Source organism: Mus pahari, chromosome 5 (assembly GCF_900095145.1).
Source record: "Mus pahari chromosome 5, PAHARI_EIJ_v1.1, whole genome shotgun sequence".
Taxonomy (NCBI): domain Eukaryota; kingdom Metazoa; phylum Chordata; class Mammalia; order Rodentia; family Muridae; genus Mus; species Mus pahari.
This window is the reverse complement of record NC_034594.1, coordinates 161,566,246-161,638,334: the sequence shown is the minus strand read 5'-3', so window position 1 is coordinate 161,638,334 and position 72,089 is coordinate 161,566,246. Positions and strand designations below refer to the sequence as shown.

At 41.7% G+C, this 72,089-nt stretch overlaps 1 protein-coding gene across 1 annotated transcript; it reads left to right on the top strand.

Moving 5' to 3' along the window:
- The first annotated feature begins 12,268 nt into the window (after positions 1 to 12,268).
- On the top strand, positions 12,269 to 56,595 carry Cenpf (centromere protein F). The gene is made up of 17 exons (XM_029538795.1): positions 12,269 to 12,430; positions 13,379 to 13,575; positions 14,419 to 14,525; positions 14,917 to 15,008; positions 16,915 to 17,200; positions 18,265 to 18,467; positions 24,827 to 24,952; positions 26,345 to 26,473; positions 28,855 to 28,977; positions 35,334 to 35,469; positions 37,225 to 40,628; positions 42,136 to 44,961; positions 46,235 to 46,387; positions 46,800 to 46,959; positions 48,311 to 48,793; positions 50,732 to 50,910; positions 55,447 to 56,595. The coding sequence occupies exons 1-17, from the start codon at positions 12,269 to 12,271 to the stop codon at positions 55,648 to 55,650; spliced, it is 8,970 nt and encodes a 2,989-aa protein (XP_029394655.1). The 3' UTR covers positions 55,651 to 56,595.
- Positions 56,596 to 72,089: the final 15,494 nt, after the last annotated feature.

Sequence of the window (72,089 nt, the reverse complement as noted above, 5' to 3'; positions counted from 1 at the left end):
GACCAGCAATCCCCAGGGGATTTCCCGTCTCTACCGCTCCAGCTCTGGAATTAAAATCACACTTGGCCTTTTCACACTTGGCTTTTTCACACTTGGCTTTTTTACGTTAGTGTTAGGGATCTGAGCTGACTTAGGTCCTCACACTGTGTGTCAGACACTTCATCCATTGAGCATATCTTCTTAGGCAGCCTCTTCCCTGGATTCTTAATAAGGATGTAGTCACATTGGGTTAGGCTTCACCATAATGACCCTGTCTTACTAAATTACATCTGCAACTACCTTGCTTCCATGTACACTCTGAAGTACTGAGGGTCACAATTTCAGAATGTGGGTTTATAGAGGACAAAGTTCAGCCCATGACAGCAATGGTGTCAGACCAGTTTGTCACAGGAAAGAGGATGCTGTTCTGGTTAGTTCTTATTGCCAACTTGACCCAACTTAGTGTCACCTGGGAGAAAGGAGCCTCAGCCGAGGAACTGCTGCAACAGACTGGCCTGTGGGCGTCATATAACATATTTCTCAATAAAACAAAATATGTCTATAAATATATTTCTCAATAAAACAAGTATTCTGTCCCAAGGCAATATCTTGCAAGATCCAATGCAATTTAATGGGGAACAATATTCAGTGATGGTCAGTACTGGTGACATAACTGATGTCCCATGATCAGGTGTTCAGTCTTCATGACGCACAAGAGCAGTTGGTTTTCAAATGTCGAAGCATCTGCTAGTGGAGAAAAAAGTCTTTGCTTCAGAATTTCAGCATGTGTGTACCTCACTGAGACTTGCCAGATGGTTGGCCTTACTCTCATGGTAATCATCAGACCTACCCGATGACACGGCCCAGTTAAGATGCTTGCTTGATTTTGTTGTGGCCCACAGATCCTTCTGAGCCAGTACATTAATTTTTCTAGCCACATAGATCAAGGAAGACTCCAGTATGCTGCTCATTTATCTCTCACCCAGGAACACAGTGATCTGTTAGCTATAGCCGCAGAGCTTCAACTTCATCTGCTACTCCAGCTAAGCTGCCCACTCCGACAAATACCTTCACATTCCCCGGACAAGGTGCTTAAATTCGGGTGCCATCCTAGGACACTCTAGAATCTCTTTTTGTTGTTTCTGTTTTTCAAGACAGGGTTTCTCTGTGTGTTCCTGGCCATTCTGGAACTCACTCTGTAAACCAGGCTAGGCCTGAACTCGCAGAGATCCACCTGCCCCTGCCTCTCAAGTGCTGAGATTAAANGCGTGTGCCACCACTGCCAGGCTCAGTATAGAGTCTTTTATTTGCTCTGACACTGTGAAACAGTGCCCCAGCAGCATCCACCTGTCAACACTGACCTCTAGAAGTCAGCTGCCATGACCTTCTTGAAGAGTCCAGTTGCCTTGCTGATGATGGTTTTCTAGGCTGTACTGGAAATAATCAGTTGGTAGACTTGGGAAGTGAATCCAATCGTCCTGCCACATTTCCTCAAGCCTTTTAACCCTCTCCTCAACACCGCCACGTAAGGTTCTAGAACGTCAACACCAACTGACGAGGCTGTTTTCATGTTAAGTTCTGAGGAGCCACCCTAGAGCACCTATCTCAGGTGTCCTTGTGTTAAGTCATGAATCACAAGAGAATGCTCCTCTGTCTCTAGCCCCATGCTTTCTTTTAATATTAATCGATTAATTGAGATAGGGTCTCTCTATGTAACTCTGACTGTCCTGGAAACCATTATGTAGAGCAGACTGGCCTCAAACTCACAGAGACTGGCCTCAAACTCACAGGCTTGTCTCTGCCTTTGTATTGGGAATACAGGTGTGCAGCACCACACCTGGTAAGCACTGTGGTTGAGACTCCTTATCTTTTCAGCCTTCTCAAGATCTCCTCCCACATGCATTTCCCTGATTTCAGCTGGCACATATTAGCTAGACACACTGGTCCCTGGTAAATATGCTATTTACTCCTGGAAGAGTGACCTAAACAGATATGGTGAGTGACAGTGGATGTGTGAGTAACCTACATAGATACTATGAGTAACAGTGGATGTGTGAGTGACCTATACAGATATGATTGAGTGACCATAGATGTGTGAGTGACCTATACAGATACAGTGAGTGACAGTGGATGTGTGAGTGACCTATATAGATACCATGAGTGACAGTGGATGTATGAGTGACCTGTACAGATATAGTGACAGTGAATGTGTGAGTGATCTATACAGTTACAGTGAGTGACAGTGGATGTATGAGTGACCTATACAGATATGGTTGAGTGACAGGGGATATGTGAGTGACCTATACATATACAGATACAGTGAGTGACAGGATATGTGAGTGACCTATACAGATACATCGAGTGACCGTGGATGTGGGGACTAGAAAATGCACCAAGCAAAGATCTACCTTAGCTTGTCCCATCTGAATGTCATCAACATAGGAGCCAGGGTCCCATCCTTTCCATATCAAGGTCCCAGCTTTAGTAAGGCACCCTGCCAAGAGATAGCTCTCCCAGAAGGCTCTTACAATAATTACGGTAAGGGGTGACTTGCTAGTAGGCAGACTCAGGACTCAGGTGGGAAGATGGAGGGTACAGGAAAGCTGGAAAAGAGTTGAGACAGGCTGATTCTAGAACTTCTAGCTCGGAGGGCTGAAGGAATGAAGACACAGAGTGCTGAGATGGGGAAGCAGGAAGGAGAGGAAGCTTGGAACAAAGTCTTACTGGAAATGCCAAGCAATATCCTGAAGGCATCTGAATACATGGATATGGAACTCACGAGACAGTGGTCCCTGTGAGAGGTATTCACTTGGGAATTAAAAGCTTGTTGACACTTGCTAAGACCCCAGAAATAGGATGGTAAGAGAAGAATATGTGTCAGAATTCGGGGGTGGGGGGAAACTGAGGAAGGTAGATAGACAGACATGAGCCAGGATCAGAGAGGAGGCAGCAGTTGGCTGAGAATGGAGTTCGGCAATAAAGTGCTTGCCCAGCATGAGCTAGGCCTGGGGAGGAGCCTCCAGCATTGCAAACACAAGTGCACAGAAAGCAATGCAACATGGAAACCACAAACCCAGGACACTTAAATCTGACCTGGGTCTCTGAGTCTGACCACACATTAGTGGGTGCATTTGCAGGAAGAAACTGCCTGAGCTGGGAAAGAGCAGTCGCAGGGGAGAGACCTGAGTGACACCATCCTCCAAGCCCATTCAGGCTGGATGTGGAGCTGTAGATCTGTAATCCCAGCACATGAGAGGCAGAGGCAGGAGGACTTCTCTGCAAGTTCCAGGTTAGCAAGAGAGGAAATCCTATCTCAAGAAACAAATAAAAAACCATTGCTCTAGAGGCAGAGGCAGGTGGATCTCTGTGTTCAAGGCTAGCCTGGTCTACAGAGTGAGGTCCAGGACAGTCAGGAATATACAGAGGAACCCTGTCTCAAAAAACCAATCAATCAATCAATCAAACAAACAAACAAACAAACAACAACAAAGCAACCAACAAGCACCTCCAAAACAAAGAAATAAACAAAAAAAGAAAAACAAAAAAACTATTCTAGTTTGCTTTATAGTGCTGTGATAAATGCCATAACCAGAAGCAACTTGGGGTGGCATGGGTTTATTTCATCTTACACCTCCCAGGTCACAGCTTTTCTCTGAAGAAGGTCAGGACAGGAACTTAAGGCAGGAACCTGGAGACAGGAACTGAAGCAGAGACCACGTAGAAGTGCTATTTACCAGCCTGTTCCCCATGGTTTACTCAGCCTGCTTTCTATGGCACCCAAGACTACCTGCCCAAGGATGGGACTGCCGCCCCACCCCAATCCATCATTAACTAAGATGAGCATGCCAATTTGATGGAGGCCCTTTCTCCTTGCCAGATGACCCTAGCTTCTGTCAAGTTGACACCCAAACAAGCCAACAAAACCCTTAACCATCACACCAACCAAACTGTCAAAGAAAGCTCTTTTGAGACCATCAGTCTCAGTTCTCACTGGCCAGAGCGAAAAGGGAGGGCTGAGTGCATGGGACTTCAGTACAAACACCAGAAGGGACATCCTTAGACACAGCCTGTATTACCACAGGAAAAAGGCTACTTTCAGATTCTTTATCATAAAGCTGAGTGAGCTAAAAATGATCTCTAAGTAACTTAGCTGTCTGATAGAATCACATATGATGCCTTTTCAAGCAACAGCACAAGATGCAAAGCACAAAATATGCAATGCTACGTAGCTGGTCAAAAATCTCCATCTGCAAAAGAACCAGGAAAATGTGGCCATAACTGAGAGACACTACATCAATAGAGAAAGACCTAGAAACAAGTCCTGGCTGAGGATTTTCTTCAGCCAGGCAGGAAAAGATTGCAAAAAGATATGGGATAAAATTTGTCAGAAGTGGTAAATACTTTGGTTACTATAGCACTGTCTTAGAGTTTCTATTGCTATGGAGAACCACTACGGCCACAGCAACTCGTATAAAGGGCTTGTTTATAGGTTCAGTGTTTAGTCCATGGCCATCACGATGAGGAGTAAGCAGATATGGTGCTGGAGAAGTAGTTTGGGAGTTCTACATCCAGACTGACAGGCGGCAGGGAGGGGGGGAGGAGGGAGAGGGGGAGGGGGAAAGGGAGAAGGGAGAAGGAGAGGGAGAGAGGAGAGAGGGGAGAGGGAGAGGGAGAGGGAGAGGGAGACCGGGCCTGGCTTGAGTGTTTGAAACCTCAAAGCCCACCCCCAGTGACACACTACTTCCACCAAGGCCACACCTACTCCACTAAGGAGACACCTGCCACAACAAGGTCTCCTACAACAAGGAGACCTCTTGTGTTGTCATGTGCATTCTGGAGATCAGATAGGGAAGCACGTTACTGACTGAGCCATCCCCTTAAACCTCTGTCATGGGTTTTGAGACTCTTCTTGTCCCTATGAAGCCCAGGCTGGCCTTGAATTTTCTATGCAGCTCAGGCTGCCCTCACGCTCCCTGCCTTGACCCCTAAATGCTAGGATTACAGGCACACACCACTGTACTTGACTATGCAAAGTGGTCCTTAAAAAGATCAATCAGGGGCTAGTGAGATGGCTCAGTGGGTAAGAGCACCCGACTGCTCTTCCGAAGGTCCAGAGTTCAAATCCCAGCAACCTCATGGTGGCTCATAAGCATCCGTAACAAGATCTAATGCCCTCTTCTGGAGTGTTTGAAGACAGCTTCAGTGTACTTACATATAATAAATAAATAAATCTTTTTTAAAAAAAAAGATCAATCAAGTCAATCAAATTAAAGCTGAATTGAAGAAAAACTAGATAATAGAGACATAGTGTCAAAAAAGAATTGTGATTATGTTCTTCAAAGCCAGGCAGAAAATAACAGAAAACTTTGAAAAGCTATATACCAGTAGTTTTTGTTTTTGTTTTTTTTTTTCCTGGTTTTTCGAGACAGGGTTTCTCTGTATAGCCCTGGCTGTCCTGGAACTCACTTTGTAGACCAGGTTGACCTTGAACTCAGAAATCCGCCTGCCTCTGCCTCCCGAGTGCTGGGATTAAATGCGTGCGCCACCATGCCCGGCTTTATACCAGTAGTTTTAATGACTTAAGCCAACCAGAAAAATAGATTTTCTTTAAATATACAAATTATCAAACTAAACCAAAACTAGAAAAGTAAAGAAAGTCTTCACTAATACAAATTTAATTCCTAATTTAAAGCTTCCCAGAGAAATCTCCTGGTGTAAATATTAAGGCATAAATAGTAGAAATTCTACACAAACTCAGATATGAGCAGGAAATATTTCTTAACTAATTTTACCATTATTATAAAGCAAAGACTGAAACGTAAAATCTCTAGGAACTTTGCTTTTTAATCGTTTTTAATGGTTTTAAATTGGAAACAACATGATCTTCATGAATAGACCATTTTTATGTTTGGAAATACACAGTACTAAGAAATGAAAAAAAAAATCCCTCAAAGCTATGAACAATAATGATGTCTGTATAAGATTCGGAAAGAAGAGGACTTCAGGCAGAAAATTGTAGTGAGAACTTTGGTTTCTTTAAAACCCCAGTTATATTGTGTGGGAATATGCTTTTGTTTAAATTCCCGGTGTGGGATACAGGGCCGCGTCAGATTGCCCCGCCTTTAACCATGGCTCCTGTGCTCTAGGTGTGGGATACAGGGCCGCGTCAGATTGCCCCGCCTTTAACCATGGCTCCTGTGCTCTACGAGGGATGCGGTTTTTGCCAGCTACACATAGTTTGGAATTCTGAGGACTCTTGAGAGGGTAAGATTCTAGATCCCTGAGAGGGTCTAGGGTAGCTGCTTCCTCTGACCCCAGTCCCCATCCAACCACCACTACTCCTGCTGGCTCCTGCTGGCTCCTGCTGGCTCCTGCTGGCTCCTGCTGGCTCCTGCTGCTGCATTTGCTAGTGCCGCGTTGCTGAATTGTTGGTTGGTGATATCCTGAGGATGGAGATTCGACTTGCCCCAGGGAACTAAAGATCCCAAATCAGCAGAAAGTAGTCTAAAGAGATCTATGCCCCCCTTCCCCACTAACCTTCTTTCTCATCTACCTAGAGTTGGGGGGTTGCAGTGCAATAAGGGTTGGAAGGGTGGTGGATAATAGAACCCAATAAAATAGGCACCCCCAAAAGTACACCAACAGTATATCCTGTGTAACTCCAGATATATGAAACCAAACAAAACAGTGATTTACTGTAAACTGTCACTGACCAAACAAGTTGTCTGGCTGTGGGAACTAGGTAGGGACTTGATAGTTGGGAAAGGGTATATGGAACCCTATTACAGCAAAAAAAAAAAAAAAAAAAAAAAAAAAAAAAAAAAAAAAGTTTGTATTATGGCTTAAAAGTGTTTATAGAGGTGTACATACTTGTCACATAATTTTTGCACTTCAGAGTTAACATATGCATGCTTTAAATTTATCACAATAAAATATAAGTTGATGTGTAGGGAGACTGTACAGCACAATAAAACAATGTGATGTTGTAGGAGAAACAACCAAAACATATAGACACCTAAAGGTTGAAAACAAGGGGGAAAAGTATATTCTACCCAACACTAGCAATTGGTTCTAAATAAAACCCCGATAAACGAACCAAAATCGCCATCAAAGTACCATCTAGCAGGGGTGGCTTTATTGTGGAATTGACAGCAATGTGAGGGAGGATCTCATAATTATATGGGTAAATGTGTTCATTAGAAAATGTTTTAAATCCTCAAATAGATAAAAATAGATTAAAACTACTATGCTGCTGAAATAGGTCATATTACCTCCATGATTCAGAGAGGGAGGGAGACAGCTTTACATAAAAGCACTTTTGACTGGAAGGTAACAACCCTAACCTGTCAGAAACCATCTAGGAAAAAAGCATGCAGGTGGGTCTTCTGGAGACAGTCCACTGCTTGGCATGGTCTGCTGTGGGTGAGCTCTGAGGTGCAAGGTCATCAGAGGCTTCTTCCCAGGATTGCTTCCTGCTACTGACGTGCCTCTTCTGTCACTATTACATAACCTAATGATTCATGGGCCTCAGCCCACCCTATTGGACAAACTTCCTCTAGATCACCATGAAGATGTACTCTCATGTAGTAATTTGGTATAGACGAATAGATGATTTTGCAATTTCTGATGATGATTTTCTAGAACTCAAATTGATGTTAGTAATCTCAAGTCCCCTAAGAAATAAAGCTGCAAATAGTGCTCTTCACACGTCACAGGCTAATTACACTAGGGAAAGAAAGCAGGCTTGGGACAAATTTATGATCAAGGAAAAGCATTCATTCTAGGTCAGGTTCAAGGATGAGGCTACAGGTGTGCACTATAATAAGGCAAGGGCATGTAAAACTGTTGCTTTGAATTTATAATGAGTTTACAAAATGAAACACTGCTTTGAACTTACTGTCAACATCTTTCTGTAACTCTCTTCTGTGTAACATTTCATCTATGAGGTAATTTTATAAAGAACTTTTGTCTAAAAAGGTAAAATTTGCCAGAGAGAAAAAACAAAGTGTGGCATTTAGGGCTCAGCCCCATTCGCCAAATGAATATATGTCTATTTGTCTACATGTATGTACATAAATACATATGTAGGTATATGTGTATCTATGTAAGTTGGCATGAACACTTGTGAAATTGTTGAGAAAGGTGGTCCAGCAAGGCCAAAGTGTGTGTGCTTGTGTGGGTGTGTGCTTGAATTCTCCCTTTTTCCTCTTCTTTTCTCTCTGGCTCACAAAGTGTTAACAGGCTCCAAGGCTCTAGCCTGGCCATGGTCCTTGAGTCAGAGTGAAACTAAGCCTTTTTTCTAATATCCTTGCTGCTATCAGCTGGATTTAAATTACCAGAAACTAGTGGCCTTTAGCCTTAGAATAGCAAAGAGTTAAAGGAAGAGGAAAAACTCCTGAAAGTAAGCAGCTTTTGGACATGCAATAGCAAAGAATTAAAGTCAGAGGAATTGCCAAAAGTAAGTAGCCTTTGGCCACAGAATAGCAAAGAGAACGGCCAAGGAACAGCTTTGGTCCCCATCTGACTCCATATCTCTTAGCTGCCTTCCTGGGGAAACTGGGTGCCAGGATAAGCCCTGGGCACTAAGTGACCCTAAAAAGAAATGGGTTGTGAGCAGAGAGACAATGAGAGGGATTGCTGGGGTGGGGAAGAGGAACTAAGAGCATATTTATGTTTTAATTTTATGTGCATGCATGTTTTGCAGCACGTATGTCGTTGCATACCTGTTGCCTGTGGACCCAGAAAAGGGAATCAGATTCCCTGGACTGGAGTTATAGTTATGACCTACTATGTGGATGTTAGGGACTGAACCCAGGTCTGCAAGAGCAGCAACTGCTGAGCCACCTCTCTGATTCCAAGGATATTTACTTTTTTTTTTTTTTTTTAAATTATTTTACTTTTAATTTATTTTTCACACTCCATATTCTATTCACCTTCCCCTCCCCATCCACCCTCTGTTTGCTCCACATCCCACACCTCCTAAGGATACTTACTTTTAAAGAAAAATATTTAGGCATTTAGGTGCTATTAGGAAAGTGGAAGTAATATACTCAGTTTAGAAAAGCCTTGTGAATATTTGAATCTGATGAAAAGTGTTCCCCTCAGATCTCATATTCAGCAAATCCTGTCGGCGTGCGCCACCACAACCCGTGCGAATCGCATATTCAGATTTTGAAAATATGATGGAGATGACTGAAAGGTCAGCAGTTGAGTTTTGCATGCATGTCTAGATTCAAGTTCAGATTATTTGTTATACTGTGCCTCTGTTCCCTTCCCCTCTTTTCTTTTCCAGACAAGGACTCTTGTCTATAGCCAGGCTGTCCTCCAAACGCCCTCCGCAGGGCTGCTATGACAGGTACGCGCCAACTTTGAAAGTAATAATCAACTTCGCAGCCAACTTTTATAGTAATAATCCCCTCAGAGCTAACACTTTACGTTTGTCCTACGGTTAGAGCGGCCACCCCGCAGCACAGGCCTCACCCTGCTCCTCAAGCCCGCCCAGTCGCTCAGGGCTAAACCTTCATTCCAACCCGCAGTCCGCTCCTCGGAGCGTGCGGCGCCCGTTACTAGGCAACGCCAGTGCATCCGACGTCTGCGCAGGCTCCGCCACGGGCACTGCTTGTTTTTAAACAGTCGTCCAAAAGGGCCAATCAGAGGCGGCTCTTCCAGAAGCCGGGTGAGGATTGGTCGAAAGCCTCTCGCCATGGCCAATGGGCGTGGAGGCTAGCTGGGCGGGACCGGAAGTGATCTGAGGGAAGAGGGGCGGCGGCCGCGGGCAGTTTGAATCGCGCGTGCTGGGCGGGGAGAACCGGTGCGCTGGGTGAGGAGCTCGGCGGTGAGGAGCTCGGGGCTCTCAGAGCCGGGAGCCAGGTTCTGTGAGGAGCTCAGGTGAGCAGCCCCCGTCCTCCGCCCGCGGCGCCCTCATGGTTTCTAGAAGCTTCTTTCAGGGTCGCCTGGGTGCCAGGCTGTGCTGTGTGCTCAGCAGCCAGAAATAACTAGCTCTGGCAGAGAGGCAGGGGATCCTGACGGAGGACAGCCGTAGAAACCTGCCAGACCCTCTTTAGGGCCTGAGGCGGGCGGTGGGCCCACGGAGGGAGCCCTCCGCATTTTAAAGACATACTTTCCGGTGGAAGTACTTTTACACCGTCGCCACCGAGATTTTGCTTCATCTTTCGTCTTCCTCTCAGACCCTGCCTCTTTAATCTTACTTTTTTTTGCATTTACGGATTTTACAACTTTTGCTCTAGTGACCCGATTTAGGTGGCTAACAGACGGTTCCTTACCCAGTCAACACCTAATGGCAATTAGGTGATCGGTGTGATGTATTTATATGTAAGTGTAGGAAAGGTAGAAAATGTATATAAGTGTGTAATGAACATAGTAAAAAATGTCTTTTAAACACCCAAGACTAATAACCAAAACTCTGATATCATCACTCAAAATAACAATCCTCAAACCCACTGATACCCGCTGAACAGTATATACGTGGAGAGACTAGACAATGCTCAGAGCTGCACATCTGAGAAGACGCCATCCTGATCAGGATCCTAACCCTCAAATCAAAAACTTCTGTTGACTTGTAGGGCCTTAATGGGAAAGGATGTGTGTAGTCCTGCTTCAATTTGATGTCTCAGGATCAGGTGGTATCCAAGGGGGTCTTCCCCTCTCTCTGAGAAGGGAAGGTGTTTGTGATGGTGGGACTGGGATCAGAGGCGGAAGGGGGGCTACCATTAGGATGTAGAATGAATAAATAATAATAAAAAGGAAAAAGCAAAACTACATATATAAATATCTTCTTGTTCTCAACAAAGTGTGTGACTGCAAACATTCATATAGCTGTTTGTAGGTTTTGAATTAGAAAAGAAACCTGCTGGATTCCCTCCTAGATTTTTTTTTTTTTTTTTTTTTTTTTGTCTTGTTGGCTGTGTAGCCCTGGCTGGCCTGGAACTCACTCTGTAGACCAGGCTGGCTTCAAACTTAGATCCACTGGTCTCTCTCCCAAGTGCTGGTGTGGAAGGCGGATATGGCTGTGGCATCTTGATGTATTGATTTCGGTGACTGGCTGAATTGTTAAGACAATTTTTGCATGTGGGTTTTGGTCTAATGTACTCTCCTCATTCTTGAATGAACAAGCTATGTGACTGCCATCTCTTAGAGCAGGGTCAATTGTTCTTTGTTTTAGTTAAGAGGCCTTTGGTTTCTTTCAGAAAATTTTGTGGGAAATTGAGTGTGGAGTTACAGATGTCTTCTGCGAAATGAGATCTGGGGAAAAAAAATAATGAAGCTGACAGCAAAAACTGTCTTCAAGGCCTGGTATCTAATATGCCAAGACCTTTGTTTCTCTTTAACTTTTGAAAGTAGTTTTTCAAAATATTTACAGTTAGATACTATCTCAGTATATATACACAGATGTGTTGGCTTGGAAAGCGATGATCCACATTTCCTCGGCGTCATGAGCTGAAGTATATTTTGGGGGCATTGACATAATAGTTAACACATACAGAAAGTGTACTGGGAGATGCCATTCTAATGCTCCAAGAAGTTGTCAACATCATTCTCACAATTGACAAAACAAGACACAAAGAACAGTTGGATCTGAGTGACAGTGGCAGGGCTCGAGTTGTCCTTTGAGTCCCTGTCTGTATTCCTTTTTCATGTGGAGTGTGCCTTTATTACCTTTGCAACAGTCCTGGCAGTAGCCTGGCACTCATTCTTGACTGATGCATGCATCAGTATAACAAATGATACAGCTTGGAAAGAGTTAAATATTTTATGAGAAACTGACTGGAAACTATGACCTGTCTGGGAATCACAGAAAAAGCTTTCCTGAGGATAAAAAGCAGTGGTTCTCAAATGGTAGGTTTTGACCCCCTCCCCCCAAGGGTCACATATCAGATATCCAGCATATCAGATGTTTATGGTTCATAACAGTGGCAAGATTACAGTTAGGAGGTAGCAATGAACTATTTTGTGGTTGGGGGTCTAGGAGCTGTGGTAAAGCATCTCAGGATTAGGGAGGTTGAGGAGCACTGCTCTAGAGTCTGAGTGCTAATGAGGGGAAGAAGGAAAAGAATGTAAGTGTGACACTTTCCTTTCATACAGCTAGGATTTGTTGCAAAAGGAAGTAGCTCTCTTAAGATGTTAAAATGGAAAGATAAGAATAAAATGAGGAAACTACAGAGTGTTATAGAATTTTAAAAAAGTTTCTTTACTAACTTTATTATTATTATTATTATTATTATTATTATTATTTTCAGTTTACTTCTAAATGCTTTAAAAATAAAACAAGATGAGCTGGGCCCTGGAAGAATGGAAGGAAGGTCTCCCCTCCAGAGCTCTTCAGAAGATTCAAGAGCTTGAAGGACAGCTGGATAAGCTGAAGAAGGAGAAACAACAGAGGCAGTTCCAGCTGGACTCTCTCGAAGCCGCGCTGCAGAAGCAGAAGCAGAAGGTATCAGTGCGGCGGGCAGCCGCCTGCTGGCTCATTCACCTTTATTTCACTTTAGTAGGAAGCTGAGCTTGCCATCTCCAGCTGATAACTCCTCCCTGGTCTTCTTCATCTACTTTATTGCTGCCTGCCTGTGGATATGTAGGGCTTAATTTCATTCTAATTTATGTTTGGGAAATGGCTTTTTTGCCATGTGTGAAAAGGTCAAGTGTCTGGCTTCAGATCTGGATTGGGATAGTTTTCTGATATTTTACAGTTAAAATGGAGATTGCTGTCTAACAGTGAGTTTTAAAAACCTTTGGTATTCTCTTCTGGGGTATTTATTAATGACAATGTTTAAAAAAACAAAGCAAAACCCTGCTAGCCATCTGTGTGGTAGTCAACTATGAGTATGACTTCTAATCCAGTTTAGCTTGTGGAGGGATTTTTGATTCCTTAAAATATCTGGCTTCCTCAGTGAAACTTGAAAATGAATAGTTCAGGAAAAGTTATAAGGTTTATTTAAAATTTTTAAAAAAATATATTTATGTGTGTGTGTTGTGTGTGCCTGATCGTATACCACATGCACGAGGACTCAGAAAATGATGTCAGATCCCATAGAGTTGAAATTCTGGACAATTGTGAGCCATGTGATGTGGGTGCTGGGAACTGAACCCAGGTCCTCTGTGAGAGCAGCAAGTTATTCTTACTCATGGAGCCATTGCTGCAGGCTTTTATTTTCAAATTCTTTAGAGGATGTTAAATGATAATATAGTGTGTGACTTTATAGAACTTTCTGTCTATATGCTTAAGAGTTTGGTCATTTAAAAGTTCTTTGTTCATGAAGCATCACCTCCCCCACCCCAGGGGCTTATTATTACTACAGAATCGCAGAAAAGTTAGAGTCAGATTTATATGTAATGCTTGGTAAGTACATAACTATTTTCTTGTCAACAATACAATCTCTTTTAGGTTGAAGATGGAAAGACTGAGGGTGCAGACCTGAAAAGGGAAAATCAAAGATTGATGGAGATATGTGAAAATTTGGAGAAAACAAGGCAGAAGCTTTCTCATGACCTTCAAGTTAAGGAGTCACAAGTGAATTTCCAAGAAAGTCAACTGAGCTCATGCAAAAAGCAGATAGAAAAACTGGAGCAGGAACTTAAGCGGTAAGTGTCTGAGAGACATTCCCGTGGACTTGAGTGCTGAGGATCTCAGACCTCCACCTGAGAGCTTGGGCAGAGGCTGAGGAATCCTAACTTGTAGCTAGGCTCACATTAAGAACTGTTAAAACTTGTAGTGCTAAGGGTCCCAATGTACAATGCCTGCAGAAAGACCAACCCCTTGCTTTTGCCAGGTACTCAGGGAAGCTACAGCTGCCAGAGACCAGCCCTTGCTTGCCTGTGATTTCTGTTGATAGAGCAAAAGAGCCCCTAAAGTAGATGGGTAGCATTTCTAGCCATAATCTTTTTAGATGTGTTATGTTAACTTAATTTTTATATCTCTTTTTAAAATGCCATATATCTATCAAATCTTTAAATTATTTGTGTGTTCATGCACACGTAGGGAGGTCATTGAATACTTTTTGGTAGTCATTTCTGTCCTATGAGTTCCCCAGGTTCAATCTTGGATTGGTGGCAAATGCCGTTACTGCTGAGGCATCCTGCCCACCCAAGTCTCTTCTTTTGCAGTGATTAGCATAAGTAATGTCTCCATTTTCATAATTAGAACCTATGTTTCAAGAATATCATTTGACTTGGGTTTCTGAAGTTGTATCCCCAGCCCCTCTATACTTCTTTGCTGCTAAAGTATTACAGGACTTGATAATATTTTGAAGGGAGGGTACTTCCTTTTACTCTGGCTTAAGAATTAGCTCTCACTAAATGTTGGATAAAAAGGGTTTTGAGAGGCTAAGTTTCATACACTTCTTTGTTCCTTGGAAATGTATGGCATTGGTATTCTGTTGTCTTTGTTCTAATCTGTGTTGTTGGTCTCTTGGGTTTTTATAACAGGTGTAAATCTGAATTTGAAAGAAGCCAACAAGTTGCACAATCAGCAGATGTTTCTCTGAATCCATGCAGTACACCACAGAAACTCTTTGCAACTCCACTCACACCGAGTCAGTATTGTATCTGTATAAACAACTCTGAGTTTTAAATTATGAATTAATGACTTAGTCTAATTTTGGACTCAGCTTTTAATTTTAGTGTTTCAAAAATGTCATTACCCACTTGCATGTTTGTTGAGTTATGTTGATCCATTAGGGGTAAGCATTAACCCTTACATTTTACCTTTCTGCAGTATGTTTCAAAAGAAATTCAGTTTCAGAATATAGGAAACACCTCTGTTTTCATATGAGTAATTTGATCAATACTTTGACATATTGCTCCACAGTGTTCTATTAAATATTGTTACTTATTTCAAGACTTAGCACAATTATTGCTGATCTTTTAAATTCCTTTGTGAAATCATTAGTTGGCACAAAATCTTATTTGCTTGTCTGGGTTTAGGTTCCACATACGAAGATCTAAAAGAAAAATATAATAAAGAAGTTGAAGAACGGAAAAGATTAGAGGAAGAGGTTAAAGCTTTGAATGCAAAAGTAAGTTCATTATGGTCCCTGCAGATGGAGATGCATTTACAGAAACCCTTTGCTATAGAATAAGAAGAGTTATTTGCCTTATATAGATCTGGTATATTTCTCTTACCTTGAGAAAAACTCCAGCCCTCATTTGGTAGTGATTTTTTTTTCTTTGTTTTAAAAATAAGGGCCAGCAAGATGGCTCAGCAGGTGAAGGCCCTTGTTGTGCCATCCTGACTTCCTGGGTCTGATCCGTGGCACCCGTGGAGGAAGGAAAAAACCGACTCCCAGAGCTGTCTTCTGATCTGCAGGCAGGTGCAGCAGTACGCACCTTCTTGGACTCACCTGTTAGTCAAATAAAATTAAACTTAGACGAGATCTGGGCCTTGTGGAACATGCCTGTGATCTCAGCACTGGGGAGACTGAAGCAGGAGGATCTTGAATTCCAAGGGGTCCAGAACTATATGGTTAAGACCTTGTTTTAAAATGAAAACTAAAGACTCTAGGTGAGGTTAGTTTTTTCTGCAAATATTAAATGTTCATGGGGGTATCAAGGGCATTTTATCTTATTGAAACTGAGATATGGAGAGGAACATGTTTGGAGAGGCAAGGTCTAGGGAATTCTAGTTCCTGGTGCTTGCTGCTGGTTCCTGTGGTATAATGCAATCGCTATCAGAGCTGTGGGTTTGAGAATTGTTAGTGTGGTGTCCTGTTTCCTCTAGGTAGTTGTCAGTAGGGTTTTCTGTTTGTTTTGTGTTTCTGAGACAGTCTCCTATCTTAGACTGGCTTCAAACTTATTATGTAGCTGAGGATTGCCTTGAACTTCTGAGCTTCCTGCCTTGTTTTCTGAGGGCTGGGGCCAGGGTCCCAGATATGTGCCACTGAACTTGGTTTTATGCAGTGTTGTGGATAGGATCAAGGACTTCATGCATACTGGCCACATACTCTACCAACTGTGCTGTACCCTAGAGTGAGACTCCATTATCATATGGGCCAGTAAACAGAAGTGATGAGATAGTTGCTTAAAGGCAACAAAGACATAGGCATTTAATGAGATGCTATAATTCAAATAGCTTAAGGCAGACTTTATAAGTAGGTAACTAAATATTGATGATCAAAAGGTACCTATTTCTTTACCTGTTCTTAAAGCTTGTTTTGAGGTCACCAGGATTTTTGTACCAAATGTACTGCTTACCAAAATAAATAAAAGTAAAATTATCCAACTTGTCTTAGAGACATGTACTTCCTCATTTGGTACCAGTTTTACTCCTGATGTTAAAAGGAGGATAAATTCTGTAACCATTGAACCTCTCCAATAGCCAGAACAGTGCTTGTTATAGAATTAACATAGCATCTATCTCCAAGTCTTTATCAGAACGAAGGCAGGAGGTACTTTAGAGCACAGGCTAAGTGCAAGTGTTGATTATAAAACATCCACATGATGTTTCTAGGGGATTACCAGGTATGAAGATGAAATTAGTGACAGTTCTATAGGTTGATATTTAGTGTAAAAGTAGGTGGGGAAGGAAGACAAGACAAAGGAAAGCCAGTTTGGGAATTTAAGATGGAGGTAGATAATGGTAAACAGTACCAAGATTTAGCTGTTATGAATTGGTGGCATCTCAGGTGGTAGTTCTTGCTCATCTGAGAAATCTGTTAGGACATTGCATCACTAGGTCTTGGGACTTAGGATGTCCTGCATCTGTTTGGTATTCATTATTAGTATGTTGTACTAGCATTGTCATTATGGGATTGTGGCTTCATGTTCTGTTTGGAAAGAATAGCCCTGAATGTTGAAATTTCCAGGTTTGTGTTTGTAGAGCATATGCAGGATCCTAGGTTTGATCCCCAACACTGGGGAAAAAGATAAATACATTTAAAAAATAGGAGATTTCTAAAGGGCTCTAAAGAGTTTCTGGTTTTGCAGAAAGTGAGCCTGCCTGTTTCCCAAGCCACCATGAACCACCGGGACATCGCAAGACACCAGGCTTCCTCATCAGTGTTTCCTTGGCAACAGGAAAATAGCCCAAGTCGCCTTTCATCTTGTGCTCTGAAAACCCCACTGAGGAGAGATGTCACTGCTGCTCACTTTTTGGGGGGAAAAGGGACTCCTAACAAGTCAGGTATGAAGACAGGGAGAGGAGATTGCAGCAGCCTCCCTGATGATCCTCATAGCTCTCAGCTTTTGCACCAGGCCAAAGCCCAGAATCAAGGTAACTTTCTGACAAATTATGTTTAAATGTAGGTTTTCTAGATAATTTTAGTCTGGAGTGTGCACTGTATATTTTGTTAGACACCCTGCTAGTTCATATTTCAGACCCATGTTGTGAAGTTTGCCATTTCTGTAATGACAAAAGACACTGACGGTTTTGGAGAAACTTGTCTTTTTATTGGAACATGGTGCTATCAGCCTTTAGAAGTAGTCTGAAAGCTTTGGTTTCTTTTCCCAAAAGCAGAGAGAGAAGGTTATTACAAGTTTGCAGTTCTCATGCTTCTCACCTGACTCTTAGAATGAGCCTGTGCTCTGACCAGCCTTGGCCAGAGGTATGACCCTTGTGCAGAGCTGCTCTGCCCTGTGTGCCAGGCTTTCCATATGGGAACAAACCTGTAACCTTGGCTGCTGTTCTACACTTAAACTGACAGCCAAGTGTACCAGGTGGTGTTTTGGAATCTGCTCTGTGGCCATGGTAATTTCCAGTGCTGTGATACATGGAGAATCATCATCAGTATGTGCTGGTGAGAGCTGCTGCACTGCCAATGTCATTGGAACCAGCACTGTGTGCAGGAACAGGGAGGGACCTCATTGTTAATTTTGGCAGTATTAGAGGTTTACACTGTTGTTGTTCAGTGGAGGCAGAGCTCTTAGGTACTGTAGGGAGTGAGCATTCACTGCCCAGCACAGGGTGGATTGATATGGAAGGACATAAAGCAAACCTTACTGCCCAGAGTGGAAAGTTCAGTGACGGCTTTACAGAGGACATGCCCTGTGATAAGCACACCACTACCGTAGATACTGCTTGTAAAGCATTTCCTTCCTGTGCTCCTCCGTGAAGATGTGAGTAGACGTATTTCTCTTCTTTCTCTGGAGTATTTAAATATATATGTCGGTGGGGATGCTGACTGTTGAAGTTAAATCCAATTAGTTTCTGTATTGAATGTAAATTAGAGTTATCTCACTGAAGATTTCAGAGTATGTAAAATAAATAAGTTGTGAACATTTTGTAAATATATGTCTATCTATCCATCTAAATTGGAATGTGTTCTTTTGTGCTTTAAGACCTAAAAAGCAAGATGACTGAGTTAGAATTACGCATGCAAGAGCAAGAAAAGGAAATGAGAAGCCAAGTGAATAAATGTCAAGAGTTACAGCTACAGCTGGAGAAGACAAAAGTGGAATTGATTGAAAAAGAGAGAATTTTGAATAAAACCAGAGATGAAGTAGTAAGAACCACAGCACAGTATGACCAAGCGGCAGCCAAGGTACTTGAGTTTTCATGAATGGTTGAGAAAGAGCTGGTTTTCATATCTGAGTTCCTGAAGGAATTCTTAGTAAAGGCTGTAGAAAGCACATGCTGGGTGCTGTTGGTGCAGGTGAACTAGTAGGCTGTGTGGCTGGGTAGGTAACAGGATCTGTCTTGCTTGTGCTGTTGCAACTGAAGTGACCTTGAGTAAGTCACAGTGGACAGTGATAGCACTGATGGAACAGGAGGAATAATGAAGCTGTAGAAGCATTCATTCCAGGACACAGGGTGGCAGTTAGATGATCTGCCCCTGGGGCTCAGCAGGTGCATGCAGCCATAGACCTTCCTTAAGGTTTTGAGTGAGGTCATATTTAACCCAAGCCTACCTCTGGTTTTCTGTTTTTTTTTTTTTCTGTCACTAGTTTTCATTCACTAAGTTATTTATTGAGTGCTGCTGTCTGTTCAGCATTGTTCGAGACCTGGAGATATGTAGAGCAACAAGAATTATTGGAAGCAGAATATAATAATATTGAGATAAATTCAGAAAATAGTAGTATAATAAATAATAAAGTGTTTTGTTTTTTTCTTTTGAAGTACACTACTATCATGGAGAAGGGAATTACCTTACAGAACCAGCTATGATGGATCTGGTGCTTTCTGGAGCCAGTCTTCGGCCCAGTGGCTTTTCTTATTCTGTTTGGAATACCCACTTTCCCTCCAATCTCTGTGTTTTCTTGCCATTGCCTCTGGCATCTTCCTCAAAGTCCTCTTAATGTCACTATTTATATCCTAGGCATAGGGTTCTTTCTATTGGCTATTAGAATTACAGAGAACCCTGAAAAACCATGTCTGAGGTGTTCTTAAGGAATTGTTTTCTTTTCATAAATAACATTTCTGAGTATTAGGTGAAAAGTGCTTCAGTAGACCTGTGTCTCTTTGCTTCCCATGGACAAGTTCCTTTTTCTTCCCTAATTAGAATTTTGCTTTAAGGTAATTGAAGGTTCACATTTAGTTATATGAGGTTCTAGCTTATTAATGTGGCAGACTACACTGATTGGGTTTCAGATATTTGAAGGAGCCTTATGTGTTTGGAAAGGGTCCCACGTGACTATGTATGGTATGTAACTTTTTATTTAGATGTGAATTTTATTTGCCAATAACTTGGTAAGGATTTAGGTGTCTGATTTTCATGAGAGGTATTTATTGTTTGGCATTTCTTTTTTTTCTTATATCTTTGTATGATACTTGTTATCAGGGTAATTTCAGCTTCATAAAATGAACTGGGGATAGTTCTGTTCTGTTTTCTGGAAGAAAGTGCCATTGATTTATTTTTCTTCTTGGATGTAGTAGAATTCGCTAGTAAAACCACCCAAACCTAGAGATTTCGTTCATGAAAATTTTAATGTTTACATTCAGTTTAAAAAAATATTTCATGTATATGAGTTCACTGCAGCTATCCTCAGACACACCAGAAGAGGGCATCAGGTCCCACCACAGATGGTCATGAGCCACTGTGTGGTTGCTGGGAATTAAACTCAGGACCTCGAATGAGCAATCAGTGCTCTCAACCTCTGAGCTGTCTCTCTAGCCCTCCCTTTATTTATTTATTTATTTTTGTTAAATAATTAACAAAATCATTTGTCTCCTAATGTTTTCTGTTTTTAATCAGAGTTGTCAAATTTCTGTATTCCTCTTTCTATTTTCATTCTACTTTGATGTATGTTTTGCATACACTTAGGTCATGGTTTTTTTGGTTCTTTACTGTTGGTGATAACTATTTGTCATGACTTAAGCCTGCCATTTTTGTTCTGTTTTCTGTTTCTGCTTTTTATTGCTTTGTTTCTTACCTTTCCATGGAGTACGTACACATTTCATAGGATTCATAGGCTGTTGGTATGTTCATTTTGCCAGCTTTAACAAATTATGTCACACTTCTCTCCCTTGTTTTTACCGTTCCCCATTTATAATAGTTTTAAATGTTTTCTTAACATAAACTTAGAACTATATTGACTGTATTATATTTTTTAAGTCAGTTGTCAGATGTTTAAAAATGTCAGAGAGTATTGTTGCTTTCTTGTGTCTTCTCCCTTTCCAGGGTTCTGAGTGTATCTGTGTTTGTTTCTCGATTGTTACTTTTCTGCTTCCTGTTGGACTGTTTTAGGGTATGTGTGCTGGCCGAAAGGCCCTAGTCTCCCTTTATTTGAAGATGGTTTGACTCCTCTTCATTCCTGAAGGCATTTCTAGGTTGTGTTTGCTTGTTTTGCGCTGTTTTCCCCTAGTGAACTCCTTAGTTATTCTCCTTCCTTCTTTCTCCTCAGTTTATCTCCAAGTAATGTTCTGAATGTGAATTTGTTGCTGTGCAGAATACGTGAGAATATCCCTAGTCTATCTTTTTTCAAAGTGAAGTTTAGATGTAAAGATTGAGGTAAAGGTTTTGGCAGAATACCTGGGCCACTCTGAATTTATAATATTAACTTCTGTTATCACAACTTATTGAGTTTATAGTCAACTCGGCTAATTTTAGGTTCCATCTCTGTCTCTATAACAAGAACCAACATTAGTCTTGTTTTGGTGAGAAAGGATCTTTGTCCTACCTGTTACTTTTGGTGAGGTCTCTTATCAGATTATTGTTAGAGTTTTTACTTGGACAGTGCTTAGAACTTGACTCTGGCCTTCATCTCATTACTATTCCTCCAGGTCCTTAAGATTTGGTTTTATTTCTGTGTCTTTTGGATGTCTTTTTTTCCCCCAGTTGGTTTCAAATCTCCCCAACTGAAAATTCAGTTTCATTTTCTTTTATGCCTCATGAGACTTTGTTAAATGTTTCGCTGACATTGCATTATGTTGTGTGTCATTAGAATTGCTTATTTAAAAAAAAATGGGGCTAATATACTCTGTGCTCTCAAGTGATTGAATGCTTGCTGGTAGTTTGGGTCTTTTCTAACAATTTTCATACTTTCGTTTGAGGCTGCAAGGCTCAGGGGTCATAAACTACACAGTTGCAAGAACTTGAGCTTACAATTTTGAGCATTGTTTATCAACTTTATGCAGATGACACTTTCATAGGGGTTGTATATTAGATATCCTGTATAGCATATATTTACATTATGGTTCATAAAAGTAGCAAAATTACAGTTATAAATTAGCAGTGAGAAGAACTTTATGGTTGGGGGTCACCACAACATGAGAACTGTATTAAAGGGTCTCAGCATTAGGATGGAACCACTGTCTTAGAGTATTGTGGAGCATCCATGACATCTAGTGGCCAGTTACTTACACATGGACTGTGCATAACTGGTACCACAGTGGCAATCAAAATATTTTTGAATGAAGTATAAATACCTTCAAAGTTCTGTTTTAATTTACCCTATCTATAAAGACAGGATTGAAGTCCCTTAGGAATGTGTTGCACTTTGAGGGAGTACCAGTAGAGGGCGCCTGGGGTCCATTTACTTTGGTGCTTTTTAATGTATCTATCTATCTATCTATCTATCTATTTATTTATTGTGAGATTGTCAGTCATCAAAATGCCAGTCTGTCCTTATGGCCAGTGATCTTTGAGTTGTTTATCCATTTCCATATGCAGAGCAAAGTAGGTTCTCAGTCACTATTTGTTAAATTTATATTTTTTCTTATAAATCACGTAGTACTAAAATTAAAAACTTAAAGCTTATTGTAACAATGAAGGTATCTTAATGTCTGAGGCAGAAGGTGAATTTGATCTGTTGGCTTAAGCATGTAATGTTTTCTGAGGCTAGGGAAATGGTTCAGTTGGTAAAGTACTTGCTGTGGACCTGAGTGGAGCCCCAGCACCCAAATAAAAGCTGGGAACCCATCTGCATGATAGAGTACACACATGCACACACATGAACTCATCTGCATGATAGAGTACACACATGCACACATATGAAACTTTCAGTGGTTTCTGTTGAGAAACTGTTCCTTCGTGTTGCTCAGGCTGGCCTCAAACTGATGATTTCCTGTCTCCGTCTTGAATGCTGAAATGTGCCACTAAGTAAAGCTCATTTTTATCATCTTAAAGTTCTGGTATTTCCAAAATCATTTCGTCACCATTGACCAGTTTGGTACTGTTGATCTTTGCTTAGTTAAAAACTGACATTTTGTCTTCCAGCAAAATATTGCATAGTGTTTTCTTCAATTCTCAGATTTCCAATATAATACTCATAATAGTGTTAAATTAGACTCTGGGTAGCTGAACAGATGGCTTCCTCAGTAAAGTGCTTATCACACAAGCCTGAGGACAGTAGTTTAATCTGTCCCCAACACTCATGCTTAAATGACTTGCATGTATAAATGGGGTTTGTGAATTGACTCAGTGGGTAGAAGTAGTCGCTTGCAGAAACTGACAGCCTGAGTGTAGCCCTTGGAGCCCACGGTAGGGGAGAGCTCACCCCTCCTAGAAACTGTTCTCTGACCTGTTTGCATGTGTTGTGCTCTCTCATCACATATGCACACGTAGTAATTCAACATAGCTGGTAATGGTTGCATGTGTCTGTAGTCCTACCACCGGAGATGAAGTAGGGTGGGGACAGAGGCAGAAGGACCCCTGCTGCTGGCTGCCTAGGCTGTCCAGCAGAATTGTGAACTCATCCAGTATCATTTAGAGACTCTGCCTGAAAAACTAAGATGGAGAGCCATTGAGATGGAGAGCACTGATGTTGACTTCTGGTCTCCACGTGCACCTGCTCACTTTTCTACATATTTGTAAACCCATGTACATATATACTCAAACATGTATGTATTGGTAGAATTTAAGAGAAAAATATTAGTGGGGTGGCTTATTAAATTGAGGCATCTCACAGAGTGGAGAACTCTTTCCCATTGATATAAGCTTTCTGCTTTTTCAATTATTTATGTGCATTGATGTTTTGCTTGGATGCATGTCTGTGTGTGTGTGTCAGATTCCCTGGAACTGGAGTTACAGACAATTGTGAGCTTGTATGTGGGTGCTGGGAATTTCTAGTCCTTTGGAAGAGCAGCCAGTACACTTAACCTCTGAGCCACCTCTCCAGCCTCTATAAAGCTTTCTTATTACTACTTAAATGTTATATTTTTGGGGTCAGCCATTTTAAGGATTTGAACTTAAAGGGATGGCTTCAAGGAATGGAATGAATCTCAACACTTGAGTGATTAAAACAATTTTGTTTAATTTTAGGAAAATACCCTAAGTTTTTATGTAATTTTAAAATTGGCAGATAACTGTATATGTAAGAAAGCAACAGCATATTCTTTCTGTTGTTTGTGAGAACATAATTATAAAACAGCTGTGGTTTTCTGGGGTTCTGTGAGCCTCTAGAAATGTAATGGCATAATGAGTATTATGGGAAAAAGCGGTTTATTTAATATTTAAGGTTTTCACAGAGATTCATTATGAGCTGGGCATGGTGGTACATTCCTTTAATCCCAGCACCAGAAAGATAGACTCTGGCAGATCCTGAGTTTTTGAGGCTACCTTGGTCAATGTTGCAAGTTCCAAGCCAGCCAGGGCTGCATAGTTAGACCTTGACTTGGGGGTTGTGGGGACCTGTCTGTCTGTCTGTCTGTTTCTAATATGATTACAACAGACTTTCATAGGACAGTAAGGATCTTGCCCTAGTTATTTTTTTGCTCCTAAATCACTAGGCCAGTATCACTGCCTTGCTTGTTTATAGATGTTCTATGTGAAGGAGGTCAGAGGACAACTTGTAGGAGAAGGCCTCAGCCTAGCTGGAACAAGAGTTTCTGGGTCCTTCTCACGTCTGCATCCCTCATCTTGCCATGGGAATGCTGGATTTACAGATGCAAGCCATCCCATCCTGCTCTTCATGTAGGCTCTGGGGACTAGAGTCAGATTGTCAGCCTTGTACTGAGCTCTCACGCCTCGTGATCTGCTTGCCATGCAGTGGTGTTGGTGTGTTCTAATACTGCTGTCTGCCTTTCCCATGCACACTTTGTGAAATGTTTTAAAGATGTGCTGATGTTTAACATCCTTGCTGATATTTCCTCCATATAAATTTCATATGTGTTTATAGAATCATAGTAACCTTAGGATTTGGATAATGAATTTGAACCTGACTTTAAGTGAAATAAAAAGACCAAAACATGGTAAACATGAAACAGACTTTAGGGATTACAATTTATTTTTATTTTATTTATTTTTTGAGACAGGTTCTCAGTATGTAGCCCTTGCTGGCCTAGAACTCATTATGTAGATCCTACTGACCTTGAGAGATCTGCCTACCTCTGCCTCCCCAGTGCTGGGTAGGTTTCAAGGTATGGATCACCATACTGGCCTAGACTAAAATTTCTTAAAAGACAAAATTTGGCTTTCTTCTCTGAGTAACTAGTTTTGTATGGAACATTTTTATCTGTTATCAGTGTGCTACCTTGGAACAAAAGCTGAAAAATTTGACTGAGGAGTTGAGTTGTCATCGACAGAACACAGAGAGTGCTAAACGTTCTCTGGAACAGAGAATTAAGGAGAAAGAAAAGGAGCTTCAAGAGGTAAGGTGGCTGGGTTCATGGAAGACTTTTTATGAGAAAGACCTGTTTACTTTGCAGTTTGGAAGGAAGAACTACTCACTGTGACTGGGGACACTATGGAGCAGGCATGCTTTGTGAGCTTAAGGCCACTGCATTTTCCCTCACATCTGCATTTTTATACTTTTTCCACCATTCACTTCTTGATTTGCAAGGACGGACTCTTTTGGAGTTAGTCTTGTTAATGGGCTTGGAATATGACACTGAGTGGGAAAGGAGCGTCCTTAAGCTCTTGCTCTACAGTGAGGGTTGTCTTATGGTCTTCAGTTGTCTTTCAAGGCTGTGAGTTGGTTAATTACCTAATAAGGTGTTTGAGGTAGTCAGGTAGTCACCTTTGAATTAAAGGTGGCCTGGTGGGAGTGTAGCATCAGTGTGGCTTGTTCAGGTGCTTTAGTATGAGCAGAAATGGTAATCACGATTCTCTTGGTTGCCAAAATCAACTAGTAGCATTTACTTGTTCTTTCAAATGAAGACCATTGTAAATGGTATATGACTGATTAGTTAAGCCCCCTTTTCTTTCTTTCTTTCTTTCTCTTTTTGAACATGAACTTATTTAGCCCAAGCTCTTTGAACTATTGATCCTTTTGCTTTCACTGGCCAAGTGCTGGATTAGGTATATGTGTGTCACCATGCCAGATCCTATAGCTGTTTTTTTGATTTGTTTTAAAAGCAAGTCTATATGTGTTATGGGCACATGTGAGTACAGATGTACACACACATACATACACATGTATGGACATGAGTGAGGAGGCTTGAAGTTGATGTAGAAAGTCATCTTCAGTTGCTCTCCATTTTATTTTTGGAGGCAGGGTTTCTGAGTTGAACCTAGAGCTGGCTGATCTATTATTATAGCTAACCAGCTTGCCCTGGGGATCCTCTTTCTCTGCTTCTTGAGTGCTGAGAATACAGCTGGCTGCACACCTACCTGGGCTTTCTGGGGTTCCTGGGATTCATGTTCATACATGGATGGCAAACATTTTATATACTGAGCCATCTTCATAGTGCCTAAGCCTAAATTTTTAGTGTGTTCTGGGCAAAGTTGTGTTGATTGCAGCTCAGCTGTTCTTTCCTACCTTTCATCCTTCAAAACTGAGATAACTAAGATAGGCGGAGATAGGCTGGCTTACATGTGGTCAGTTGGTGACTTTTGACTTTTCCCTCGGAGAACTGGATTTGATTATCAGAAACCAGCATCATGGGTGATTGATTGTATGTGGCATTCAGTACATGGTCAGCATAGCTCCCTGTTGTCTCTTGCACTTTGCAAATAGCATTGCCTGGTAGGATGCGTGTGCTGCACCTGTGCCTGGGATCACCTTTGTTAATGGTTGGTTGATGTGATGTTTTGCTTTTCAGGAGCTGTCCCGACAGCATCAGTCTTTCCAAGCTCTGGACAGTGAGTACACTCAGATGAAAACCAGACTTACCCAGGAATTACAGCAAGTCAAGCATTTACTCAGCGTCCTCCAGCTGGAACTAGAGAAGGTAGGGTGCTGAAATTAGTTCACACAGTCCTGCACATGTGTTCCCTTTGTGTCTTAGTGGACTTAGGTTTTGTTTTAACTGAAAGTGAAAATCAGGAAAAAATGTGACGTTTAATACATACTTTTTGAAAAGTATAATATTTCAGGTTTAATATGTCTATCTTAAACATTTGTCATTGTTTATGGTGAAAACTTTCAAAATCCTTTTTCCCAGCATTTGTGCAGAACATAACTATTGTGTGTAGTCACCCTACTGAACAGTAGCATACCAGATCCTGCTCCTGTCTAACAGTCTTTAGAACCTGAGAGTCATCTTTCCCTTCCTCTTGTTCTCCCATATCTGAAATGACTGTTTTCTTCCCAACACCCTTGGGATCAGCGTTTTGGTACTCTTATTATGGAAGTCGGTCGAGGTCTCTGTCTCCTTAAACATTCCGTCCTTAGTTCCCTTTCAAGGTAGAAAACAATTTTTGTGGTTCAGTTTTCTCAGAAAAAGGGTGATAGGTTGCGTTTTTAGATCTGAGTATCAGTGCAGGTCTTTGATATTCTGGTCATTATGGGGTATATAACAATGGGGAGCTGTCCTAAGAATTTCCTTCCTCCAGAGAGTTAAAGTTCTGGCAGTTACCAATTGGCTTATTTAAGACTCATAAGCCCGGGTTTCTGGCTTTGCATGTTCTAGCTATTTTATGATGGCTCTTGTTCTATGTCTTGGGTCTATGGCATTCGACCATGTGACTTCAGTTGTTGTTTTCTGGATGAGTACCTCCTTTAGTCCCCTGTATCCTTCTAAACAGGAATTACCTTCTTCACAGTGCTCAGGCCCACACTTCCAGGTTTCCCACAGTTCTTGTCTCACATCTCGACCTAGTTCATCAAAACTGCTGAATCTACCTTTGTTGATGCACTATTTGTCTGTGTTTGTATTTTATAATGTATATATTCCTTTGTGAATGATAGTATATTTTATTTTGTAATATTTTTAATTTAAAAAATTAGAAGATACATACAATATATTTTGATCATATTTCACCTCCTTTCTCTACTTAATGCTTTCTAGAGCTACACTCCCAACTCCATATCCTGTTTTGTTTTTTGTAACTCTTGAGTCCAATTTGTACTGTTAATGTACTCATGTGGATGGCACATTCAGTGGAGCAGTGACCATACCCTTAACAAAAACTGTTCCTCTCTTAGCAGCCATCAGTTGTCCACTGCTCCTCAGTTAGGAATGGGAGGTAGCTATCTCCTCCTCCCCAGTTCATGCTGGAGTGTTGACTAACCTGATCTTGTGCAGGTCTTGAACACACAACTGCAGCTGCTGTAGACTCATGACTGCAAATGTCCTGTCATGTCATGAAGACATATTTCACTCTGGTCATCTCCACCCTCTGGCTCTTACAAATTTTATAGCATGTGGTCTTGTCACCATTACTTCTCTGGGACTAATTTTGTCGTCCACCCAGAAACTTTCCCATGTGCCCTTTCTCTAAGCTAAGAATAAATTTGACTTTTTTGTCAATGTTTATACATGATGTTGAATACAGCTGCTTTAACCATGTCCACCGCAACATCCCGATCCCAGTTACCATTTTCAGTCGCCATGCTAGCTTCTTGTCTGCCTCCTAAATCCCCATCTGTGCTTGTTTCTTAACAGTCTGTTTTCCGTCAGTAACCAGAGCAAAGCTATCATCAGGGAAGTCAGACCCCATAGCTCCTTTGCTCAATTCTGTGTAGTCACTTACTGCCCCATCACTAGGCCAAATCTTGCTTGGGTGGCAGACCCAGGTGCCTTCCCTAACTCCCTGTGAAGTTCATCTCCTGTGCTCCCCTCCCTTGCTTCACTTTGCCGCGTGGCCCCTGGCTCTCAGCTCAGGCCTCGATTGCAGTGCTACTCTTGGGCTGCTATTTACTCATGGATTGGGAGGCCTGGACTTGTCCATTTAGCATCCCTGGTTGCCACATCTATCCTCAGTCTCTGATACTCTGTTTTCTTTGGTTTGTTTAATTTCTTTTTGTAGTGTGAACATTTGGGTGTGTCTCTGGCTCATTTGTGTACTGTGCAGTTAGGCCTATGATGTTCTGAAAACTTATGGACTTTTTCTTGTTATTTTCCTTAATAAAGTAACTACTTTTATAGCATCCATGGGTAGTATAGAGATGATGCAAAACTCACAGGAGGATGTGCCTAGGATGTAGGCAAATCCCACAACATTCTATATAGTGAGGGGATAATCACCCATTTTTCTCAATCTGTCTGTCTGTCTGCCTCTCTCTCTTTTTCTCTCATCTCTGCTTCTTTGTTTTTCTTAATCTTTAAGAATGGTTGATTCTTTGCAGAAAACATGCATTCAGAACTTGGTTCTTTTTTCTCTTTTGTAGGTTACATCAGCGAAGCAGCAGTTAGAAAGGAATTTGGAAGAAATTAGGCTCAAGCTCAGCAGAGCAGAACAAGCTCTTCAGGCAAGTCAGGTCACAGAAGATGAGCTGAGGAGAAGCAGTGAGGTATGTGAGCAGGAGGGTCAAGGAAGAGACCCCACACAGGATAAAAAGAGAATGTCTTTCTTGGGAAAACGAAGTGTGTGTGTGTGTGTGTGTGTGTGTGTGTGTGTGTGTGTGCGCGCGTGCGTGTGTGTGTGTNGTGTGTGTGTGTGTGTGTGTGTGTGTGTGCGCGCGCGCGCGCGTGTGTGTGTGTGTGTGTGTGTGTGCGCGCGCACACACACACACGTATGAGTCATATCATGCTCCTGGAGGTCAGAGTACAACTTGGAGGCATTGGTCTCTCTTCATCCTCATGTGGGTTCCCAGGATCAAACTCGTGTTTTATATATGTTTAATGTACTTGTTTTTCTTTTTTTAATTTTGAAGTGATTATTTATGCATTTAGCATGAGGAATTAAGAATCTATAATCCAACCAGACCCCCCAGAGCTCCCAGGGATTAAATCACCAACCAAAGAGTACATACATGGAGGGACTCATGGCTCCTGCAACATCTGTAGCAGAGAATGGTCTTGTTGGCATCAGTGAGAGGGGAGGCCCTTGGTTCTGTGAAGGCTCGATGCCTGGGTGTAGGGGAATGACAAGGTAGGAGTGGGTGGGTAGGGGAACACCTTCATAGAAGCAGGGGAAGGGAGGATAGGGGGTTTCTGGGGAGTGGGCTAAAACAAGGAAAAGGGGATAACTTTTGAAATGCAAATAAATAAAATATTCAATAAAAAATATGCAAAAAGAACATATAATCAAGTTTTAAAATTTTTCATTTATATGTATGTAGTATCTGTGTATCACATTTACGCTTGCTCTCCCACATTTATGCTTGCTGTCCTGAGAGGCCAGAGGGAGAGGTTGTGAAAGCCTCTGTGTCCTCAGCAAGGGCAGCAGCCACTGCTCTGAACCTTTGAACTCTCTCACCAGTTCTGTAGTCACAAGTTGTAAAGTAGCAGTTACTAATCTGTGGGTCAAGACCTTTTCAGGGGTTGAATGACTCTTTCACAGGGGTAGAATATTAGATATCCTGCATATCAGATGTTTACATTATGATTTATAAGTGTAGCAAAATTGCAGTTATGAAGTATCAACAAAAGTAATTTTATGTTTGAGGGTCCATCACAACATGAGAAACTATATTAAAGGGTCACAGCATTGGGAAGATTGAGAATCGCTGTTTTAAGGGTTATTTTAGACCACTCGAGAGGTGTAATTATGAAAAAAGGAAGGAATTGTTTGGAATTTAAAGGGAGTAAATGAAACTGTTAATGTGGATTATTATTTAATTTACCTCTACCTTCTCATTCATTCATTCATTCATTCCTCCATTCATTTGGCAGAGTCTAAGTTGTCTAGAATAGCCTAAAGCCTACTTAAGTAGCTAACATAGACCTTCACTTCCAGATCCCACTGCTCCTTTCTCCCAGGCCTGGGATCACAGGCCTGTGCTGGCACATATATATTCTTTTTGTTTTGAGATACATACATTCTGACTGTGTGTCCCAGGCTAGTATGGAGCTTGCCTTATCTCTACAATGCTGAGGTGTGAAAACCTTTTTCAAGGATTACTTTGGAATTATACAGTATTAAAAACCCCATGGAAATCATAGACTTAAAGAAATGACCTTAGTTCAGTCTCTGGCACTGTCAAAAATAAATAAAATAAAATAATGTAATTATAAATGGATTTATTCTTTAGCAATGAACACTGATCTTAGGGTCCAGTTTGCAGCCTGTTGAGTGTTGCCTGTAGAGATACCTGTTCTGCCAGGCAGTGGATGAGGGCCAGCTGTAGGAGTGTTCTGAGAAACTTATTCCTACACATATCAGCTTGCCTTCTCTGAACTTCTCTGGTAGCCTGGAGTTTGTTTTAAAGGACTTATTTAAGAGGCATTTAGAAACAGCTGATGGATGGATTTGACTAGAGCCACAAATTAACAAAGAGCAGAGGAGCAGTAGAGGTGGCTTCTCAAGAATTACAGGAGAATGTTTTCCCACTACTGAACTGTTTTGTCATCACTTTTTAGCCTGCTAACGATGAAAGAAAACTAATTTTATCCGTAACGATAGTTCCTTATCTAGGTGGTAAAGTCTAAATATATTTGCTCCCATGGTATTTCACTGTAAATGTGAACACCTGTCATAGCAAAGAGGAAGTTATTAAAGCAGCCAGCAACAAAGTGAGAAGACTGCTGGAGATAGGATGGGGGCATTCAACTCCTGCACTCCAAGTGGAAAGCATTCAGTCAAATCCTGTGATGAATTCATCTGCAAACATTTCCAGTGCATGTTTATTGCAGCAAAACAAATGTTTGCCGTTTGGCCAGTGGGGGCCAGCCAACAGATGCTTCTGCTAACGTTTCCACAGGCAGGCTGGCGTGAAGCTCTTCCCTCTGTGAGCCTCCTGTTAGCCAGAACTCTCCTGTGACTTGACTGGCTGCCCATTCAAACATTTTGTAGAACTATATCATCTGGTTCAGAGTCTAAACACCTTTGACATGACTTGCTGGGGCATTTTCATAGTCGGGACATTGTCTTGCAGGTGCTTCTGAAGGCTTACTTTATCCCTACAGGGTCTGGGCTATAGTGCTTTCTCTAGTTCCAGGCTGCCCTGCATTACATGCCTACCATGTTCAAATGAACATAGTCATGTGTAAGAAGGGCTCAGCACAGGGCCAGGATACAAATTTACTATTCATCTTAATTCGTGTTTGTCTGCCCATGAGTACTCTTTAGGGATGAAACAGTAAGAGCTGAAAGGGCTTCCCTGGCTCTTGTACTTTGAACTGTGGTTGGGTCCAGAGAAGTGATTTGTCAGTGAGAGTGCTTAATGTAGCCTGGGGATTATAGTGCTGGTGACAAGTGGGAACAATCTGGATGTCAACCATCTACTGTGTTACCTTGGGGTGATCCCTTCCTAGTCTGCATACAGATGCAAATAATATCTCTTCCTTTCAAGACTATTCATGATTAAGTCCATTTTTTCATATAAAGTATGTGGCCCAGTGCCCAGCATGTAAATGTTCAATAAACCATGGAAGTCCAGGATGTGCTTGCTAGTTTTGTTTCACAAATATCAGTGACTTTTGATGTTAAAATTATTTGCAATTATGTGTCAGCCCAGAAGGGTCATGGACAGGAGACAGTGTATTTGAGAATTTTCATATTTCTGTATCTAATTATAAAGTAAGCACAAACAAGTTTAATATGCTTCTAGGTTTTGGATGCTGAAATGAAGTGACAGTTCTACTGAAATTTTCCTTGACTGTGTTTAGTAAACTAATATACTTCTTGCAATTAGAAATTATCAGTGCTGGAAATGTGATTTAATAGCCCAATCAAGGGTAAAGTTAACATTTAGTATCAAAATGATGTGGGAATTAGATGAGCTGCTCACCCGGCTTCGAGCGCCAGCTTCCATTGCACTGGGGTTTGGCAGTAAAATGCCATCATTGAAAGGCAGGATGAGGAAACGCTTGTTTGGGGACCTTTCTAGGCATGGGGAATCTGTATTGTATTAGGTCCTCTAAGGAATGTGGTCTGGCAGGCAAGAATGGCAGAGTGGAAGGGAGAAAGCACATCTTTGTATCCATTCAGTTCCCACATAGATAGCCTTCACCCAGCAGGGGACATATTGAGCTGTTCTCATGGATGGGATCATGAAATACACACTCAAATTGCACTGTTTCGTCTGGCCCTAGGAAGTGATGCTTCCCTTGCTGCTCCTAAACCAAGTTGCTCTGGGTGGGATCACTTGCTAAGCTCAAGTGCTGGCTTGTGGTCTAGAGATTGCTGATTTCCCGAGTACTGCCCAATTTTGAAAATCACGTGAGGACTGAAGAGACGCTTAGGAGAATATACCCTTGTATGCTTAGCTCATTGTTGCTAATGAGCTACCCAATCAAGACTTAAGTGGCTGTAGCCTCATGGAAAACTAATTGCTGATGGATGGCAGCCTGTGCATCCATTTTCAGATGTTCATTTTCTAAATTTTGGCCTCTTAAAATTCTTGGGTTGGTTGCAGTCATAGATAGCATTATAAGCCTGCTGGGTCCCAGGGTTGGCTGAACATTCCTTCGTTAGGAACCAATATTTACAAAGCAAATGCCAGGATGGAGAAAGGCACTCTGATCTTTGAATTGAACTTGCTGTTTTCTTAAATGTCTGCAGTTATGGACTAAGACACAGAAAGACCAATAGGCATGCAGACATAACAACCACCCCTTCTCCTTTGTGGTACCTGCTCTCTCCAATGCTCCACGCCCACCCCCTGTGGAGGTCCACTCTGTTTATCATGCACAGTCTTCCCAACTTCCTTTTCAAGGCCCAGATTGGATTTGATTGTAAAATAGTAAATCAATACATGATTCAACTCTGATGATCTTGCAACTGTTAGGTTTGGGGAAGAAATACTAATAACAGTGCCCCATTACACATGTCAAAGTACTTAAAGTGTTCTTTCTCTCTTTTACATCTGTGATCTCATTAGTTGGGTGATTATTCTTAGTCTGCAGAACAAACAAGTGATAACATTTCTTTAGTTTATTAATGCTAATTTTAATCAGTTTAATTGTTTCACCTTCATGATTTTTTTTTCCTTGCAAGCTTTATGACTGACTAGTATGCAGGTTAACGTCTCTGTCTTAAGATCTTTTGTAGCTGTCCTTTAGTTCTCATTGATATCTTAATTCCATAGTCAATTTCCTAGTGCAAGCAGACAGGATCAGAACACTGGAGACAAGAGTGTAATACACAGGAGACAAGAGTGTAATACTGTCAACAGACTGTCTCATTTTAATGAGGGAATGAACATATATACATGAACACAACAGCTGCCAGCAAGTTTACAAGTACTTCCAGTAGCCAGATTCTCCCTCTTCTTGAATTTGGCTTTGTTACATGGGTACCCATCTGCTGGTAGTAACCAGACTGATAATTGAAGGCAGCCTTCCAATATAGCATCGCCAGGGCCATCTGTTTTCTAACAGTGCAGTGAGGTTTTGAAGGATGGGTCTTAATTGTTTCTTTAAGATTCAAAAAATGTCTTCCTACTTCTTAGAAGGGTATTTTTGAAATGTAATTAAAAAAATGTCTTACGGATTTCTTTCATTCCATAAGGTGTGAGATACACTTAAGTTCTCTCAGTGGTGAAAATGCCTGTTCTTGAGGGTAGGGTTAGGGTTAGGTGCATGTACCTTTCGGCTATTAAAATATTATTAAAAGTTTCAAGGGGTGCCTTTAATCTCAGTGTTCAGGAGGCAGAAACAGATAGGCCTTCAAGTGTGAGGCCAGCTTGGTCTACATAAATTAGTGTGCCATACGCAAACACTTCAGTTCAATACCTGCAACCAATACACATGGTAGAATAAAAAAGCTGACTACCCCAAGTTGCCCTCTTGTCCATATAAGTGCCATAGCATGCCCTGCCTCTTCAGTGCACGCATGCGTGGATACACACACTAATAAAGGTAATAATATAGAGAAAAACCTAAAGAAAACAAATTTAAGTGTTACTGGAGTTTTGTTTTTTTTTAATGTATCAGTTTTAGGTTATTGAGGAGTAATAACGTTTTCATTTGGTGTGTACATTTGTGTGATTTAGCTCAAGAATTCCTAACATAGTGGAATGAAATTGCGCAATTACACTTTTATGTATGTGTGTGTGTGTGTGTATGTGTGTGTGTGTTCTGTATACATCCTGTGTGTATGAATATTTAATCATGGACCCAATGAACCTGTGAATGCTCAGGCTCCCCTATACATGATGAATTCTGTGCTAGCTTTTGATGTCACATAGATTATTCAGTGCCTTTTTAGCAGTTATCTCTGTTAGATATGTATTGAATGACTAGGACCACACCTTATACCATGGAGGTAATCCTGCTGAAGGCTGAGATGCTATTTTATTTATATATGCATTTTTATAGTATGCATTCCAGTATCCATATGTGACCACTGTAGGCTATGCTGGTGAAAGCATTCATTGAAGGAAATTTTATCTATAAGGGAACTCTTGTGATAGTAAACCTTATACTGCTGTATTTTGTTTTTGGACTAATCTGGCTTGATAGGAATCTGAAACTCTTGTCTTTAATTATCTTATACATAGGCCTTTTTCTTCTGAGCTAACTCTTTAACAACCAGAACGTTTGAAGAAACATATTTCCTGAAGGTATACGATAATTCCTAGGTTTGGTATCTGCTTTTATGATGTAATTTGATTCAAATAACATGATACTTTAATTAGATATTGGAAAGGAAGTTGATTGCTGACTGAGATACAGACAGATCTGTGAAGGACCTTTATTAAAGCAGGAATTGTGACTCCCTTGAGCATTTGTTTAGATTAAAACAAATGAAATCTGTTTTCAGGAAATGAAGAAGGAGAACAGTCTCATTAGGAGCCAGTCTGAGCAGAGGACCCGAGAAGTCTGCCACCTGGAGGAAGAACTTGCTAAAGTCAAAGTGTCTTTGAGTAAGAGCCAGAATTTTGCAGAAGAAATGAGAGGTGTGTGCAGTATCTTTAGAGTTGTCTGTGTATACAGGTGCCATGGTGTGTGTGTGTGTGTGTGTGTGTGTGTGTGTGTGTGTGTGTAGGGGTCAGAGGGCAACTTGATGAAAAAAAAAACAACTCCTTTTACCATATCTTTTCACTATATTTGGAGATCAAATTTAGGTCATCAGGCTTGACACTAAACACCTTTACCCAGTGACCCACCTCAGCAGTCCAGAACTCTATTATTATGTCTTATTCCCATGAGGAAAGATGGATTACAGCCTATCAGAAAAATGTTGTGTCCTTTTCTATATTTACCATGAAACGTCCCTGGGGTTGATAAATTAAGAGCACATGGAATCTCAAAGTGCGTGGTTTTTACTCTTTTTGGCACCAGAGGGTGAACATTTCCGACACAGCACTGTATTGGCAGTGCTCTTTTTCCCTAGAGTGCAGGCCTTTATGTCTCAAGTGTGTTCACTGCATACAGATTGCTGTTTACTCATTACCATTTCTCTTAGAAGTGGAAAAACCCTACATTAAATGCATGCTTTCAAATCCTTTAATAACCATTGTATTTTGATACTTACTTGACTAAATGACTTTATTTCCTGGGTTTACAACCAAAGAATAATCTTGTATATAGTAAATGGGTCCATTTTTTTCACATTCATTTGGAGCATATCTTTTATATAACATTTTCTAACCTGAGATAAGTGCATGAAGAATTTATTTCTAACCTATTTACCTGAATTTATGATACTTCTGTGGGTTTTTTATTTTTGTTTATTCTAGACTGGGTTTTGTTAAAGGTTGGGCATAACTAATCCTCCTGCCTCAGTTTCCCAAGTAGCTAGAACTGAATCCCTGAGACTGCTTTCCTTTTCCATAGCAGGTAGAGACAAAGCACCAGTCTTCACTTTCCTAAGGAAAACTAAGAATGAGTTATGACTGGGTCATTTTTCAGGCTTGATCAAAAGTATGATTGTGTGAGGCCCACAAATGCAGAGTAGTATAATGCATCTCAAAGGTGCTGTGTCACAAACCTTTAGGTCAATTTGAATAGGTTTGAAATTAGTGGATTAGAATCAGTGTAGTTTTTCATTTAGCATTACATTGTATTACATTAGTTTGCATTATTTACTGTAGAAGCTTTCAATTATTTCCTTTTACCCTTAAACCCTTTTATCACTGCTTAGTGAAAATAGTTCCAAGTAGGGAGGGCTATCAGTAGGTCAGAAATATGGTGGTGATGAGAGCTTCCTCTTGAATCTCAAATTCTCTCACTACATTTACTAAGGAGGGGTTAGAATGTGCATAACATTTTTACCCACAAATATTCAACATGGATTTTTTTAAAAAAGGGAATAAATCTAAATACTCTAAATTTCCTGGTTGTTTTATACATCATTTTTACGAAGCTACTTGAGATATTATAAGATATATTATGATACTAAAATGGCCATTTTTTCTCTATCTTTATATAAACTTATATAAAATAATAATCTAAGGTAATTAAAACTAGGTGAATTACTTTCAAGGACTCCAGCATTAATGTCAAGTTTTACAGGATGTGACAGCCTATTAATTTCAATACTTTTTTTTAAGAGTTTAAAATTATATTTTATTTATAGAATTCATAGACTAGACATGTTAGCCAATTCTTTCCTACTGAATTATACCCTAATGCCAGAGTATACAATTTTTATGAAATAGATATTTGTTATAAACACTGACAACTTTGTGTTCACTTGTTTGTTTAAATAGCTAAGAATACCTCTCAGGAAGTCATGTTACGAGATCTTCAGGAAAAACTAAATCAGCAAGAAAACTCACTAACGTTAGAGAAACTGAAACTTGCCTTAGCTGATCTGGAAGTACAGCGAAACTGTTCTCAAGATCTCTTGAAGAAAAGGGAACATCACATTGAACAACTGAATAATAAGTTAAATAAGATAGAGAAGGAGTTTGAAACTTTACTGAGTGCTTTGGAATTAAAAAAGAAAGAATGTGAAGAATTGAAAGAAGAGAAAAATCAGATTTCTTGTTGGAAAATTGATAGTGAAAAACTCATAAATCAGATAGAATCAGAAAAAGAAATCTTATTGGGTAAAATCAACCACTTAGAGACCAGCCTCAAGACACAACAAATAAGTCATGACTATAATGAGAGAGTAAGAACACTGGAGATGGAAAGAGAAAACTTTACTGTGGAGATTAAAAACCTTCATAGTATGTTAGACAGCAAGATGGTAGAGATCAAGACACAGAACCAAGCTTACTTGGAACTGCAGCAGAAATCTGAGTCCTCGGACCAGAAGCATCAGAAGGAAATAGAGAATATGTGCTTGAAAGCAAATAAGCTCACCGGGCAAGTTGAAAATTTGGAATGTAAGCTTCAGTTATTGTCAAGTGAAGTTGTGACCAAAGACCAGCAGTACCAAGACTTGCGGCTGGAGTATGAGACTCTGAGGGATTTGCTCAAGTCCAGAGGATCTTCTCTGGTGACAAATGAGGAGAATCAGAGAAGTTCTGAGGAGAATCAGAGAAGCTCTTTGGCTTTTGAACAGCAGCCTGCAGTGAGTGATTCCTTTGCAAATCTAATGGGAGAAAAAGGAAGCATAAATTCAGAAAGGAGTGACTGCTCTGGAGATGGGGGCCGAAGTCCAGAAAATGTAGCAGTGTTACAAAATAGAGTCACTTCACTTGAAAGTTCCTTAGAGTCTCAAACCCAGATGAATTCAGATTTGCAAAAGCGGTGTGAAGAGTTGCTACAAATCAAAGGGGAAGTAGAAGAAAACCTCATTAAAGCAGAGCAGATTCATCAGAATTTTGTGGCTGAAACAAATCAGTGTATTAGTAAATTACAGGAAGATGCTGCAGTTCATCAGAATATTGTTGCTGAGACTTTAGCAACCCTTGAGAGTAAGGAAAAAGAGTTACAGCTTTTGAAAGAAAAATTAGAAGTCCAGCAAACAGAGGTTCAAAAGTTAAATAAGAATAACTGTCTTCTTGAAGGTACTCTGAAGGAACTACAGCTATTATCTGACACTCTGAGCTCAGAGAAGAAGGAAATGAGTTCTATCATCTCATTAAGTAAAAAAAACATTGAAGAGTTAACCCAAGCAAACGAGGCTCTCAGGGAAGTTAATGAGGCCTTAGAGCAGGAGAAAATTAATTTATTCCAAAAGCATGAGAAGATTACAAGTTGTATAGCAGAGCAGGAGAGAAGCATTGCAGAGTTGTCTGATCAGTACAAGCAAGAAAGACTTCAATTATTACAACGGTGTGAAGAAACAGAAGCTGTGTTGGAAGATCTCAGGGGAAACTACAAAACAGCACAAGAAAACAATGCTAAGTTAGAATGCATGCTCAGCGAGTGCACTGCTCTTTGTGAGAATAGAAAAAATGAACTGGAACAGTTAAAGGAAACATTTGCAAAGGAACAGCAAGGATTCTTAGCAAAATTAGCTTTCACTGAAGAGCAAAACAGGAAATTAGTGCTAGAGTTGGAGATAGAGCAACAAACTGTGGGATCTGAGATTACAAACAGCCAAAAGCATTCCATGAGTGAGACTGATGGCTTAAGGCAAGAATGCTTGACTTTAAAGGAAGAGCAAAATGAGCAACAAAACGAAGTTAGCAACGTAACACATGAGAATGAGCAACTGATGGAGTCAACACAGACCAGACATGATTGTTATCTCGAAGTAGAGCCAGTTGAGAACTCTGTAAAAGCAACAGGAGGTGAGATAAGTAAGAGTAGTTCCCAGTATCAGATGGATATTGACACTAAAGACATTTCTCTAGACAATTATAAGGCACAGTTGGTACACCTAGAAACTTTGATAAGAATTTTGGAAGTACAGCTTGACCAAAGTGAGGAGGAGAAGAACAACCTGCATCGGGAATTACAGACAATTAGAGAAGAGCTAGAAACCAAGAGTTCACAGGACACTCAGTCACAGGCAAGGACTGGTCTTAAAGACTGTGAAATAGCAGAAGAAAAGTATGTGTCAATGCTCCAGGAGTTGTCAACAAGTCAAAATGAGAATGCACACTTACAGTGCTCTCTACAGACAGCAATGAACAAACTGAATGAGCTAGGGAAAATGTGTGAAGTTTTGAGAGTTGAAAAGTTACAACTAGAGTCTGAGCTGAATGACTCACGAACAGAGTGTATCACGGCAACTAGTCAAATGACGGCAGAGGTCGAGAAGCTAGTGAATGAAATGAAAATGCTAAACCATGAGAGTGCTCTGTCCCAGAGTGAACTGATGAAAGACACCTCAGATGTTGAATTTCATGATAAACCAAACCACACATCTATATTCTTGACTCCTTTGGACAGTAGCAATTTCTGTGAACAAATGACCTTGTCAAACAAAGAGGTCCGAGTGCACTTTGCTGAATTACAGGAGAAATTCTCCTGTTTACAAAGTGAACACAAAATTTTACATGATCAGCACTGTGAGGTGAGCTCTAAGATGTCAGCACTGCGTTCCTATGTTGATACATTAAAAGCTGAAAATTCTGTCTTGTCAATGAATCTGAGAACCTTGCAGGGTGACTTGGTAAAGGAGGAGCCTGGAGCTGAGGATGGGCATATTCTGCCACTGTCATTCTGTGGGGTAGACAGCCCGTCTCTGACAAATTTAGGAAAAACATCCTTTTACAAAGACGTTTTAGAACAAACTGGAGACACATCTCATCTAAGTTTAGAAGGGAATGCTTCAGCACATTCTTGTGACGTCGATGAAGTGTTTCACAGCAGCCTGGAGGAGGAGAATCTGCCTGAGAAAGAAATCCCACCTGCCTCTGTGAGGACTGTTGAAGACCTTGAAATCCTATGTCAGGTGTACTTGCAGTCCCTCAAGAATCTAGAAGAGAAAATTGAGAGCCAAAGGATTATGAAAAATAAGGAAATTGAAGAGCTTGAGCAGTTACTGAGTTCTGAGAGGAAAGAGCTGAGCTGCCTTAGGAAGCAGCATTTGTCAGAAAAGGAGCAATGGCAGCAGAAGCTAACAAGTGTCACTTTGGAAATGGAGTCCAAGTTAGCAGAGGAGAAGCAGCAGACCAAGAATCTGTCCCTTGAACTTGAGGTAGCACGACTTCAGTTACAGGAGCTGGACTTAAGCTCAAGGTCTTTGCTTGGCACTGACTTGAAAAGTGTAAGTACCTAGGATATACATGCTATTTCTCTGTGTGCATGCCTAGTTAAACTCAGTAAATCTTTATTGGATTGAATTCATATGAAATCAAATTTGAGTATTTTTAGGGTTTAAAGAAATAAATGAAAACATAACCAGGACTCAAAAAAGTGAGGAAACTACTTGAGGAATAAATGTCCGTTATGACTTGTTTTAAATATTTTATGGAAAAGCACCAAAAAATGTTTTTAAAGACTGAAGTTGTAAATCTTTGAATGTATACTGTCTTAGTCACTGTTCTATTGTTGTGAAGAGACACTGTAACCACAGCAACTCTTACAAAGGAAAGCATTTAGTTAGGCTGGCTTACAGTTTATCAGCTTAGGGAATTATCAGTATGGTAGGGAAGTATGGTAGCACAGAGGTAAAGATGGTGCTGGAGAGGTAGCTGAGAGTTCTAGATCCAGATTGCAGATTGTCAGGCATCAGGAAGAGAAAGAGATTCTGGGCCTTGCTTGAAACACCAAAGCACCCCCCCCCCCCCGACATGCTTCCTCTAACAAGGCTACAGCTAATCCCTGCTAAGTATCACCACTCCTTAATGACCAAGCATTTAAATATATTAGCCTGTGGGGAGACCATTCCTATTCAAAACACCACCTTTACTTTACACATATACTGGAAATTAATAAGGTACACTTAAATATTAAGAACTTATGAGCAGTGAGTGATGTGTTAGGGGGGCTTCACGCCTTTCAGACTATTTTAAATGTTATAATATTAGTTACTAAGATATAAGAAATTATTTAAATGTTAATTTTTTTTTTTTTTTTTTTAGCAGTTAGCAATGGTATCAGTTACTTAAAGAGGTTTATTTTATACTTTAGTTCCTTGTGGTTTTGTCTTTTCTAATTGACCAGCTTAAATACTAATGTGGTACAGTTTATTCTGTGAGGTGAAGGTCATAGATCATTTTGGGGTGGTGGTTGGGGTAGTCATGATCATAGTGCCCCACTTTATATGAAATTGAGACAAAAACATGCACTTTATCCAAGAAAGTACTGACTAGGATGAGGTGTTTGGGCAGACAATCTGCTCATAAACATTACTGCTTTTCTTAGTAAATAAATGAAGACTAAGGATCAAAACATTAACCATTTTATCTGAAGTTTGTTAGCCTCTCTTATTTGATAACCACAAGAAACTACTCTTTTAAGCTTCCTAAAACATTAAAAGCTGTGAAAGAAAGATGTAATTTCCATATTAGATGTAGTGAAATAAATGTCTTGGAGGATTAATCCTTATGATAAATAACTTACCCAGTGCTTTGCACATAGGTAGAGCCCACTGAATGCTCATGTTGACTGTCAAGACAGAGCAGGATGGAATGAAGTGCTGAGAGTGATGCTATTTGGAGGGATATACAAAGCAGTACCCATATGAACAGTTTCTATAAAGTAATAGTTAAACCATTGATTCTATTTTGATTCTTCCAAAAAATAAAATGCTTTCTTGGTTTATATTATAGGCTGTTCATTGCCAAAACGATAATTATGATATAAAAGAATCAGAAGTATATATTTCAGAGACTACAGAAAAAACACCAAAGCAGGACACTGATCAGACTTGTGATAAAGATATTCAGCAGGACCTTTGTCTGGAAACTTCAGTCACTGAGGCTGAGACTACCAGGCTCACAGGAGAGGGGTGTGAAGAGCAGCCCCTGAAGACCAATTGTGAGGCACCAGCAGAGGTCAAAAACCAGGACTGTTCAGAATGCATTTCTGAATTGTTTTCTAGTTCCAATGTTTTGGTACCCATGGATGTTCTGGAAGATCAGGGGTCTATCCAGAATCTCCAGTTGCAGAAAGACACTTTAAATGAGAATTTAAGATTACTTCCTGAAGTAGAGGACTGGGACAAAAAAGTTGAAAGTTTGCTAAATGAAATTATGGAGGCAGATTCAAAACTGAGTTTACAGGAAGTACAGCTAAAGATCAAGATTGCAACATGCATACAATTGGAAAAAATAGTCAAGGACCTCAAGAAGAAAAAAGTTGATTTAAGTGAAAAGTTGGAATCCCTTCCATGTAACCAGGAGGTATGTCTGAGAGTAGAAAGGTCAGAAGATCTTGGTTTTAACTTAGATATGGGAGCAAATGAGTTAAGTGAATCTACTAAAGATAATGCAACCAACCCAGAAGACAATTATAAGGACAAGTTTCTTGATATGGAAAGAGAACTGACCAGAATGAAGTCTGAGAAAGCTAATATTGAGCATCACATCATATCTGTAGAAACTAACTTAGAGGTGGTTCAAGCAGAGAAGCTCTGTTTGGAAAGAGACACTGAAAGTAAGCAGAAGGTTATCATTGACCTTAAAGAAGAACTATTTACAGTTATAAGTGAGAGAAACAGACTTCGGGAAGAATTAGATAATGTGTTAAAAGAAAGCAAAGCACTGGATCAGATGTCTAAAAAGATGAAAGAGAGAATAGAAGAGCTGGAGTCTCACCAAAGGGAAAGCCTCCGTCACATTGGGGCAGTAGAGTCTGAGGTCAAGGACAAAGCAGATCTCATTCAGACTCTGTCCTTTAATGTGGGTGAGCTATCAAAAGACAAAGCTCATCTCCAGGAGCAGCTGCAGAATTTGCAGAATGACTCACAAGAATTATCTTTGGCGATTGGTGAGCTGGAAATACAAATTGGACAACTGAATAAAGAAAAAGAATCACTGGTCAAGGAGTCTCAGAACTTCCAGATCAAGCTGACTGAGTCAGAATGTGAAAAGCAGACAATCTCTAAGGCCTTGGAGGTGGCACTGAAGGAGAAAGGTGAGTTTGCAGTGCAGCTGAGCTCAACCCAGGAGGAGGTGCATCAGCTGAGACGAGGCATCGAAAAACTGAGTGTCCGAATTGAGGCAGATGAAAAGAAGCACCTCAGTGCTGTGGCGAAACTGAAAGAAAGCCAGCGTGAAAGTGACTCATTGAAGGATAAAGTGGAGAATCTGGAGCGGGAATTGGAGATGTCAGAAGAAAACCAAGAGCTGGCAATTCTTGATTCTGAGAATTTGAAAGCAGAAGTGGAGACCCTTAAGGCACAAAAGGATGAAATGACCAAAAGCCTGAGAGTTTTCGAATTGGACCTTGTTACAGTTAGGTCTGAAAGAGAAAATCTAGCAAAGCAGCTACAAGAGAAACAAAGTCAAGTGTCAGAATTAGATGAATTGTGTTCTTCCTTGAGAAGTCTGTTGGAAGAGAAGGAGCAAGCAATCGTACAGATGGAAGAAGACTCTAAGTCTGCAATGCTGATGCTTCAAATACAGTTAAAAGAACTCAGGGAGGAAGTGGCAGCCTTGTGTAATGACCAAGAAACCTTGAAGGCCCAAGAACAGAGTCTAGACCAACCAGGGGAAGAAGTGCATCATTTGAAAAGTAGCATTCAAAAGCTGAAAGTTCACATAGATGCTGATGAAAAAAAGCAGCACAAGATCCTAGAACAACTGAAGGAAAGTAAGCAACATGTAGACTTGCTTAAGGACCAAGTTGAGAACCTTGAACAAGAATTGATACTATCAGAGAAAAACATGATTTTCCAAGCTGAAAATTCCAAAGCAGAGATACAGACTTTAAAATCAGAAATTCAAAGAATGGCCCAAAACCTCCAAGACTTGGAGTTAGAACTTAATAGTACAAGGTCAGAAAATGAAAATCTCATGAAAGAATTAAAAAAAGAGCAAGAGCGAGTATCTGACTTAGAAACAATACATTCTTCTGTTGAAAACTTACTGAAAGATAAAGAGCAAGAGAACATACAGATGCAAGAGGAAGCCAAAAAAACAGTGGAGATGCTTCAAACTCAGTTAAAGGAGCTCAACGAGACAGTGGTTTCCTTGTGCAATGACCAAGAGGTCCATAAGACCAAAGAACAGAATCTGGGTAGCCAAGTACAAACTCTTGAACTTGAGAAGGCTCAGCTGCTACAGGACCTTGGTGAGGCCAAGAATAAATATATTATTTTTCAGTCATCTGTAAATGCCCTCACTCAAGAAGTAGAAGCTGGCAAACAGAAACTAGAGAAGGAGGAGGAAGAGGTCAGGACACTGAAAGAGCAACTTAAAGGTCAGGAGCAGCTTGTGTGTAAACTTGCCCAAGTGGAAGGAGAGCAGCAACTCTGGCAGAAGCAGAAACTAGAACTGAGAAATCTGACTATTGCGCTGGAGCAGAAGGTCCAAGTGCTGCAATCTAAAAACGACACGTTGCAGACCACCTTTGAAGCACTGCAGAATTCCCACAAGAGTTTAGAAAGTGAACTTGGATTGATAAAGTTGGAGAAAATAGTGCTTGTTGAAAGAGTAAGTGTCATTACTTGTGATTTTCACGTGGAAGTATGGTCAGGGAGGGAGACACTTTGTGTTTATATGGTCTTGACTACAGAAACATTGAGTCAGCTCAAGCAGCAGTGATTGCTTTAATGTGCTTGTAAGGGACATTTTTGTGAATTAGATTAGTTTTTTGATGTGACCTTCACATCTTGGATTTGATATAGATAGTTCTAGGTTCTTATCTACAGTTGAAGTTCATCACGGTATAATAGCTCTTTATCCAGCAGAGAACCATTGTGGCAAGAATGTAACAGATTAAGGTCAGAAGCCGTTCTCTGCCCTTCTTACCTTTAGAAGAAAGAATGCCTAAAGATACTGTAATTAGGACCAGTGGGACACTCCTAGCTTTTAGGGTGGGCTTGAGAAAAATTAGACTGATCTGTGAAAGGGATTCCTTCAAATTAAATGTTTTATTCAACAGATAATTAAAAAGGAATGTCTAGAAAATGAAGTCTATCACAACTGTATTTTCTAAGATTTGCGTGTTTATAACCTTAATCCTTAGCATGGATGGTGGGATTAGTATATCTAAGAACTGATAAAAATCTAAGACGGTAAATAAAAACTAAGGCAATCCCTTAAAACATTCTCTAATGTTAATTTAAATTAAAACCTTTATGAATGGTTTTAAGACTCAGGAATATTATCTTTCTTTTTTTTCTTACTGCTATCTTAAATCTTTGCTGAGGAAAAAAAAAATGGAAGCACACTAGTAGATTTTGAGTATACTAGGTGAGTGGATTAGTTGGGGGAAAAGAGTGGTTAGCCAAGTTCTATTTTCTCTTTCTTTCTTTCTTTCTTTCTTTCTTTCTTTCTTTCTTTCTTTCTTTCTTTCTTTCTTTCTTTCTTTCTTTCTTTCTTTCTTTTTCTTTNTCTTTCTTTCTTTCTTTCTTTCTTTCTTTCTTTCTTTCTTTCTTTCTTTCTTTCTTTCTTTCTTTCTTTCTTTCTTTCTTTCTTTTTCTTTCTCTTTGTTTGTTTGTTTGTTTGTTTGTTTGTTTGTTTGTTTTTCGAGACAGGGTTTCTCTGTGTAATCCTGGCTATCCTGGAGCTCACTTTGTAGACCAGGCTGTCCTCTAACTCAGAAATTCACCTGCTTCTGCCTCCCAAATGCTGGGATTAAAGGCGTGCGCTACCTCGCCCCACCAAGTTCTATTTTCTTAAAGAAACTGTGTGGGCCATAACAGTGGTTAATTCACTCAGAACAGACCACCCAGAGCAAGTGCTAATGAAGATTAAATTCCAGGTTAACACAATGACTGGGAAGGAAGCAGAGCTACAGGGGGAGCTGCATGATATGCTACAGAAAACTACACAGCTGAATGAAGAATACAATAATGAGAAAAACAGGCTAACAGAAGAATTAAAAGTGCTGGTTGAAGAACTAAAGAACACCAAAGTAAGTTTCCATGACAGATAGATAGATTCCTTTGCCTCTGCTAATTGTGTATGCCTACTCTGGTTGTCTTTGTAAGACACTGTAATGTGTCAGTTGTTTCAGCTTTTGGAACCCAAGCAAATGTGCTCAGGTCTGTAGTGATCTTCACCATCTGATTCTTCAGTGAGCCTAGGAGCCATGGGATATTACTTTAGGAACCATGAACCTTGTCATGCTGAAAACAATTTCCAAATCCATACTGGTTGTTGGGGAGAATTAGGGAGCTGAGTAGAGAGGGGTCTTATTTTATGCATTTTGAGATCTTATATTTTAAACATAACTGTACTATGTGCTGCTTTAATATGTTTTAGTTTTTTTTCTATATACTTAAATAAAATTCAAGGTTTTAAATGAAATTACATCTGTTTTGTAGGCAGCACACCTTAAATCTGTGAATCAGCTTGAGAAGGAATTTCAACGTGCTCAGGGGAAAATAAAGTTGTTGCTCAAATCCTGTAAACAGCTGGAAGGAGAAAAGGAAGTGTTGCAGAAAGAGCTCTCCCAGCTTGAAGCTGCACAGAGGCAGAGAGCAGGTGGGTGTTCGATGGGGTGCTCCGTGTGCAGGCTGAAAATAGATAGCTTCAGTGCTCAGTTCTGCACTAAGTTTCTAAAAGGAGTTTAGTAGTTTTTTAGTAGTGTTTTCTAATTTCTGAACTGTGGTCTTAACCTTGTGTAAAGACTTAACTGTAGTTAAGACTATAGGAGTCAGAGTGAAGCCTACATTTCGAAATAGAATTATTTCCATGAGGGAAAGATGGTACCCTTTGCTAATGGATTTCCATAAAGAGTTTGCTGTTTTGGTAGTGTTTGAGTTTTGTTTTTGTTTTGTTTTTTGATTTGTTTGTTTGTTTGTTGTTTTTCGAGACAGGGGTTCTCTGTGTAGCTCTGACTGTCCTGGAATTCACTCTGTAGACCAGGCTGGCCTCAAACTCAGAAATCTGCCTCCCTGGTGCTGGGATTAAAGGTGTGCGCCTCACCTCTCCCTCTCCCTCCCCCCTCCCCTCCCCTTCTCCCTCCTCTCCCCTCCCCTCCCCTCATTGGTAATTAACCATGCTGCTTTTATCCACTCACACTCTGCTTTCTCCATGGACACCCAGTGACTAGTATGTGTGGGAGGCTTCTAGAGTATGGCAGGGCAGTGCAGTGCAGTGGTTTTCTACCAAGAAGCGTGATTGGAGTAGGTTTGGAAAACTGGGAGCTGTCCTCATAGATCAGTGGCCACCCCTAGCACCAGAAGCTTACTGAGGCCCTGCCTTGATGTGGTTCTACATTTGTACCTGCTTCTCCCTGTATTCACTCAAAATGCTTTCACAGTCTTTAGTGACTTAAATTTTCATAGGCTGGCACCTGTCACCAAAACCGTGCAGCATAGACTTTATGATCATTACTGAGTTACATTGCTTATTCATTCTGGTGCTTATTCAGAATAGGTTGGGAAAAGAGGGATATAAAAAGTTAGTTTGCTTGGCTCTTGTAAATAATTCTGTAAGGGGATTTAAGTTTTGTTGGGTTTTAGTTACACTGTTATGTATTAGACTGTTTCATATTCTTCAGACATGAATAGAATGTGTTCCTTAATGTCTGGAAAAGTCCAAAGACCAGGCTTAAAGATTACCTGCTGGGGGCTGGAGAGATGGCTCGGCGGTAAAGAGCACTGACTACTCTTCCAGAGGTCCTGAGTTCAATTCCCAGCAACCACATGGTGGCTTATAACTATCTGTAATGAGATTCAGTACCCTCTTCTGCTGTGTCTGAAGACAGCAACAGTGTACTCACATACATGAAATAAAAATAAATCTTAAAAAATAAATTTACCTGCTGGGAAGTGTCCATTATTAATGGAGTAGTGGCAAGTTGTGTGACGGGATCACTTTGTTTTTACAGGTTCTCTTGTAGACATTAACGTACATGAATTAATGACTGAGAACAAAGAGCTGAAAGAGACTCTGGAAGAAAAAAACAAGGAAACGGATAAGTACTTGGATAAGTACTGTTCCCTGCTTATAAGCCATGAGGAGCTGAAGAAAGCCAAGGAGATATTAGAAATAGAAGTTGCTCGACTGAATTCACGGCAGTCCAAACAGGATCTCCAGAGTTCTCCTTTGCTTAATTCTTCCATTCCAGGACCGTCTCCAAATACTTCTACTTCTGTCAGTGAGAAGAAGTCAACATCTGGCCAAAATAAAGCTTCAGGCAAGAGGCAAAGGTCCAGTGGGATTTGGGAGCATGGTAGAGGGGCAGCAGCTTCTACAGCAGAGACATTTTCTAAGAAAAGCAGGAAATCGGACAGTAAGAGCACTCACCTTGCTGAGGACGAGCAAGAGACTGAGTTTGAGCCAGAAGGACTCCCAGAAGTCGTTAAAAAAGGTATGCAGAGATTATATACAGAATTATAGGGGTGAGGATGCATCTCATCTGAAGACCTGAACTTTAGCTTGCATATGGCCCTTTGTTCAAGTCCTTGTGTAAATATGTGAAGTTTTGAGATTTCACATAAAATTGGCACATGGGAAGATAGAAATCTTTACTTTTTAGGTTTTTAAATATTGCACAGTAGCCCACTGCCTGGAGAAACTAGTTCATTTTTAAATTGGTGACATTATAAATCACTGAGATTGACTATATCAGCACAAAAAGCTGGTAGACTTGGAAATGATTGCTAAGTGTGTTTAGAAATTCTGTTTTCAGTTAGCCTTTCCTTTCTTGGCACAAGTGGGCTGGTTAACAAGGCCCCCTCTCCCCAGAAGTAATAGTTTAGAACTTTGAAAGCTACTTGATATTGTTGCAGTGTCTAAAATCACAAGTAGACTTTTATGTTCTTTTAACTCTGGTCTTTTGTTTTTTAGTTCTTTCTGATATTTTGAGACAGAATCTTGCTGTGTAGCCCAGGCTGGTCTTGATCTTGAAGTATTTCTGTTTTAGCCTTTTTGTGCTAGGATTATAGACATATGCCATACCCAGTTCAGTCATATAACTTTTATTTATTTATTTATTTATTTATAAAATCTACAGCAGGTTGGGTCTTCTGCCCTACACCCTGAAATCAAAGCTGATGAGAAGAGTGGGCTCCCGAGTAACTGTTTCCCACGTATTTAGCTAGCTATCACTCTGTAGTATAGGCCTGTGCTTAGAGCTGAGTGCAGTTGTAGAGTACTCTGTTGTCACTTTTTTGTTTTTTTGTTTTTGTTTTGATGTGATTTGTTTTGGGTTTTCAAGACAGAGTTTTTCTGTGTAAGAGCCCTGGCTGTCCTGGACTCACTTGGAGGCCGACCTCACTCAGAGATCCACCTGCCTTTACCTCCTGAGTGCTGGATTAAAGGCATGTGCCACCATGCCTTGCCCCCTGTGATATCCTTCAGTGTTTCTGTGACTAGTCTTCTCTACCCCAGTCAGGTCAGTTCCTTTCCTGGGAGGAGACAATGTGAGCAGATACAAAGACACTCTTAGGAAGTGCAGCCTGCACTACCTGATTGCACTTGAGCCTGTTTTCCTTAAGTCACTCACTGTTGGCTTACATTGACTCTGAGACAAGAGCTGGCCTTTTCTCATCCTAGTTCATTTGTATTAAATGTCCTACCTGTCTTAGAAAATGCAAGGTAAAAAAAAAAATAAAAAAAAAAAAAAAAAAAAAAGAAAATGCTGGGGAATACAACCATATAGAAGAAGCCATTTTTTTTTCCTTACGGTATAATGTGATTTCTCCTTGATCCTTTTTCTCATTGTGGTGTCTTTGAAATCTTTTATCTTTGTAATAAGGAATAACCTGTTAATTTTCCATTNGCAGCCTGCACTACCTGATTGCACTTGAGCCTGTTTTCCTTAAGTCACTCACTGTTGGCTTACATTGACTCTGAGACAAGAGCTGGCCTTTTCTCTTAGAAGTCAAAGCTTTTCATTTAAAATCTCTGAGAAGGGAAACATTAGACAAAAAAAAAAAAAAAAAAAAAAAAAAAAAAAAAAGAAAATGCAAGGTAATACAACCATATAGAAGAAGCCATTTTTTTTTCCCTAAGGTATAATGTGATTTCTCCTTGATCCTTTTTCTCATTGTGGTGTCTTTGAAATCTTTTATCTTTGTAATAAGGAATAACCTGTTAATTTTCCATTTCATCTGATGACTACCAAGGCAATTATGAAGTTTAATACATTGTTTTCCATGACCGAGGGGAAACTATGTTTTGTAGTTAATTTTACAGTTATTGAACCTTTGTACATGCATGCACAAACATCTGACCTCTATTGCCAGCCCAGCCAACCCAACAGCTGATCAGTGCCGTTACCAACAAGCAGCTCTTTTGCCCTTAGGGTTTGCTGACATCCCAACTGGAAAGACAAGCCCATATATCCTTCGGAGAACAACCATGGCAACCAGGACAAGCCCCCGCTTTGCTACACAGAAGTTAGTGGGATCCTCCCCATCTCTGGGCAAAGAAAATGTTGTAGAGTCCTCCAAACCAACAGCTGGTGGCAGCAGATCACAAAAGGTAACGTGTGAATGTCATTTCCTCCCTGTTATCCTGGAAGTCTGTTAGCAGGCCTAGGGGTGAATATTATTGCAGTCTCTGACTCAGGGGCCTGAATGAGCAAGTCCAAGGATACACATCAGTTTCCTGAGGCCTAATCCTCTACTGAAAGGGCTGCTTGTGAATAGCTTTCTGGAAAGTGTTGGTGTTATGGGAAACCCAGTACATTTGTCTGAGAGTTTCAAGCATGGCTTCAGTGGTTTATACAGGTGGTTTTCCTTTGGGCACAGGTTTTGGTCACTGTTTATCTGCCCTCCCCCATCAAAGCTCCTAATTCTCTATGGCTTGTATTCACTCCATTGGGCAAACTGTGAAGAATATTTGCTTGGTGATTTTTATTTCTAATATTGTAATTCCTACTAGTAGCACCATTTCTGTAAGCAGTTGCATGTGTTTCACTTAACTTTTATTTTTAAATCTCAGGTTTACCATGGACTCTCTGTGTAGCCAAGGATGGCCTTGAACTTGTGATCTTTGTGCCTCTACCTCCTGAGTGCTGGAGTTGTAGATGTGCACCAGCACTCCCCATTTATGCTTTGTGTATGCTTGTCAAGCTCTCTGCTGTATCCCAACAACATTTTATTTCACTCAGGGTTTATTCATTGTTCTGTTACACTGTAGTGCTTTAAAAGAATGGCGAGAACGACGTTCATGAGGAAGCCTCCCCAGGTTCACGCCTCTTTTGCAGCTTGTTTGTATTTCTCAAACTAGGAACCATGGGGATATTCTTGGCAATTTCTAGAGTAACTTCAAGAAATTTTAAATTTTTGTGATGTTACTTTGCTCACCTGTCAGAGTTTATATATGCAGTCCAATAACATTCAACAAGTACAGTGGCTCCCATATACTATTATACGAGTGAGCATAGCTCTAGGATCTTAATATAACAGAAACCAGAAACATTGGTGATTAGTTGTATCAGAACAGCAACACATTGCAAATTGGTTTGTTTTGATTGATGACATTCTGTATACAGTTAAACCTTGTAATTTGCTTTCTCCTAGCTTGGAGCTGTGAATGTTAACCTTGAAATTACTTTAGTAATAAGATTTTTATAAAGATAAGAAACCATCCTATGTAGTCCCCACAGAGTCTGTTCTTTTTTCTTTCTTTTTTTTTTCTTTTATTGGGAATTGATGGTAAAGGCCATTTGCATGTGGTGTTCATATTTATTACCTAGTAGAAAGGTTTTTGCACACTAGGGGGCCTGCACTCTACACTGCTCTCGAGCCTGCTGCTACAGAGCAGTAACCATGGTTTCCTGCAGATTTGTGTTCCCTGCATTCGCTACATGCAGTAGTTGGCGCCAGCAGTTAGGAATTACAAAGCAGTTTTGTGCACTTGAATGACAGGGGACCCTCTTAAAACCAGGGTCTAGGAGACTATGATTAGATTCACGTTTTAAGAATCTAGCCGAGTCATTTTCAGTTTAAGTCAGCATTTTCTGACTTCTCTGTTCGACTGAAGTGCTTTGGCACTAAAAACTGGAAAGTCTCCCCTAAAGTGAAATCTGGCAAGTCCTTATATTAGTTATTAATAACTGATGAGTTCAATGTAGAAAAAAAAATGGGTAAGATGCATTGGACACAGTGTTCTGTTTATTATGTCACTAGGAAATCCTAGTCTGCCGGAGACAAAGGAGCTGCTGCTTATAGACTTGATTCCCTGAATGGTGCTGCTTGGTGGGCTGGCCTCTGTAATTTGTAAGGCCACTGTGGATGGTGTGAGGCTGAGGGTACAGGGTCAGCTGGCAGTTCTTTGAGGACATTGTATTTTCCCCTGCTAGTAGGATTTATTTCCACCAGGTCACCACATCTATCCTTTCCATCCTGGCTGCAGGCATCACTGGTAAGATGGGTAGTGGCACTATTTGATAGAAGCAGGGCCTTGCCAGGCTGTGGACCATTCAGAAGCAAACTGTCTACATGAGCATCACACTCACAGTGTAACTGATTCAATTCTGTGTCAGACAAGGGACTGTAGTCCCTTGCTTAGGCCTTGCTGTTTCAGTTCCTTCTCTCTGAGTGGTCCATCAATCTCTCTGCTTCCGTCCTTTCCTTCTTCCCATCTGAACCTAAATACTGAAAACCCTAGGTCTCTTAGATTCAAGGGAGACCTTGTCTTGGTGTCATTGCTTCTTTTTAAAAGCCATCACCAACAAACCTTTTTCCCTTCAACTTTTCACCAACTCCTGGTCCTTTGCTGCTGGCTTTTCAGTGTCCTGTGCACAGGATCTGAGGTGAGAGCAGGCTTTCAAGGGGTTTGACTTATATTTACTGTATTTTCTGTAGTGCAAAGTATCTTTTTTTTTTTAACCTTATTCCATATTTTATTAGATATTTTCTTTGTTTATATTTCAAATGTTATCCCCTTTCCTGGTTTCCCCTGCTACAATACCCTCTCCCTATCCCATTCCCTCTCCCCCTGTTAACCAATCCAACCACACCTGCTTCCTGGCCCTGGCATTCCCCTACACTGGGGCATAGAGGCTTCACAGGACCAAAGGACTCTCCTGTCATTGGTGACCAACTAGGCCATCCTCTGCTACATAAGTACAAAGTATCTTAACTGCTGTTAAAGCCACATGCTTTCTATAGAAAGAATATAAATGGGAAAATAATCTCCAGTCTTATTTTTGTTTCAGAATCTTTAGAACCTAGAAATCTTACTTAGGGAGTGTCTGTTGTATGCTTATTTTTGGGGCACCACACTGAAGACCAATCTGTACTTGCAAAGTAGCCTTTCTTTTTAAATTTTCCTTACCTTTTCCTTCTTGGGGAGGGGTGAGGTACAGTACTGGGTAGAATTATCGTGCATTTCTGTAGATTTCCACCACTGAGCTACATCCCCAGCCTTCCTTTTAAATTTTTGTTTTAAGATAGCATCTCGCTAAGTTGCCTGACCTGCTTCCTAGCAGGTTCAAGCAGGCCTTAAAAACTGCCATTTTTTTCCCCCCTCAGTCTCTTGAGCATCTGGGATCCAGGCCTGGGCCACTGGGCCCATTAATGACTGGTTTTGTTTTTAGCTGCTCACTATTGTGCAGGCTGGTCTTAAACTCCTGAGTTCAACTGATCTCATCTTGCTGCCCTGCTTTCTTCTAAAGGTTTTGTACTTGAAACTTCCATTCTTGCCTTTAACTTTTTGTTTTTGTATTTCCTTGTATTTCACCTTATTTTGGGATAGGGTCTCTTATTGATCAGGAGCTCACCAAGTAGAATAGACTATCTAGCCAGCAATCCCTACAGTGCTGTCATGTCTCAAATGTATATATATAGTAGGTCCTCAGGTTTACAGTACAAGCACTGTACCAACAGCCTGGTCTCCAACCCTTCTTATCCGATTCTCATCCTCACATTTCCTCACTGTTATGTATGTCATATGCTTTGACTCCTCACCTACAGCAACATCTTACCTTTCCTTACAGCTTTGTTTTCTGGTATACTTTCTTTCATCTAAAAGACAAAACACCATGGGAGATTTGTTCTTTCTGGACTTAATTATTAGATAATTGTTTCCCAATCCAATATGGAAACAACACTATTAAGAGAGTGATTGACACTTCTATATGGGTCCTGGGTGTTTGACATACTGTAAATACAGTGTTTTCCTCTGAAGTCAGTCATCTGCATTTGTATTGCACTTACTGTGAATGCCTCAGGGACTCGGGACTTATGAGGCAGGTTTTGGTTCTCAGGAATTTGTTGTGCATGTACCTTGTACTCAGGTGCATTGTGGGTGTTAAAAATGAGTGTAAGTAAATTAGATGCAGTCTTTACTTTCAAACTGTTTGCCTTCAGTTCTGAAATGCCACACTTGCTTGAGAGCAGGGCTCTGGCCATCAGTGATATCAAGAGAAGTCTGAGACTTATTATATATAGGTTGTGTCTGACATTGTAAATTCCTGTTAGGTAACTTCTGCTTTCAGGGAGGCAGATAATAAGATTGTAGTCGGGGGGCTGGAGAGATGGCTCAGTGGTTAAGAGCACTGACTGCTCTTCCGAAGGTCATGAGTTCAAATCCCAGCAACCACATGGTGGCTCACATCCATCCATAATGAGATCTGACGTTCTCTTCTGGTGTGTCTGAAGACAGCTACAGTGTACTTAGCTATAACACTAAGTAAATCTTAAGGAAAAAAAAAAACTGTAGTCCCTCCCACAGAAGAGCCCTAGGTGGTAGGTGCTGACCACTCCTGAGAGTGACCAGACCTTACTGCACAGACCTCTTACGTCCATCATCGAGGAGGCTGAAGCAGGAGGATCACAAGTTCAGTGCTCTCTCTACCCTATAAAGTAGGTTCAGAGCTAGCCTGGGCAGCAACGTGAACCTCTATCTCAAATCTAAAGTAAAAAGATGGCTGAGAATGTAGCTCACTGGTGGGTCACTTGCCTAACACAGATAGTGCCCTTGGTTCAGTCCCTTATAGAACAAAACAGTGATAACCATCAAAAAATATGGATGCATTTTTGAGCCTCTAACAGATTATGTATGTTGCAGGTCAAGGTTGTTCAGGAGAGCTCAGCGGATTCACACACTGCCTTCCAAGAACTCCCAGCAAAATCTCTCACAGCCAGTAATATTCCTGGGAGAAACTCTACAGAGAGCCCCAGGGAGAGCCTGAGGGCCAAGCGGGTCTACCCTGCCTCCAGCCCTGCTGCTGGGCCTGATTCCATGAACAACGAAAACTGCCGGGTCCAGTGAAGTGTCCACTCAGGGATCTGGAAGGTGGCATTACTCAAAGGAACCTGCCTGTGGGGACTTGTCTTGAGCCAAGGACACATTATCTGTCACTAGAGAATTCCTGACTCTATGCTGTGTGTGTGGTGCTCAGGTCTCCCATATGTAAGACTGCAAACGTTTGAAAGCCCGTATTACCTAGTAGTCCTTATTCTTAACCCTAAGTGTAAATATAGTGGCTAGAGCTTGAGAATCTGCTGCAGTTAAATGGAAAGCGCCATGATTTGTATGTGGATTTTACACTTAGTGCTGCAATGATTTGATTAGGATCTTCCTGTGTAGGTTGTCAGGCATCAAATCATTGTAGATCAAGAGTTGGAGCTGAGTTCAGTGAGGACAGCCTGTGTGCACAGCGTGTGGTATGGTCCTCCTTTCTGTGTGTCTCATAATTTCCTGCTTATATCACCCGTACATAGCGTGTGGGGAGTTTGCAGTGTGCACTTACTACTCGTTAGTCTGATTGTTTCAGACACTTTAGTGGTGGTGTAGATCATGTTTACTGTCACTGTTTTCCTGTCATCATAGTTCTTTTGGTATATATTTCTGTGTCTGGTATATTAAAATATGTTCTTTTAAACTTTTTTGTAAAAGTTATTTCCTAAATATAAAAACATTATGACTAGCACCACTATGTCTTCTTAACTAAAACCACCTCCCATAAAAGTAAAAATGTTTGAACAAATGATACATGTCTTTGAATGTGTTATACTAGCATACTTACTGAACATGAGACATACTGTAGAATGTTGGTCATACAGATGGTTTGAGAATATGGGTATATTAAGCTAGTATCTTGTGCTCATTAAATATCATTTGTAAAGGTACAAGATCGAAATGTTCCCATCTGTCTGTTGATAATAGGGCTTGAAAAGATGAAGGCATTTTGACTCAATAACAAATAAAAACACTTGTCTAAGCCTCTATGCCCTTGAATAAAGGAAAAGGCTTTTCAGGCTTTAAGTTAGTAGTAGACGATTTGTTCCTGGCTTTCATTTCAGATTGGTATCAAACGTTCACAAACACGGTCATTTTAGATTTGAAAATTGTCTCCTGCTGATGGTTTCACTGTTGGAAGAGAAACCACTAGCATTAAGGTGAATGGTCTCCATCTCCTGAAAGCGATGCTCTACTCTCTCAGGTTGTTCCTGTCCCAAGGCCACCATGTGCTCCAGTGCTGAGGTCAGGCCAGCAGCTTTAAGGGATGCCGCCAGAGATGGAAAGATCCCATGCAGGGTGTCACCGAGGACTTTCCAGGGTCCTTAGGAATGGCGTCCTCTTCTTGTAGGTCTGCCGTAGCTTCTCTGTGACATGGAATACTTCCATTACCAGAAGCAATGGACTCATCTTTTGGTTGAGTGCCAAACTGAGGGTAAAGAATGGCTTGTTTCTTGCTGCAAATGAGGGATATGTAGACGATGGTTCTTGGAGCAGTATCTGAATAGAAAGCAAAAGGCTTCCCTTGGTGAAATGCCAGTCATTATGTGTGGACACATTTCTGAACATGTTCTGTGTGGGGTGAGAAGGTAATGACAGGTTCTGGCTAGCACAGACCTCATCTGCCTGCATCTCTCTCCCAGGTCCTGGGATTAAATGCATATACCACCAAGCTTCGCAGGTCAGTGCTTGAACTTTAATATTTATAATCCCTTTTCACATGAGACTCTGTACCTGGTATATAATACAAATCAGATGTATACTGATAAATTGAAAGTTTATTTTAGGCTGAGAATGTTACTCAGTGTTCAAGTATTGTGTAGTATGCTCAAGAACAGGCTTTGATCCCAGTACTGCCAACAAAGAAAAACAGTCTTTTGGTGTACACATGATTTAACCACTTTTTTTTTTTTTAAGGAAACAAATTGCTTCCCAATGAGATGAATATCTATTTTACATTACTTAAATCTTAACATTTGCATTTGATAGTGCAGGGTGTAAGAGCACTTAGTGTTCTCTTGATTGACAGAGGCTTTATGATCATCAGTGTGGGGACCCTGCTTCACATAAACATGTAGTACAAGATGCCACATGTGTTTAGTGCTGTTTCAGAAATATAAATTCCATCCCAATCTGAAGCCAAAATTCATTTAAGTGTGTGTGTGTGTGTGTGTGTGTGTGTGTGTGTGTGTGTGTGNNNTGTGTGTGTGTGTGTGTGTGTGTGTGTGTGTGTGTGTGTGGGGGGGGGGGGGGGGGGGAGAGGGGAATGGAGGGAGAGGGAGAGTGTTGAGTTAAACAGTATTTTTAAAACCAAACATTCTGGAGTTGGTGAGATGGCTGAATGGGCCCAAGCCTGGTTACCCGAGTCCACTTCCACAGAACCCACATAAAGGTTGAAGTCTAGAACAAGCACCACAAGGTTCCCTCTCATCTTCTCATGAGTGTATATACAGTATGTGTATACATTTAAAATCAATCCAAGGATGATACCAATTAATACATACTAAAGAATGACAATGGAAACTATTAGGGGTAAATATAACTTTTGTCCGAATTGTCATCTTGGAGGCTTACTGCCTCAGTTTGCTAACCTAGTGTAAGGGAACCCAGATGGCAAAGCTACCAGCCATACCCCAACTTCTGAGGCTGGCAGGCACTGGCCCGCCTGTGGCCCCAAGGTAACCATGGAAACCAAGCCATAGTGTGTGCGTGAGGATAAGGATAGATCATGAAGTAATGTGTGAAACGCCTTACTTATGATTGGCTGAATTTAGCTTAAAAACTCCAGTCTCGCACGGCAACTCACTCACCCCCAGGGCCCAATGGAGATGCGTAGACAAATCCATGAGGATGCTTAGCCAGAGGGGACAAGCCTACATGGTGTGGTCCAGCTCCAGCAGAATCCAAAAGGCAGCAGGAGAGTCACGGCTTACCAGTGTGATCCCATTTCAGCATTTACTGATTTGTTGCTACTTATGAATAAATATGCTGTTTAACCTTTCCTCTGAGTTCAAGGATTTCCTTTCTGCCTCTGTCTTTAACCCCAATTCACGATAGTTTCGTGACACCTAGGCCTAATCCTGGAAGCTTCTAACCTCTGTACAGACTTATCTAGGCCTAGAATGTTTTCGGCCTCTGAGACTTACTGCTGAATAATCTCACACTTTCTAGTTCTTTCTGAGCTTTGGCCAGCTGGTCTACTCAGCTGTTTCAGCTCAAACTTCTTTCCAGGCCGACTGTTTCCAGGCCGACTGTTTCCAGGCCGACTGTTTCCAGGCCGACTGTTTCCAGGCCGACTGTTTCCAGGCCGACTGTTTCCAGGCCGACTGTTTCAGTCTGGCTTCTCTCAGTTTTTTCTGAATTGCTCTGCTCGACCTCAAACTAACTCTAATCTTCTGACTCCTCATTCTCTGGTTTATCCTGTCTCATCTGTGTCTAGCTTCTCTCTGCAACTTGTGTCTGTACAACTGTTCCAGTAAAATTGCTTCCCTCCCTCTCTGCGGCGCTCTCTTAAGTAGCCTCCCTCTCCCACCTCTCTTCTTGTGAGAGTTGGGCATAACCTATTCTGTCACATCTTCCTCTAATATGTCATCACTTTCAAACATGGGTGCTTCCATCTACAGTCTTTACCTTCATTGTTGGGTTTACAGGTGTATACTAAGAGTGTTTGTATTCCAGCCAGAGGGATTAGGGTTTGTGTTAGACAGAGCCATACCACATGAATCAGTAGCAGCAGCTCAAACCAGAGGAAGCTCTAGGCTCTGCTGTATGCTGTTTAGAAGTAGTTCCTTGGGGGCAATTTCAACCTCCAATTGTCAGGATACCAGCAGTCCAGTTCAGTAGTGCCAGGATAGCAAACATGAATCATAATTGGTGGCATGACCCAGCAGAAACAGGGCTCCACCGAATCGGCATGAGTCTGCAGAGCAACCAGGACTAGCAGGGATGCCAGGAGAAATTCTCTGCTGTGCCTATCTGAACACAGTGAAGATCATCGAAGACTTGAGACCAATGAAGCATCGCAAAGCTAGCTATGCAAGCCCGCTACCACTGTTCATCGAGTCCTATGTATACTCCTCCAAACAGGGTTCTCCCATGTGCCTTGCCTCAGCAAAACTCCACATGAGTCTGTCTCAGCTGACATATCCAGAAACTTCCGTTTCACTCTGCCAATTGGCCAGCATCCGAGGAAGTGGCAAGCATCTGCTAGAACACTATCAGATGGGTTTTGGTACGTTTCTCTCTATGAAGTCATGGCAAATGATGACCAGTAAGCAATGGCAAGGCCTACCAATACCATTGAGTGTCATCCACTGACTGTTGGATTTTATTTATATTCCTTCTTAACATCATGCATCCTTTCACATGTTTGATTTAGCCGGGCGGTGGTGGCACACGCCTTTAATCCCAGCACTTGGGAGGCAGAGGAAGGTGGATTTCTGAGTTTGAGGTCAACCTGGTCTACAGAATGAGTTCCAGGACAGCCAGGGCTACACAGTCTTGAAAAAACAAAACAAAACAAACAAACAAAAACATGTTTGCTTTAGCAGAACATCCTTTCACTTGTGTCAGCTTCAGGAAAACATTCATATTTCTGCTTTAGCAAAACATACTTTCACCTGTGTGCCCCAGCAAAACATCATTTGACATAAATGACTTTCCAAAGAAACCAGAAGTTTCCACTTCACAGCCTAGAAGTTAGCCCATCATTTAAACGGATAGCAGTTATTTGCCTGGGAATATGGAAGTTGGGTCCTAAAAGTGGACTAACACTTTTATCGTTTTTATCATCAGAACTATTTAAAGTTGGTAGCATGTGTTATGGGCTTGAGCTACGTATTTGATGAATATCGTGTTGAGTTTAGTGTCTTGTAAAGTGGCCAAGTTACAAATAAGACTCTAGCTGACTAATATGGGGAAACCAATTAAGTTCAGAACTCTGGGCATCCAGTTCTCATCTGCACAATGACGTGTCTGGCATGGTGGGAAGGCATTTTCCTTGTCCTGGAACTGAAATGGCCATCTGCGTTAACAGCAGTTGTCAGGACTCTGGTGGAACATCTTCGGAGAGGGGTAACATCTGAAGTTTAAGCATAGCTGGATTTCTCAAGAATCTCCTCTACCTCAGGTGTGTTTGTGTTCAAGATTTATTTGAGTTTTCTCATTTGGTTCCAAGTAATCTGTCTTTTCAGTGCTGTTACCTTCCCAGATGTATGGTCCTGGAAAATGTAGGGCACTTCTTTGAGTCTACAAGGAGTACTGGATTAAGTCTGCAACAGCTTCTAACTGCTTTTTCAGGGGCTTAAAACATTGGTTATTTTGGAATTTCCAGGTTCTTTCAAAAATCACTTGAGTGCCAGCAATATGTCATAAAAAATACTGTCAAAAAATAGTGTCATAAAAGATTAACAGGCTAGTTCCCACCAGACCCAGGTTCACAGCACCGTGTTCTTCCTAACAGTGCTTTTGTAGGATTAGGGTGGCTATAGTATTAAAGTGGACGCTGATGACCAGACGTCAGCTGGAACTGGTTGGTATTGGAGGGCATTTACATTGTGACCTTTTACCTGTTATTCAGATAAACTGTCTTCCCTTTGGGAGAAGGGGCTGAGGACTGCTTTGCTGGCTAGATCAGGTCTTCCAGGGATGGAAAGCTCACGTCCATCCCCACCACAGCTGTCCATCCATGACTCACCTGAGCTGTGGCTCAGACCTCTGTAGGAAGGGAAGCTCATCTGAAGTCATCATTGTGTTGGTTCAAGTCTTAACACTTTTTGCGAGGTCTGCGCTGTGTCTTCCTTTGTGGCTGAGATGAAGTAGCAGGGACTGGTAGAACTCCAACTCCTCGATATGAAGACTATGTTTAATGTTGAATGTGTTTCCTGTCAATCTTGTAGAATGTGGGCTGTTCTCATGTGACGAAGGATGACGTGTAGTAGTTACTTCCTGTGGCCATAATAAAACACCAAACAGAAACTCTTAAGGGAGGAGAGTTTAGTTTAACTCTAATTGAGGGGCTGTATTTCATGAGAGGAAAGACATGGCAGCAGGGTCTTGAGATGAGATGGCTGCCAGTCTGTGCGCACATGCAAATTCACCAATCAGGAGGGTGTCTGGTGGCCTGCGTTTTCACTCTGTGCCTTAGTCCCTTGAGATAGGGTGTCTTACTGAACATAGAGTTAGGGTGGTGACCCACAAACCCCAGTGACCCCCACTGCTCTGTGGTTACTGATGTGCTACCAAGCCCAGCTTTTTATGTGGGTGCCAAGGATTTGAACTCGGGTCCTCACGCTTGAGCAGCAAGCATGCTCAACCACTGAGTCATTTCTCCACCCCTAATTTTTAAAAACACTGAATTGTTAGAAAAATCTGTTCTTCCAACATAATATGTTAGAGTCAGATCAAATTCTGCTCTCCAAAAGTCAACTGGCAGTCAGTCTTAGCCTCCTAAGTATGTACTCTGCAGGGAAGGGTAGTCACAGATTTGTGTGTAGCATTCAGTTACTGAGCATGCAGATGAGCCATGAGCATGAGCAGGACTTTTTTTTTTTTTTTCATTTTTTTGTTTGGCTCATTAAAAATACCCAAAGAAAACAATTACTGCAATTTTACTTACAAATGAGTTGTACTCTAAGTTCAGATATAAATCGATTGTTTAGGATGCAGACTAGATTCCCTTATAGAAATAGCATTGCAGATTGTACCTAAATTGAAGCAGAAAGCAAATTTAGCACAAAATATGTCAAAATGGCTATTAGGTTTGTGGCAACTGTACAAACCTCCATTCACAGTTCTGCAGAAAACAGATTTTTAAGAATGAGGTTGCCCAAGCTTCGTATTGCTCTTCTCCCATCTTTTCTGCAGTGAGCTCCCACACTTCTCTCCCTCTCCTGCCAGTTCACAGGAGTCACATAATGGTCTCAAGTCAGCCACATGGGATGCAGACTCGTGTCTGACACCTTGCCAGCTCAGCAGCTGCTTCCGGAGAGGAGTGGCGTCCTGAATGTGGGTTCTGCCACTGCAGCCAAAAGCAGCCCTCGAATGCTGCCATGTCTGTGGGTGTGAAGCTGGTATGTCCGTGGAAGTGGCTTATCCTGTAGTCTGCTGTTGCTGCTGGCCTGTGAGTGCGTGTGTTTACAGCAGTGGCTTATCTATTGGTGTGACGCTGGTGTGTCTGAGAAGGATTATTCTGTTAGTGTTTTAGGAAATCACAGAGCGCTAATCCCCCAAGACTTATATGTTTTTGTTCACTTGTAGATTTGAGTTTCAGCCTACAGAATCTCCACTAACCTGGCAGACAAATAAGGTTATTATGTTTATTCTTCTGTCTCAGGAGTCTTTTTTTTTTTTTTTTTTTTTTCTTTGTGTAGCCCTGGCTGTCCTGGAACTCACTATGTAGACCAGGCCGGCCTCAAACTCAGAAATCTGCCTGCCTCTGCCTCCCGAGTGCTGGGATCAAAAGCGTGCACCACAACCGTCCGGCTCTGTCGCAGGAGTCTAATCTGTAAAATCATGTTTGTCAAGCCTGACCCTTGCCATTTCAAATGCTGTGTTTCATTTGTCTCCTGTGACCAGCAGTTCTGTTTGGTAGATTGTTTACTTAAGACAAAACAGAAAGTCTAGCCTTGTCTTCCAAACCCAAAACTCCTTTCCTTTTTGTAACATTGTGGCTATTAGGGATTGGACCTGGGAACCCAGGGGGACACTGCACTGAGCCCATATCCTCAGCCATTATGATTAGCTTTAGCTTTCTGGTTATTTGAAATGTGACTGCACTCTGTTATTTAGATTGGCCTGGAACTCTGTATGTAGCACGAGATAGGCTCGGGCTCTTAGCAGTCGTCGCGCTCCAGTGTCCTGACTTCTGGGATCGCCATCATAAATCATATCTGGCCCAGAGCTCTTCACTATTTGCATAGACCGCCGTGAAAGAGAGCAAAGGCCTACCTGTGATTAATAACCTACCTGCTCACCTGGCAAGTTCTCTTCTGTTGGGGATTTGTCCAGTTTTGATAGCGTTGAAAACGAGGCATCTAGATTTCCAGAAAAACCGTCAGTGTGGTGAGACTGGGGAATCTCAGCTCTGTTCTTTGGCTTTCTTTGGTGCTGCTTTCCTTGGGGTTGGAGATGATGGGTAGGTATCCACAGCCACAGGCTCTCCAGCACAGCACTGGGATGTCCCCGAGCTGTGAATGGAAGCTCTTGCAGCTGTGCAGCTATGTTGCCTAGCGGAGTTCCTGGCTGCATTCCCACGGCCTCCTGCTAGACCTTGAACTCCCTGGGCAGCCCACACGAGGATAGTCCCTCTTAGCATCTGCTGGACATAATGCTCCTCTTTTTACACTCAGGCCTGCAGGAGGTCATGCTCTGTTCCCTCCTGGGCTTGGATGGTTGTGTATACAGCCTGTGTGATAGAGTGACCTGCAGTCAGTTGCCTGGGACGCACAGAGCGAAAGAGAAGTGGGTGGAGTATGTGAAGAGCATTTCCTTCTAAAACAGAACTCTGGGAAGAGAGAGAAACATCAGAGGTTGGATGTTCAACTTGTGATGCCCACACAGGCTCGGTCCATATGGAAACAGCAGGTGTGCTTGAGCTTGCGTGTAGCCTGTCTTCAGAGCGGGGCTGCTCTTTCCAGAATTCAAAGCAAGCTCTCTTTGAGAAGATTGACTGCACATTGCACCTACCAATCTGTTGTTTGGAAAACCAGAAGCCCAAATGTGCAACCCAATTCTTGTTCTTGCACATGAATTGAAATTAGACGATTTTCTCCTTTGAGTTGGCCGTAAACTCTCAAGAAGGGAACATGTGGCTTTGGAAGGGTTTCAGTCTGCTTTCCCAAGTGCAGAGTGGATCATAGTCAGTGGGGAGATTATTTAAGCCAAATTTAGCCAGTTTTAAAAATTACCCACCCCCCTCGACAGAACAGCTTGGTTGCCGTGTCAGAGATGCGGAGTGCCCGTCTGCCTGTTGCTTCCACTCTCCATGTCAGAGCAGACAGCTTTTATTCAGCTGCTTGGCATCAGTTAACTCAGGGAATGTGGACCCCAGGATAAGTAGCATAAGTCAATTATGGCAATCTTTCTCCTGCAGTATTTGTTTATAATGACCATCCCGTAAAAAACAACTGGGACCTGTAAATGAGGTGTTTCCAAAAATGTGGAGAACTCCAGGTCAGAAAGACTGGAAGGGCCCCTGGGTCTTGCATAACAGTCTGACTGCTGGACAGGCCTCAGATTTCTCAGCATGTCAGAAATGTTGAAACTACTATAAAATTCTCTCTCCCCCTCCCACCCCGTGTGTGTGTCTGTGTGTGCATGCATGAGTGCGTGCGCGAGTGCGTGTGTATTCACAAGTGTGTGCATTCACATGCGTGCAGCATTCTTGGAGGTCAGAAGAGGGTATCAGGTCAATGGAGCTAGACCTCTGGGCAGTTGTGAGCTGCAACTCTTTCCCTTCCCCCAGTTCTTCTACCCTAAAACTATTTATAAAACCAATTTTCAAGAGCAAAATCTTTTGCTTCACTCACAGAGTTGCTGATAAAGAGCGCAGGCTGTTTTCAGAGATTTCTTAGTCAGCACCCAGCATCTCTACTGTCTCTTTGACTTTATCCTCCTCAGAATAAGAGAACGCTTTGAAAGCCATCACTGCTTACAGCTCTTTGAATCCCTGTAGCCTCTCAAAGCAGCCCTGCCTGGTGGGTACAGGGACCGTGCTTTAGGCTATGCATGAACTCAGCTCCACAGAAGAATCCACAGAGAAAGTGCATAATTACTGACTGTGCTGCTGAGATGGCTCAGCGTCTAAAGGTGCATGTAACCAGGCCTGGCCTGAGCTTGATCTCTGGGGCCCACAGGGTGGAAAGAGAGAAATGATGCACAAAAGTTGTCACATGACCTCCCTGGGTACGTGCCTGTGCTCCCCTCAAATAAATGTAATTAAAAAGTTTTAAATGTATAGTTTTTAATGCCTTTTAGTTTAAATCTATAATGTAATTTATTACTCTGCCCATTGTGATTTCCCTTAAATACTGTATTGTTTATTATCAATGTTGTCTTTACCACTGTGAGACTGACAACATTGAGATCCTGAAGGAAAGCTGGGTTTCTCTCTACCGCACACTATCTCATCTAAAAGCTAGATTCTAGTCTCACCTCCTCAGACAGAGCGTGTGGGCAGCCAGTAGGAGCAATCGGCTGCCCTGCTTCCCACCTCTAGATATGAACACTCATGGCACTGAGGGAGTGACATGTTTGGACCAGGTCAAGAGAATGAGGTCTCAAGTTCTAGGCAAATGGCTCCTCACTGCCCTGCTTTAGCAGGCACAGCGCTGGATGAAGTCAGTGGGGGAGCTGTGTTAGGTTGATGACTGACAGCAAGATCACACGTGACCTCCATTGGTCTGTGGATTCCAGAGCCTCTTGGATTCTGGCCACAGGCTTTCTCTGAAGTCCAAGCCCGCACTGACTTAACCTCTGTACTTCAAGTTTTCTCATCTTGCTGTTCTCAAATGTGGCAATGTGTCCCTTTTTTTTTTTTTTTTTTTAAGATTTATTTATCTTATACATGTGACTTTACTGTAGCTGTCTTCAGACACACCAGAAGAGGGCATCAGCTCCCATTACAGATGTTTGTGAGCCACCATGTGGTTTCTGGGAATTTAACTCAGGACCTCTGGAAGAACAGTCAGTGCTCTTAACCGCTGAGCCATCTCTCCAGCCCCAGAAATGTGTCGAACAGTTTGGGAGCTTTGTGTTACTGTGATAAAACACCTGAGGAGATAAACTTAGTGGAGAAGGCATGGCTTTTGGCTCATGGTCTCAGAAGTTTCAGTCTATTGTTTACCAGTGCCACTGCTGTGGGCTTGAGGTTAAGTGACAGCAGGCTGTGTGTCCAACACACCTCTGCTTGCCGCATGGAGGCCAGCCAGCAGGGGAAAAGAGGTCAGAACTCTGCTTCACTGGCACACAAGGAGGACCGCACTCTCCTCTGCTGGCTTCTCCCTCGTTCTGTCATAGTGGCCCATCAGTTTATGAAGGATTATGGATTAGTCCATTAATGGAGCCAGACTCCTCACATCCAGCTGTTGTCTGCAGAGCAACCAACTCGCAACCAACTCTTCATGGTTCGCAAATTCAGAGCCAAGTCCCAGCATGTAACCTGGACTTTAATATCAAATAAAAATCCACAGGTATGGTCTGTCTCTTCCCACGGACATTCTGCCTGAATTATTAGTATCAATTAATAATTGATAATCGATGTTTACCAAACTTGACAATTATCAAAGAAACAAAATGAAATCACAGGGTTAATATGTCCAAATAAGTACTTCATATTATTTAAGTAACAGTAAGGGAAGCCCTGCTGTCTTGCTTTGGAAACTGTTAAACAGCTGACAGAAAAGCTGAGTTTTGCAGGAAAATTTAACTGAAGTGTTAGAAGGCCACACACTGTTGAAGAACAAAGGCCAGTGAAGAATTTGCACTGGTCACTGGAAAAACACTGCATTTTAAAAATGATTTAAAAATGCGTGTGTGCTTATGTACTCACTACTCTCCAAAAACATAAAACATGGTTGAGCCCAGGAGTGTTTAAAGTGCTCAGAGGACAAGTGGCAAGAACCCTTTGTCTCTGTCCATCATGTGGGCCTTGGAATTGGACCAGGGATTGTCAGGATTGGCGGTAAGACCGTATGCTCTCTGACCCATTGTTGACCCAAACTACTGGATTTTTAAAGTCAGTATAATAGTAATAAAAAAAATTTAAATGGGAAGGGGTAATAAAAAGAATAAGAAAATGCTGATCAGGAGTTCACCGTAGCTTTAAGTGTTATTTTCATCTGTAGCGGAGCTATAGGGAATCCACCTTATGTGACGTGGCCATGGATTAAAGGTATTTACCACACACCCCTGTGTAAACAGCTGCTTGCCAGGCTTCCCATCATCTTCTGCTGTGCTTTTTGCCACATTAAAGTCCTAAAAGGATGCACGCTTTGCATTATCTTTGTTCTCTAGCAGCATATAAAACTGCCCCCTTTAAGTAGGCGAGCAGTTTATGCCTATGACTGTAGCTTAGGGGGCAGAAGCAAGAAGACGGACGGCCTCAAGTTAAGGCTGGCCTGGTCTGCATAGCAAGTCCCTTGCTGACCAGGACTGATTAGAGACACTACCTCAAAACAAAACCAGAACAACTCCCACCCCCCACCCCCCACCCCCCCCCCCAAAAAAACCTAGCAAAATCTTTTCCACTTCAACAGGTTCCTAGGCCACCCCCAAAATAAAAATGATTAAGCCAGGGAGTTCTTAAAGGTTTATTTATTTTATTCTCTCTGTATAGTAATTTTTCCTGTATATATGTCTGTGTGCCACATGTGTGCAGTGCCCACCGAGGCCAGAAGAGGGCAGCAGATCCCCTGGATTTACAGACGCTTGTGAGCTACCATGTGTCTAACTGCTCACAGCAGAGACTTGTAGAGTACTTGTTGTTAATTGATGGTAATCAATCTTGACTGAGGTTGGTGATGGGCCAGGGAGACTCAAGACAAACATAACTGTCACTGGTACAAAGGCTTACAGTTCCTTTATGGAATTTAAATGCACATGTGATCATGAGACACTACCACCCCCGCCCCCAAATGTCAGGAAGGTCAAACATTCCCGTTAAATAAAGCCAGGCAGAGGGAGGGAGATTACAAAGGAAGCTGGTCATTTTCTGTGACCCCTATTTCCCCTTTTCCGAGAGACTCAGTTTAGTGTCTTGGTGTGAAGGGTACGAACTCTGGAGCTGGCTCCTGTATCAGCAGGGAGAGGTCTCAGCTGTCAGACTCACTGTGACATTTGGACCCTGATTCTCGGTTCCTTTCCTCCCGGCTCTCATTTTCCCCTCTCCTGGCCTGAACCCATGACTCATCGGTCCCTGACCCAGGCTAATTTATTTCTTGTTGATCAGGAGCATGGCTTTGACTTTCCACCAAGAAAAACAAACTCACAAAACACCGAGCTTCTCCTGAGTGCAGAGTTAGCCACACCCACTTCCACTTTAGACAAATTAGAGAACGGGTCGCCTGTGATGCCAACGTAATGTGTCTCAAATACCAGTTTGATCTTTCATTGTACAGGCTGGTTTTCTTTTCAATACTACTATACATTTTTTAAAAAATCATACAAGTAATAAGTGTTCATCAGAGAAAAACCTGGGAGACAGGAAACCAGTCTACTAGTGGTTGCTAGGAGACAAGCTCTCACCCTTGTCCTCCAGTTGGTTAGAGGTTCTTCCATCAACCCCCCTTGAACCGAAGTGTCCTTGCTGCCTCTGTTTCATCCCTTTCCGTCCTCAGTTACCACGGACTGAGGTATTATATTATTCCATCCTCTGCACCATCTGCCCCTCTCCGTGCCCGTTCCCAATTGCCTTTGGTCTTTCCCCATTCTAATGTGTCTTCCTGCATCCACTGGCTCTCGCCATCTTGGATGCTTCTCCTCTCTCATCAAATCCAGCCATTCTTCCTCCGTCTCCCTTCTCTCTGTCCATTTCTGGTGCAGGAGTGATGCTTAATTGGATGTATAGCTCTAGGTTTCTGCTTTTAAGTAATTCTGGGAGAATGTGCCGCTCTCTGGTCCAGGCTGTTTTGGAACCCACTCTGTAACCTACAACTGGCTTCAAGTTCATGGCCATCTCCCTGCTTCGAAGATCTAAGTACTGGTGTGTGCCACTGCACTGGGCTTAAGACGTGACATGGTGCTGGGACTCCAGGCCACACAGTAATCATCACTACCCATGTCATTCAGTTTCTGTGCATCATGTGTTGCTCTCATTGTCTTCTTGCGTGTTTTATTACCCGGACTATTATGGGGCATACCCCAAAGCTCTTTGTAGATTTGGTACTTCCTGCAAAAGAGTATCCAGTATACAAAAAACTTCAGTAAGTATTGACCAACCCATGGCTGAATGTTAATTAAAAAACACTCAGTTATGTAATTGGTCAACAACAATATAATTGTCTTTAGGATTTTTTTTTTTTTTTTTTTTGAGTAGACTCCAGGGTCAATTGTGTTTCAACACATTTTATTTCACGAAACCTTAGAACATTTGCTCCAACCTAATGACATGGTTTATACCCGAAAGCTGTCACCTTCCTGAAGGCTTCTCACTCTTCCTTGGACCCTTGCTGTCCTGTGCCTGGCGTGAGCCCTCCCCCCCCCCTTCTCTGCTTGTTGACTACCTCCTGGTTGGCCATCCCAGAGTGAGCCCTTTGGTGGTCACATCACACAAAGCAACAGGGGCTTATTCCCGTGCATCTCCTACCTCCTCATCTGGGTGTGAAGAGTTTTGAAGACAGCAGCTTCCCTGCTCGAGACCTAGAAGGAGAGGTGGCAATTCTAGAGAGAGTCATGCGTGCCCTTTAACTTTTTTGTTGTTGTTGTTAAATTTTGAGAGTTTCTCACAATCCATTTTGCTCATGTTCACCCCCTGGCACTTTCCACAACTTCTCACAGATTTACCCCACGTCTCCACACCCTGATCCTATATCTTAAAAACAAACAAAAAATCCCTACCAACTCTGGTTTGTGTTGGTCCTACACTTGTGGCTGTGGAGCCATCTACTGGAGCTTGGTCGGTTTACCAGCAGTCAAACCCTGAAAGACAACTGACACTCCCTCCCCAGCAGCCATCACCTACCCTGGCTCCTCAGTCAGGGCTGGTGGCTCACAAACCCCATCCCACTCCATGCTAGAGTGTTGACTGTCTCGGTATTGTGCAGGTCCTGTCCAGGCAGCTGTAGCTGTTGTGAGCTCATGACTACAGCTGTCCTGTCCTGTCCAGGCAGCTGTAGCTGTTGTGAGCTCATGACTACAGCTGTCCTGTCCTGTCCAGGCAGCTGTAGCTGTTGTGAGCTCATGACTACAGCTGTCCTGTCCTGTCCAGGCAGCTGTAGCTGTTGTGAGCTCATGACTACAGCTGCCCTGTCCTGTCCAGAAGACACTGTTTCACCCCAGTCCTGCCTGACTCTGGCTCTTACCATCTTTCCAACTCCTCCTCTGAGATGGTACCTGACCCTTGGGGAGGGGGTGTAACATAGACATCCCACTGTGGCCCCATGACACCCTGTGTTGGGCCACCTTTCCGTTTAGCTATCAGACAGTCATGATGGCTTTTTAAAACTTAGAAAATCCATGTTTAACAGGCATGCAGGACTTGGAGTAGATGATGTCCAAGGAGGTGATACAAAAGACTGTCACCCTGCACCTGGAAAAGGAACAGACCTAGAAACAGGAGCTCTGCAGGGTCTGGAAGGAGTGAGGATCTTATATCTGCCATCTCAGAACTCCTCCAAGATCTCCTTCTCTGTCAAATGGGGGGTCTTTAAGACCAAGGATCTCCTCCACTTTTCTCAGGTGCAGGATTGATTAAGACACTGTCCCCACAACAGAAGCAGAGACAAGGAGACAGCCTGAGGCCCAGCCACCTTCCCCAAGGAAAGCATGGGCCGAACTGCCTCGCAGCTCATCTGTATCTCTTCTGACCTGTATCTCCTGGTTCTGCAAACTGTAAACAGCCATAGGTACAGTGGGGAGGAGGTTAGATCCCTCCACTTCATTTGTCCATATTAAATAAATCTGCCTTCCCTAACTCATTTCTGTCTCTTCATTTCCTTTGGAATTGAACGAGGCTAAGGCTTTAGGTAAGGACAGCCCTGTGCCCAGCTCAGGTACAGGATCCAGGCTGTATACAATCATCCTTGATTCTTACCATTCTTGCTTGGGCTACCATGGCCTTTTATGGTTTATGAGGACCCAAGAACATTGAGCGTTTGACATAACGAAGTAACAGGGGTTGTAGCCCTGGTCGGTGGGAGGAGCCACCTTCCAGGACTTGACACACAAGGATGAGGTCCCCAGAGGTGCTTGATCTGACAGCCGGGTGAGAGGCTCACAGGGAAAGTCCTGAGCAGCCACTTAGTGTTCTAGAATCCTTAGGCTATTCTTCCTGTCCAAATGAACACTATTGAGCGTCATCCAGTGTAACTAATTCTCAACCATCTCAATAAATCAGACCGACAGGGTCCGGGATTGAATCACAGAAAGGTCAAGCAATGTGAGCCGGGAGCTTCGTGTGCTGTGTTCTTTCTTAATAAGACTTCATATGACACTGTAAGGGAGGAAGAGCGGTTCCCATGTGGATAGAGTGTGTGAAAGTGTGACACACCCCAGACAGGGTGCCAACTCAGTTCACACTGTCTGTGAGGATCAGGTATTCCGAGTGACAGTCACTGTGCCAACTGTTAATCACACTGTTTATTCATGTGACAAAATACCTGGTAAGAAGTGATTTCCTGGGTGGGGGAGGGGCTTACTTGTGTCATAGTCAGAGGGGACAGTGCATCATGGGGGCAGAGCATGGAGACAGCAGCATGAGGCAGCTGGATACACTGTGTCCACAGTCAGAGAGAAATGGCACTGGCTCAGTGCTC

Excerpts from the sequence above, each read along its gene's own strand:
- Cenpf (XM_029538795.1), top strand. The coding sequence starts at position 12,269 with ATGAGCTGGGCCCTGGAAGAATGGAAGGAAGGTCTCCCCTCCAGAGCT. Across the intron at positions 18,468-24,826 it reads ATGACCAAGCGGCAGCCAAG|TGTGCTACCTTGGAACAAAA; the intron begins GTACTTGAGTTT and ends ATCTGTTATCAG. Across the intron at positions 44,962-46,234 it reads AAATAGTGCTTGTTGAAAGA|GTTAACACAATGACTGGGAA; the intron begins GTAAGTGTCATT and ends ATTAAATTCCAG.